This window comes from Mercenaria mercenaria, unplaced genomic scaffold (assembly GCF_021730395.1).
Source record: "Mercenaria mercenaria strain notata unplaced genomic scaffold, MADL_Memer_1 contig_4378, whole genome shotgun sequence".
Taxonomy (NCBI): Eukaryota; Metazoa; Mollusca; class Bivalvia; order Venerida; family Veneridae; genus Mercenaria; species Mercenaria mercenaria.
In genome coordinates this window covers 1993-66688 of record NW_026462600.1, presented here as the reverse complement: position 1 = coordinate 66688, position 64696 = coordinate 1993, and the positions used below count along the sequence as shown (strand labels likewise).

General features: G+C 34.2%; 1 protein-coding gene across 2 annotated transcripts; it reads left to right on the top strand.

Annotated features, from left to right (window-relative positions):
• The first annotated feature begins 4401 nt into the window (after positions 1-4401).
• Positions 4402-52397, top strand: LOC123524895 (helicase with zinc finger domain 2-like). Of its 2 annotated transcripts, none has more exons than XM_053535025.1 (22): positions 4402-4518; positions 7445-7858; positions 11332-11691; positions 13933-14156; positions 15742-15942; positions 16392-16431; positions 18647-18753; positions 18971-19177; positions 19842-19878; positions 29261-29385; positions 29557-29679; positions 31991-32045; positions 33672-37239; positions 37722-37810; positions 38348-38512; positions 38856-38993; positions 40618-41003; positions 44636-44857; positions 45674-45898; positions 46172-46331; positions 47590-47757; positions 48058-52397. In XM_053535025.1, the coding sequence occupies exons 1-22, from the start codon at positions 4455-4457 to the stop codon at positions 48189-48191; spliced, it is 7212 nt and encodes a 2403-aa protein (XP_053391000.1). In that variant the 5' UTR covers positions 4402-4454; the 3' UTR covers positions 48192-52397. The 2 variants fall into 2 exon arrangements, with proteins under 2 accessions (XP_053391000.1, XP_053390999.1); XM_053535024.1 differs by having other exon boundaries at positions 13924-14156.
• Positions 52398-64696: the final 12299 nt, after the last annotated feature.

Here is a 64696-nt window from a genome sequence, read left to right as displayed (position 1 = left end):
AATCGTGCTTCAGTGTCGTAGCCTCTTTGAATGAAACCAAAACTACGATTGTCACCAAACAGCTTGAAAACGGGACTACTGTTGATAACGATAACGTTGTTGTCGTCTTGTAAAGTTCGCGCGCTTTGTTAATACGCTACTATAAGAAAAAAAAAGCTATAAAAATCATTTATTTGAATTTATTGTTACTATTATTTGTTAAATAAGGCATACAAAAAAAAGGTTCAATCACTGGTGGTAGGTGCAGATGGAAATATCCGATTCTCGGTTAACTGTTTAAAGGTCCAATACTAAGGAAAGTGAACATTTTAATTTCTTTTAAAAAGCACAGAAACTATTTCATTTTATTGGAAAATGAAAGTTGGTATGTAGAAATTTGAAATAAATTGCAGTATATGTACAATTATTTTTCTATGAAGTATGAAGAAAGTTAAAAAGACCTGGGGGGTCATTCTGTCGATTCGTTGAAATTTCAACATAATACACATACATTTCTTTGAGTTCCAAAGACCTTCTGTAAATTTTGACCTGCCAATCTTCATTATTTAGTGTCTTGCAGAAGTCTATGCACTGGCTATGAAAAAAATTGCCAACTCACTTTCCCTTAGTAATGGACCTTTAAGCGGTAACAGAGCCTCGTTACCGCCAAAATCAGTAACCCTCAAGCCGGATATTCCCATCTGCAACTACCTTCAGTGAAAGAATCTTATACTATTTACAGGCATTATGTTTTGTGAAAAAATGTCCCTAGGCTCGGGAGGTTGGTGTAACTCTGTTACAATTTCTTGCGTTAACATACCAATAACTAGTCCTGGCTTCCAAAACTCTAAATGCCGCTTTTTAATATTCTGTTTTTTTCATAGATGCGGCTCCCGTCCAAATCCAGCGCATAAACCGGGTGCGCTGAAGTATCTTATTATATAATAAGCTAACCAATCGCCTGATATAAAAATTAACCTCACCAATATAGCAGACTCATTCCAAAGTTAGTATGGCTTCTTTTCTAAATAGACTCTCATCTCATGCAGATATTTTCTTAACCTTTACTGTCTCCATATTTATCGAACAAAACATGACGTCACATACAGTGTACAGGATGACATCAGAATGTTAACATGGACCTTATACTTGTTGTTCATTCTTGATTTATGTCAAAAAAGGCATACTGAGATGCAATTCTAAGTTTAATTTCCGTTATTTTTCTTGGGACAGCAAACATTTCCCTAACAAGATTTCCCCTTGATTGTTCTAAACTATTAATATTTCACATCATTCTAACGAGCTTCAAGGATGGTATCGGAACAGTTTGAGTTTCAAAGTATTTTTATTAGGTTTAAGGGTATTTTTCCTCTACAGAAAATTTTAACCATGTTGGACACCAAAATTTCTTTAAAGGTGCTAAATAAATACAAATTTCCTTTCAGAGTCTTATAAAAGACTACACATTTTGAAATATACTACTAAAACATTACGATAGCCGTGCAATATTCCCTTGAAGTCAAAACATGTGCAGAGAAACGAATGATTTTTTTTTTTTGTATTTCCTTAGACTGACATGGATGGTCTTTTTGTCCGTCTTTCGCGTTTCTGTAGTCGGTCGGAAATTCTTCGGGATCACGCGATTTTAAAATTAATTCAAACAAATATGGCGGATGCTGTATTTTGGAACAATATTACTTAATAGGTAATCAAGCAGCACTTCCGGACTAGTCAGATAATGGCGGAAATAAAAAAAAAATCTTTTTTTCCCAGTTAAAGTGGCATTTTCATGTTTTATGTAAGTTAGTTTCTGGTTTTTTTATGTCATTATGGACCTATTCTTGACATTTTGGTAGCATTTTCAAGGAGATTTTTTGCATTTATAGAAATGTAAACAAACCTCATTACTCATGTGTTCATACTCACATTTTAGCTGTCAGTTTGGAATATATTCCATAGTGTTGACCTGTCAGACAAAAACTCTCTCTTAGAAGATACATGACCCCTACTTTTCTTGGGTTTTTTGGGGTGGTTTATAGGCCATTTCAGAACATAAGGCTAGTAATTCTTTTTTAAAATGGACCTTGCTATGTGTTACAACTCTCAGAAGTTTAATTTTATATAAAACATATAGAAAATTTATTTACTACTGTATAGCCTCTATTTATAAATTATAGCCTCGTTTCGGAAATCCGAAGATGAGCGACGGGTCCGTAAGCAATCAGAAAACGTACTTTCGGTTTGAAATAGGTATACGGTATTTGCTTATTTGTTGGTTATTCTTGAACATATTCATTACTATTTGTTCAGATCCGATGCAGTGGGTCATATTCTCAGTAAATATGAAGTCACAGCTACAAACTCGGGTTTTCATATAAAATTTAAGGATATCTTAGTTAAGATAAAAACAACATTTGCGCGCTAAAAATTTGTAAAATTTCTAAAATAATTCGAAAATGTAATTCTGTTTATTTTTCAAAATGGGAAAATACATTTTTGTCCGTAACATTGACTTTATCGAAGAGATTCTTTTTTAAACGAAGTTTAAATTGTATCTGAATCTCGCAAATTAAACCGCAGTTTATAAAATACCTTATTACGGACTAGATGGATCAATAGCAGAGTTTGGAAGTAAAATTTTCAGCTCTTTTTTAAAATATGTGGAACTATAGCATGTTTGGAGCTGTCTTTTTGTATGCAAGGTAGGAATTTATGTAAGAATTTGACAATAAAAGAAAGACAATAAACATTGTCTAGATTGAATCCAACATGGCTGCCGTATTGTTATGTTCAGAAGTTTCAGGGGAGGATGAATTATATAAAAATCAGTATAATTTGAATATATTTATTTTTGCGCTTAGAAATATATTGTTATGAAATAAGATAAAGAAATATCTTGTTCATGGCAAGTTAAATGGGTCACGTGATAATTGTAGGTTATTAGATTTGTATCGAGAAATATGCATAAGTTCTGCAGCGGACATATTGCGCGACTTTAGGAGAAAGAACGAGTGCCGCTATATTTCCCGATGCAAATCTAATAATCTTTTTATTCCATACACATACTTCTCCTATCATTATTATATAAATGATATAAATTTGTTCTTTAGTTTGTGTAAAATTGAAAATATTATCGTTAAAGAACTTTTAAACGCGACGACATGCATGAAACTGACGTCACAAACGACGTCACGCACCAGATATGAAACTTGAACGTCAATATGGAAAAATATTGACGTCTTAGGTTAAGTGTACCTTAACGAAGTTTATAAACGAGTATGTAATAAATAGATTAACAATCTACTATCTTTTGATATAAACTTTATCAGAGTCGGCAGATACTGGCAAAATTTAAAGTGTTAGACTAGCCTCAGATATTACCTGATAAAATTGATATCAAATGAAGTAACTGAGTGTTATTCCGTACTTGTACTGTAGGCTTAAAAGTTGGTTAATACGCTTTCCCATCTGACTTTGCCAGGACGGGACTGTCGGGGGGACTCAATCCCTCTCAACGAACGGACTGGTTTAATAATTATTGTCTCCTGTCCTCTTTCATCTTTACTGGTGTTTCTCCTTGTGCTCTGACCTCTACAAAGGCATTGAATACATACATCTGCGGTCTCATAGGTGTTGGATTTATATATATATTTACATGTGTTTTACAATGCGTTCAAACAAAACCACTTGTGGGTTTTGTTACTTGTGTAAGCGATTCAGCTAGAAGAGGGTATTTTTTTTTAAACTGGTTTGTAATATAGGAACAAAGAGAGAGGTTTTGCGCCAGTAAACTAGCTTATATCCTCCGTTGCGGTTTTCCAGCAGACCGTTCTGTGATGGCACCCTGGTTTATTCCTTCCTCATGGACTTTTTTGTCTGTTTCTTACTTCTGTGTTTTGTTTACATCTAGTTGTGCTTATGCATACATGTACTCCATCGTTGTGCATGCATTTACATGTAGCTCTATTTCCATCTGGAGTGCTGTTTTGAGCGACTGCGTTCTTCGAAGTGGCTGTTCCTGTTGGACTTTTCCCCTTTTTGCGTACTAAAAGTATTTATTCATGTCAGTAGTATTCACAATCATATAGAGGATGATCGAGGTATAAGTATGTCACAGTATTTATGCCGTTTGGTAAAAAAAAAGAAATTCTCTACAATTAAATGCGCCATGATTGAAGTATTTCCGATTACAATTATCTTCATAACTTTTCACATCACCACGTTTAAATGTGTATTAACGCCTATCATTATGAAGTGTTCGAATAAGCCACTTTTACTTTTCAACGAACCACAAAAGAGCACGAAAAAGTAATATATTCAGTAAAACATTCAATTCTATTTGACATCTATGAAAAGGGATCAATGTTTATAATAATGTACTTGTGAGGCGAGTTCCACTTGAGTATAACAGCATATTTAAGGATGTTATATCTATCATTTCAGATCACGAAGGATTTGATAACAAATTGGATAAAATGATGCAGAAACTCGAAAGTATAGACTCGAATTTGCAACAAGGAAATTCAGTAGATGTTCCAGGTAATATAAAAATTTCAAACTATATTCAACTTCTAGAATTCGAGGTAAACTGTAACAAAAGTATAAAACAACAGTATGAGAGATACAACAATGCCGATACCTGAGATACATAGATTGCTTTAAGCACTTCTTATGTAGCTAATATAATAGGGTTAATATAATAGTAGCTCGATCTGGGATGCTGTTTTCGGCTTGAGGGGAATTTGCTAGGTCGGATCTCACAAGGCGCACACACGTCGAGTGTGATCCGACCTTGCAAAATCAGCAAGAGCCGAATACAAAATCTCATATCTAGCTACTGTCATAATGACCTTTTTATTATGTAGGGATAACGCATGTTTTTTCGTGTTATAACATCTGCAGAATCCCGAGGGATTGGTTGGTACCCGAGCCCGTTAGGGCGAGGGTACCAACGATTTCCGAGGGATTCTGCAGATGTTATAACACGAAAAGAACATGCGCTAACGCTATTCTAGCATAAAACGCGTAAAAACCAAGTAAATGAATATATTGTCCCTTTTAAATTTCCATGAAATGCGCGGTAAAGTCTACGTTGTTTTTTCACGTTGACGTCATTTCCTTTTGAATTATCCGTTTTGGGGCCGTAATACGTTTACGCTTTGCCACGGAACGCGCATATATAAACAGGTGTTATAACAGCACGCGAGCGCGAGAATCTCCCTGTTAACACACGTTTTCTCTCCTGTTAAAACACCCCCAAAAAGTGACAATAACAGCAGTTTTATGCTAGAATATACCTCCACCTTTACTTTGTTGTTTTGTTATCGAACGAAACCTTCAATATTTATCGATGTTAAAATAGAACTGAGTGTAGTTTTTATGTGCGCTGTTTATAGAAATAAGTCAGGTCATGCATATTAAACGGAAGTAGTCCGGCAACATACAATACAAAAGGTACAATACGGAATTTTTTTCTGCCTGTTAATATCAACTTGTGAAATACAAGTCGTATTTTTGACAGAATTTCTATAGGTATACAATAAGATGTAGTATTTAGTGTAATGCGATTGAGGTCATATGCCGAGTATAAATTTCAATTTATAACTTATAATTTTAAAAGTAAACGAATGTAGGGATAACACATGGATCGGTTGGTGCTCCAGCCCGGAAGGCGAGGGTACCAATGTATCCCAAGGATTTCTGCAGATGTAATAAGACGAAATGAACATGCGCTAAAGCTATTCTACCATGTAAAAAGTTAAAGAAATGAATATTTTGTCCATCAAAGTCAATAAATGTCCATTAAACGCGCGGGAATGTTAGCGTTGTTTGATCACGGTGACGTCATTTCCTTCTGAATTATCTGATATTACACCGTAATACGTTTACGCATTGCCATGGAACGCGCATACACTCAGTTCCACAAGAAAGTGTGCACTTAGTTTTCTGTTATTTTTTCTCGGTTATTTTCATGAAAACTTATAATGTTTGGTACCAAAATTTAAATCAGTTCGTAAACAAATTGGTGCGCATTTTAGATTTTGAGTTATACCTGAGAGTTAGTGTATGAAAAAATGAAACAAAAACGTCGGGGAATTTTTTGAAATATTTAAACTTAAAAAGTGCACACTTTCTTTTGGAACTGAGTATATGTACAAAGGTGTGTTAACATCGCATGAGCACGAGAATCTCTCCGTTAACACACACGTTTTCTTTCCTGTGAAAACACCCCCAGAAAACGGCAAATATAGCTGTTTTATGCTAGAATATGTTACAATAAATTACATATATGTACAATATTATGTCAGATATTTCAGTTCTATTTATTAGTCATTTGTAACGTTTGTATAACATTGCAAGCTGTTGTAACTTTGAGAAAAAGTTGGTACACGTTTTCGGCTAATCAAAATATTTCACATCATTGGCGTTCAGGAAATCCCCTTTCCCTGCATGTATAAAAACAATAATTCTAACATGGCTCGATTTGATTTCCAGTTAAACAAAGAAGAAAATCAAGCTCGATATATTCTGCGATAAACAACGGTTGACGCGCGGACCGGTAAGAGAGCATTATGACGTCATAATTGACGTCATATTGCCGCATGACGTTCGATACATTACTCCTCGCGTAAAGGAAGTCCAGTATAATATCTATTAAAATATATCAATGAGCATGTCAGAATGAAAACAATCAAGGCTTTCTTGTTATTTATCGTCTAATTTACCACGGTTCATCGTTCAGATGCTTCAGTATTTAACCACTCGGGCTAACGCCCTCGTAGTTCAATTCCTACGCAACTGAACTCTGAACCGTGGTAAATCAGAAGATAGACAACTCGAAAGCCTTGATTATTTGCTAAATAAAGAATTTGATTAGAGTCCATCCAATTGTCTGCCGCTTACACCCGAGCTAGGGGGCTTGAGGGTTGACCTCTCCCGAGTCTGCTTATATATTACTTGACTGTTGATAAAAGATTTAACTGATAAATTTATCTCAAAAGAATCTGTAGAAATGGTTGCATTATGTATTAAATTACCCTGATATTATACATGTGCTTACGTTACATTGCATTTAGTTCATTTGTTGACGGCGAAATATAAACTTTCTAAAGTTGTCCTAGTGTTTAGTGTTTTATCTTATTCTATTTCCTTCTTCTTGTGAATGATTGTAAATCGAAAGTAGTTTTTTACGAGAATACGAACATATATGAAACAAGGTTATATATTTTAACTAGTAAATAATTGATCGATTAGATAATGACGCAACGATTATGAATTCTTTTACCACTCGCATTGCAATTTCGACGGCATGACTTATTTATCATGAAAATTTTCCCGTTGAATGTTCCTTATACTATGTAATATACGTGGAATTCCATTACCCAAATAACTAAACAAAATATTAGTAATAACATGAAAGCATCATAAATATTACATACATGTATTATGTATTGTTTATTTTCAGCTGTTGAAATTGTCATTGAAGTAAAAAATTGCACAGCTGACAAAGAAGCTAAAGTACTGGAGTTTTTGGTCAAACGTTTGAACGAACTGATAAACAATCAGGAATCTGGCTTGGAGGAGGATGTGCCAAATGGTGTTTTGCACAAAATAAGAGAAATATTACAGCAGACATTAAAAGATTTATTTGCTCTGGGTAGGCATATTATCAGGGTGGAGCAAAAATGTATCTTACTGCATATAAAATGTACATCTCTTACCTCCCTTATCAGTCTTTTACGTGACTACAGAAGTGGCCAGCTTACACGTCAGCTCCATGGACTTCAGACAGCTTTTAGGTTGTTTGACGGTTGTGAAGATGTTGAAATTGATACTATCATCTTTCAAGACGCATTCTGGAAGGTTATGGACGAACTAGGTACAGTACTCGTTATTTATTTCCATTTTCAGAATATATATTCTTTTTCTGTTACATCCGCATAGGTCATAAAGGTTATTCAGTCGGCTTATTGATGTTTTTATTCCTAAATAAAATATGTGATTAAGTTATTAGATTATTTCATATTGGCTTTGTTAATTGGTTGAGGTCTGTTGAATTGGCTTGGGCCGCTAAGCCGATGCTAATAAAATAGTCCAAGGCAAAAACAAATATGATATCACCTAATAATGCCTATTTTCTTTATTATCTTTTTAATACAAATGTATTTTTTAATCATAGTTTATTATTAATGTAAACCACAAGAAAAAACAGTGCAACAATCTTTTTGTACGAGGCATAAATGTAAACTATGCCTGATTTTCAGTCGTTGTAAAATGTCGACCAGACTAACCTTTTGTTAAATTTAACTTCTATGAGAAATATCGCTGTCAAGGTCAATTTGCACAGACACTCGTACACAACCAAGTAAATGCAGAACCTTGTTCAATCTTGCAGGTCAAAGCGCTTTGAAATTCAGTAGCTGAATATACGTTTACTTATTCCGCCGGTCTGGACTATATGAATTGAGCGGGAAAACCATACCTAATTTCATATATTCAAGTAAATTAGTTCGATCCTTATTTTCTGACCTACGGCAATGCACTACCGTTTCTTTAAAGTCTTGTGGTGATCGCAAGTAAGGTAATAGCGCACTAAATTACTTAATATGTTATTTGTGCACAATTTGTTTTCATTTGTATTCGTTAAAGTAATTTGGTCATACCCAACTTTTTTCTTCTTAGGCGTCTTATCAAGCTATCCGCAGCGGGGTGCGAGAACAGCCGCTGCAGAGACTTTCTGATATCAGACAGACCTCTGATTTACATTGAAATATAGAAGGATTAAATTTTGTTTTGACCATTCTTATTTCCTGCTTTAATATTTAAATTCATCACTGTTCCTACCATAAAATTCATTTTCTTATCTTTCCACTGGAGTATTTTTTATTAATGTAACACTATTTCTTCTTGCTTCCAATTTCATTTGAAATCAACCATAGTATTTCCCTATGTAACCTATATAAAATGCAAGCAAACCACGTCTTTCGCTAACTTTAAAGGACATTTAATACTGTTTCTCCTCTGAAACAAATTTTATCACAGTTATGACGTGAAAGTATAACAAACAAAGAGAATGATGATACAAAAATATTTAAAGTAATTTAATAGCATCTTGCTTCCATTTGCATTTAAAAACCAAAATGTCCGAGTTATGTTCTGTTCGCTGATAAGAGTGTCTGTCTTGCTTGAAGTATTCCGTAGTGGAGGCAAAGATGTTAGAATTATCATAGCTGGAATACAAATGTATAGCTTAAGTTTTTTGACTGTTTAAAAATAAAAAGATAGGCCTAAAATATTGCCTTTATCGCATTTTGCAGTACATATCGTTTATTTTATGTAAAAAAAAAACTGGTGTCAAATATTACTGTGTATTGCGGTCAATGTCAAAGCCACGTGTCATTGAAATATTCGGTCTTAGAATGTAACAGATTAATGTCAATAATCACAGTTTATAGTTTTTGTAAATTTAACATCCGCGCTACACACACTGTGACTGACAGAATATATCGGTTGCATTTTTGTAAAAGTGAAATAAATGAGATATTAGTGCCTGCGAAATAAAAATAGTACAAAATGTATAACGTTTGAGATTCAGTATAGAAATTATTAACAAAATCAGAATTCTTAACGGCTTTTACAGTTTTCGCTTCCACAGTTATTCATTAGAATCAGATTAATGCATAACAGAATAAATCACAGCTATATGAACATAAGACTGTGTTATTTTTACTGTTATTATATGTATTACAAGATTGCTATATGATATAATTGACTGATAGATAAATTTAGCACTACTGGAAGTATATGAAATATACTACTGACTCACAGATTCGAGTACTTAATTTTAATTATCATGTTTACGAAGCTTACAGTCGAACAAATAATTGTCAAAACTATAATCTAAGTCTAAATGTGAACGATGGGCTGATATGATATATCTTTTAACTTGATATCTTTTAATTTAAAATGGATTTTAGTATTACAGTAATATTGATTTTAAAATAAAATGGCATATAGCAGGTTGTCTGTTTTGCTTAGTATATACATGTATAAGCGTGTAATGTGTTTCTGATTAATAGCAAAGTGTTAAGTATAGTAGCTGTCAGCATGATCATACCATAAATCTTTTGTAAACACAGCAGGTATCCGCGTCTGTATAAGGATCAGTTATAAAAAGAAAAACTTTATGATGAAAAGAAATGAAAGAAAATGAACTAGATTTTTAAATAAATCATCACATTTCTATACTAAAAATCTATCCTATAACGTTAACTTTTTCGGAAATTTTTATGAATACTTTTGATCACAGAAATGCGAATTTACATAGCTGCATGCAGTGTGCGCTATCGCTATCCATACTGATATTCAACCAGATGTTCTGTTGCGCAACATATTATACTTAATTAACTAAGCAAATGCAAATGAGATAGCGGTCAGATAAACCTAAAAATTTAGTGCTTAATTATTTGACTGGTGTCTTAAATTGTCTTTTCTTTCTGTAATGTTACATATTGTAAATACATGTGTTTTTAATTGCTGCAAGTAAAAGTTTCCACAATGTCAGACTGCCTTAGTCCATTTCATAGCTTGTACTCAAAAATGAACTTTAATAACCAGATATCTCCGCACCGAAAGAAAGCCTAGAAGCAAAATGTTATTGTAACACTAAATGTTACAAATCGAGTTTTATAAGCTGTTGATGAATCAAAATTATCTTATTTGGATATCTTTAATTCACAATTTGAAGGTTTTCAATTAAAATTTCATTCACATATCACTGCAGAAAAGATTTTTATGACTTTAATCTATATGACCATATTAACATCATAGCTATGTTTTCATGAGGTTGCTTATTGATTCTGTTCATATTTGAGGTGATCATGAAAATATGTTATCCAATAAAATTTTTGCATTAAATATACGGACTCCCATTCGCCCTTCCTATTCTTTTATAGATGATAATGACAGCACTGTTTATTGGTGATCATTCTCGCATAGCAGAGCTCTACCATGGTTCCCCGGTTCGTCTCGGGTACCATGTCGAACATCTGATGAATCAGAATGATTGGTGATAAGATACGTTATGTTACCTTACGGGTAGATAAGGAGAGAAACTCGCATATCTAATATGTCTTATCAACGGTAAATACAGGGTATTGTCCCTTGACGAAAGAAGACTTTAGTTTGACATGGTAACTTCAAACATAAGAAATTCTCAAGATGATGGTTGTTTTTTCCCCGCAAACAACGGATCTTCGTTTTAGAGAGAGAGAGAGAGAGATCTATGCCAGTAAATATCAGTAAAATGTTCTTCGTGATAATAACTGCAATTTTAATTGTCTTTTACTACAGTTGTGAATCTAGAGGAACGAGCTTACAGGCGGCAATATGCTCTTCATCCTAGCCGTTCTCATACGGAACTTAGTAATGGAAGAAGTTTGACTGATTTGAATGGTTCCAGGATAAATGGTCTAGATGATATTCGTTTTACGGACAACACCCACCAAGAAAACAGAACAGGGGAGAAAAAATCTATTCGTATTATTTTACCAACGGCGACTCATTCCGATCAGAAACAACTGAAGGAATATTTCGAAACAGGTGTTATTGATCATGGCATGGGGCTTTTACAAGAAGAAATTGGACAGCAGCTACAAATATCCAATGTGTCCATTACTGCAAAGCTAGTTCATGGAGGTTGTGAGAAAAAAGGTAAATAACTTGCCCTTACCGCCGGTGGAATAAAGTTTTATTCTTCTGCCTTGATATGGTCTGTAAGTGTTGAAAAGCGCGTATATTAGGTATCCATATAGTCGTATGATTAGTTGCTTTTTAGAAGAATTCATCATGCCGACATACAAGTATGAAGTGTTCGCTCTAAAACAAGCTTGCCACATGTCGGTTGTTTTTTCAGCTCACCTGTCACTTAGTGACAGGGTGAGCTTTTGTGATCGCCTTTCGTCCGTCCGTCCACAATTTCCTGTGAACACGATAGAGACCACATTTTGCAAGCAGTTTAAATCAAATCTGCACACAACGTGTATAGATGTAATATCTCGGTTCCTTTTGAAAACTGGCCAGATCCCACCATGGGTTCCAGAGTTATGGGCCCTTAAAGGGTCAAAATTTGCTATTTTTGGCTTGTGAACACGATAGAGACCACATTTTGCAATTGATTTTAATAACACTTGCACGCAACTTGTATTTGCATAATATCTCAGTTCCTTTCGAAAACTGGCCAGATTCCATCATGGGTTCCAGAGTTATGGCCCCTTAAAGTGTCAAAATTTGCTATTTTTGGCTTGTGAACAAGATAGAAACCACATTTTGCAACTGATTTTAATAAAACTTGCACACAACTTGTATTGGCATAATATCTCGGTTCTTTTCGAAAACTGGTCAGATCCCGTCATGGGTTTTAGAGTTATGGCCCTTTAAAGGGTCAGAATTTGCTATTTTTGGCTTGTGAACAAGATAGAGACCACATTTTGCAATTGATTTTAATAAAACTCGCACACAACTTGTATTGGCGTAATATCTAGGTTTCTTTCGAAAAATGGCCCATCATGGGTTCAAGAGTAATGGTCCCTTGAAGGGCCAAAAATTGCTATTTTGGCTTTTGCAGCCATATAGAGACTTCATTTATGGTTTGATTTGATACAAACTTGCAAAATGTCTTTAACACATTAGATATTGGATTCAATGATGAATCCGGCAGATCCAATCTTAGGTTGTGGAGATACGGCCCCTGATTGACCCCTGAAAGAGCCAAACTTTGTTAATTTTACCTTGTGAACACGATAGAAGTGACATTTTACATTCGATTTTAACCAGACTTACACACAACTTAAGTTACAATGTTATCTTGGTTCCTTTTGAAAACCGGCCAAATACCTTCATAGGTTCTAGAGTGAAAGGGGCAACATTTTCTATATTGGTCCTTTCAGCCATATAGAGGTTTCATTTATGCTTTAATTTGATACAAACTTGCACAGAATGTTTATCTTGATGATCTCTTGGCCAAGTTTGAAACTGGGTTATGTGGGGTCAAAAACTAGGTCACCAGGTCAAATCAAAAGAAAAGCTTTTTAACACCCTAGAGACCACATTAATGATCCTATCTTCATGAAACTTGGTCAGAATGTTCATCTTGATGATTCCTAGCCCAAGTTTGAAACTGGGTCATGTGGGGTCAAAAACTAGGTCACCCTTTTAAATCAAAGGAAGTGCTTGTTAACACTAGAGGCCATATTTATGATCCTATCTTCATGAAACTTGGTCACAGTATTTATTTTGATGATTCCTATGCCAAGTTCAAAACTGGGTCATATGGGGTCAAAAGCTAGGTCACCCGGTCAAATGAAAGGAAAAGCTGTTCATCTTGATGCTTGTTATCACCCTAGAGGCAACATTTATGACCCTATCTTCACGAAACTTGATCAGAATGTTCATCTTGATGATTCCTTTGCCAAGTCCTAAACTGGGTCATGTGTGGTTAAAAACTAGCCTAAGGTCACCTCTCAAAGGAACAGCTTGTTAACACTGACCCTGTCTTCATGAAACTTGGTCAGAATGTTTATCTTGATGATTCCAATGCCAAGTTTAACAGGTGTGCGATATAGGGTCATAATGACCCTCTTGTTTTACATTAGAAAGTTTAGGTTACGATTTCATGCTTATAAGCGTTTTACGTGTTCACAGTTGAGAGCTATGTTAAAATTATAGTCCTACACGTTCAACTGTTCCTGCAAAAGCATGCTCATGAAGCTTACACGTTTAAAAGTAGTAGATTCACCTGTAGCGAGCTATTTTATTGAAGTGGTTGGATAATAATAGTAGACGCTTATCGTTATATGTGAGGCTAGACTACAGACTCAGTTCTTACTGCCTCCCTTTTTGTTGTGCCTTTTTCTTCAGAATCGCGTTTTTTAAAATTATTTTCAGCTGTTTTAGATGGTCATCAAATTGAAATTCCAAACTTTCCACAAGATCATAATACTCTGAATAACGTGGACGGTTCAGACTCTCCTGAAGAAGTTGACCCCGTGGCATGTCTTCCTTATGAAAGTCTTCATGACATTTCCAGCTTTTCCGTTAAAAATGATGAAGAATTTGATTCTCAATGCATTCCGAGAGGGAGCGAATACAGCAGCTCAAGTCATGGCGATGTTTTAAACGTGAGATTACTGATTTATACTAGTATATGCTTTTCATGATTATGGTATTAGTCTTCATAGCCAAACTAACTTTGTTTCCTTTTTATTAGAGCGATTTTTACCTGTATTAGCAAATATGTATATATCGTTAAAACATTAATGTAAATTTACGTTTTATCGCATTGACATGCAATCTTGACTGATTATAATTATCCTGGTCTCAGAAACACTCATAAGGTCTTCAGTGCTTTCCAAGAAGCAGTCTGCGTTACACGATTTAACAGTCTTCCGTTTCCATTATGCCATCGATATTAGAAAGGGATATGAAAGCTCAAACTGGCGACAAGCAAAGGTTACCGTCATATGCATTGCCAGTATGGTAAGGTCTCTGACTTCGAATCACCTGCCCCTCCTCACTGATGTTTCTAAACCTTGCTAGGGATACAAAAAAATTTTATATGAGGGAGTCATCAAGCTGATTTACGGAACGCTGGTGACACTACCCAGTTGCCTACTAATGCCTTAAATAATACCCGAGGGGTACCTGAGATCTTGCTCACCACCAAAGCAGGAAAGTTGCGAAAAGTTGCCGTAAGTCCTCTAATTGTGTTCTCAACAGAAAATCCTGGTGGAGAAAAATTGCAAATGAATACTTTAAACAAGTGTGCATATATGGGATTTTTTCAGATTCCGATTAAAAACCCACCAACATATAAGAAGGCAGTAAAACATGTGTACAGACACTGGGTATATATTAAAGGGCTGACATGACAAGAAATGTTTATTTACAAGTTAATAAATGCCGATGCTGTACTGTCAAAAGTAAAAACAAATATTTTGATTAAATCATGAAATCATAAACTAATTGAAATATACCCTTCGCCATATTTACATGCCGTAAATAATATTGAAAGTTAGACAAACGATATCATTTAAGTCATTATACGACCTCTTTCCATTTTTACATGAATGCTTTGATTTTAATAAAAGCGCATATATCATTTTTGATGGTACTTATTGGTAGATATTGATTTTTCACAACTATCGAGAAAGTGTTAGAAGTTTCGTTAAGTGTGTATATACTGGATGGCCAACCAACGTGGTTTTTTGGATACCGTTCACACGGAGGAAACGTCCTGGTTCAGAGAACATTTTGCCTATATTTTCCCTATTACTTGGCGGATTTTCATACATTAAAGTACCTCGAAGACAACATTATGAATGCTTTCCTTCGCAGAAAAGCGTTTGTTATCAGTTTTTAATACTTTTCTTAAACACTTCACCCAACGTTTTTGTGGAAAAGCTGTTTAGATTTTCACACTTTCGGAGTTAGGCTAGGTGTTTAGACAAAAGAACTGAGAATTGATGATAGACGTTCTGTGTGGAGGAAAACACTTTTATTTTGCTTCTTATGAAAATTTGTTTTCTCCGTATGTACGGTATCAATTAGTCACGTCGGTTGGCCATATATATATATATATATATATATATATATATATATATATATATATATCATCTTGTTAAATTCTAATGATAATATGAAACATCGTTTTGTTGTATCTAAATTAAGCTATTTAAGTATAATTTCTGGAAAAAAAAATTCTAGGTTGAAAGAGACTTGAAACAAACAGGACAGCTGATAGAAGACAGTTATAAGGCTTTGAACTTCCAGACTAGGAAAGATACGAGAAAGAAAGTTTTGCTAGCGATGGAAAGCGTGGACAATTTGTTCAACAGCCACAGTGGATCTGTCGGAGATCAGACATTGTCGGATTGGTATGAAGATTGTGCATTCATTTTAAATCAGGTATGTAAACGTTCTCACTTGTCTTTAATTAACTATACGTAGACGTAGACATTTCTTTTTCATAAGTATTACATCGTTTCGATAACCATACTTTAAGCTTAACCCTTATTTGTAGCTGCGAAAATATAAATATCTGTAGTTGCCCTTGAAATCCCATCTTTATCACGTTACCTAATTACAAAGCGTAAGTGACATTTATTTTCTAGACACGCTGACACAAATATCAGTACATACTTTTTTGAAAATAAATCTGAAATACAATACTAATGCTAAAAATGTTCTGGCAAACAGAAACTAGCCCTGGCTGTGTATTTATTAAACGATATGTAACTGGTAAACTGATCATTTGTATGTAAAATATTCCAAAGAAATGCCTGTCACAAATAATCATATAACATATCAATCATTTGTAAAATAATAAATGCAGCTTATTTATTGCTTATTTTAAGGTTGAAGAATACATGATAGCGACACGATGCTATTACAAAGGTAAAATATTTGTTTGCATTTATAATATGTTTTATATTTTGTACTTTTGTTTTCTTCTTTCACCAGAGTTCCGTGCGGGAACAATTTCTTTTTGTGTATAAATGATTTTCAATGTGCAAAAGTAACTAATCTCTCAACTTGTAAAACTTTAAACTACGAATATATATTTCTTATTAGCTGACCTGAGCAGAAGGCTCATGGTGAGCTGTTAGGATCGATGAATGTCCGTCGTCCGTCCGTCCGTTTGTTTGTCCGTTCACATTTAGTTTGTTTACACTCTAGCATCCACCATTTTGAAGCAATCTTAATCACACTTGGTCACAATGTTTTTGGGCACAATACCTCGAATGAGTTCGATTAAGGGCTAGATCGGATTAGTATGTCCAGAGTTATGTGCCCTTGATTGACAAAATTTGCTGTATTTCACTTTTTTACACTCTTGCATCTTCATTTCTTCACCAATCCTAATCATATTTATACGGAATGTATATGATCTCAGGATCTTGAATGAGTTTGATTATAAAGCAAAATCTGGCTGTTAGGACCAGAGTTATGTGCCCTTGATTTACAATAATTACTATATTTTACGTTGTTTACATTCTGGCACCTTCATTTCTTCACCAATCCAAAACATATTTACATAGTATATGTATTGCCATAAGATCTTGAATGAGTTCATTTTTGAACAAAATCAGACATCAAAAATCCCTTTATTTTACCTTGTTTACACTATAACACCTTCATTTCTTCAGCAATCCAAATCATATTTATACAGAATGTGTATGAGCATAAGATCTCAGACGAATTCGATTATGAGTGAAATCCGAGCATTAGGAATAGAGCTACTCGCCCTTGATTTTACAGAAATAGCTATATTTTCCCTTGTTTACACTCAAGCAACTTCATTTCTTCAACAATCCAAATAATATTTACACAGAATGTGTATGATTAAAAGATCATGGACGAGTTTCAAGAGCTAAATCAGTTAAGTAGGACCAGAGTTATGTGCCCTTGATTTACAAAATGCTATATTTCACATTGTTTTGCATTTTTATTTCTTCACCAGTCCTAATCATGTGAATGGATCAAATGAAAATATGGTTACACTCTAGAAACCACAATTTAAGTTTGAAACTCATGAAAATTAGTCAGAATGTTTGTCTTGATGAAATCTATGTCAAGATTGAATATGGGTCATCTGGGATAAAAAACTAGGTCACCCGGTCAAATAAAAGAAACTGTGTATGTGCAATAGAGGATGCATTTTTTACTTGATATTCGTGAAATTTGATCAAAATGATTTTCATGATAAAATCCAGGTCAGGTTCGAATCTGGTTCATCTGGGTCAAAAACTAGGTCACCTGGTGTAATCAAAGGAAAACCTTGTGTTGGCAATAAGGGCTGCATATTTCATTCGATGTGCATGAAACTTGATCAGAATGTTTGTTATCATGAAGTCTTGGATGGTTTCGAATTTTGGTCATATGGGATCAAAAGCTAGGTCACTAGGTCAAATCAAAGGAAAAGCTTGTTTACCCTATAGAGGCCACCTTTTCGTTATCAGAAAGTTTGTTTTCATGAAATCTTGGACAAAGTTCTAATATAGGTCATGTGGGGTCAAAAACTAGGTCAAATCAAAGAACAAGAACATGCTTGTTTACACTCATAAGGCCACTTTTTTATTCTTAATGAAAATTGGTTTGAATATTTGTCTCCATGAAATCACTAGGTCAAACATGTTTACACTGTTATGGTGTGTTACTCAGGTGAGCGACCTAGGGACATCTTGGCCTTCTTGTTATAAAAGTACTTGTTACCTCTACAGCGTATTATATATATATCAAAACACGATCGCATATGACCGTAACGTCAACGTACTTGCGCTATACATGCTCAAAGAAATACTGTTTCCCTATTTCATCAACTTTTTTATAAATGAAAGTCATATTGAATAGCAATACTCTGTTATACATAATTTCTAGGTTAAGCGTCTAATTCCTCTTGGAAAGTCCAGTCGTCTAAATATACTTTTTTTCTTTCTTCGATCAGTTATAAGTTTTACAGAATACTACATTGAAAAAAATTCATTTATGAAAGTATGTATATCTTGATGCTGATCATTAGTTTTTTAACTTAAACCTTTAGTGAAATAAACTTGAACAGTATTATTTCTTTTTTTTTCCTTCTCTAATCTCGGATATTTCGACATTTCAGCTACTGTTTTAGATAGTAACTGGAGTAGTGGAAGACATTCTTTTATGTCAGATATGCTCTGGGGCCTAACGTTTCTTTGCCTATTGGAAAGTGTGCAAAGTTACAAGGTATATCCTTATTAAACATTGTTATTAACTCATTAAATTTATTATTCATAAATTACCTGTCAAATGACAGCACCATCCCAGAAAAAAAATATGTTCGCTCATGATACCAGTGAACATTTATTTTTAAGAAATCTTCATTGTTACATTGATTAAATACTATATCTAACTTGAATACAAGATTTGCATCAGGCTAAAAATTTCATGAATTATATTTCAGAACCTTGGTTCTTTGCTTACTGAAGTAGAGAAATTAGCAATACATGCTGAACAACTCGAGAAATGGTCTGTCTGTGCGGCAATTGACGAGGACCTTAACAAAGTTTATTTCTATCTGCGACAGTTTAAAGGTGCAAGAAACATCATCAAGCTTCCAAAAGCAAGAGAGCCGTCTCTACGACGTTTAGCAAGATGCTATTATAAGATGGTAAACAATTATTTAATTTTATGATCCATTAATAGTAAACGTATTAAACTTAAGATAGGAATTTACTACAATTCGTTGATAACAACGATATTAAATGAAGAGCACAAAAACCATGCATTTGTCTTGACCAGTTATAACACGATTTTCTCATCTTGTACATATTTCAACTTTTTGAAATAAAAGACGGCGACTTCAACTTTACAGAAAGGAAAAATGTAACATGGTTGATAGTAAAAAGCACATGATGTATAATTCTTAAACTGATTTCTAAAATCATCACTCATTTTACTTATTTTTTCAACGTTTTAACATTTTAGACAATACGTTTGACTTTACCTATAATTGGAATTTAGCGTACTTTGATACACAATTATAGATGACAAAGATAGTATGTGAAGAACTCACAAACTTATGTCCCTATTTGGATTTAATTAGTCATATGTATGTTCAAATAAAACCTTTCAGTTACCAGAGGGAATGCAATAAAACTTGATAATGATAGTAACAGAAGAATACTAATATATATTTCCCATATGCTACAAGATATATTTTTAATTTTTTTACCATTTGGCGAGCTAAATATTACGTTATCTAATCTAGCAGTTGATATTTCTATAATGTTTAAGGCAAACGCTTACCTAAAATAATAACTATTGATTTACAGGGTCTTCACAACTATACCAGGCAGTACTGTATCAAAAGTAAGTAATATGTATTAAAATCGTCAATGCATTTTGAAACCATTAAGAGTATTAGATATTCATAATTATATTTACACTGTCCTGTTCATTTAAAACATTGTGTGTTTTAAATGTACGTTTTGTGCATAGAAGTCTGATTTCTCAACGGTGTATGTGTAAAAGACCGTTCATTACATGTGCGCTTTAAATCGTTGTTTCTGTCCGTCTTGTCTATCTGTTTTACTATGTCTATGAACGAGGGGCATTCTGAAAGCGATGCAACTTGTGTCGCGATAGGAAAACAGTTACTGAACATATTTTTAAATATTTGACTAGTCCAGGTTTTTGATGTACCAAACACCTTTCAAGCCGTTTAATCAATTGGATAATGTCTGACGGTACTCACTGTTGGATATACCATTAGTGCATTAGTACACAGCTCTGCCAACAGCCATTCTAGTCTCAAATATGTGTCCATTTAGATGTTGTTTAAAAAGATAACTCAGATTCAGCCAGAAACACATAGGGCAAGATCTTGGTTGTAAGTGGGGTGTGGCAAGGTTTTAAATCCCTGGGTGTCAGATACTCTTGCACGACTGTGGAAATATGAGCCGAGGCATTGTCCATCTGTCATCTTGTAGCATATTTGTGTTATTACAGTATTATCAGAATTACTTTCATGAGGTTCATGTGGGAGGAAAATGTAGGTCAGTAGGTTGTGGTGGGTCTTTAAAGGTCTGGTATAATTAATAACGAGACGTTCGTGCATATTATAACATGCAAGACCGTATTTGCGTGACTAGGTAAATAAGACTGTTTCACTAAAAAATACATTTAAGTATATCTTTTAACTGATTTTACATGATCATGTTTTGAATTTGTTCTAAAACCGACAATTTTAACATTTACATGTAGTATTAAACAGGTCATGGGATTCATCTGAATATTAAAACCTATTCATCTTCTATCTAAGTTTTAGCTTTGCCAGAAGAATGCTTCGTGGAGCACGACCACTAACAAAAATATTTATGAAAAATGATTAAATCGAAAAATCTCAGAAACCAAATATTTAGATTTTCTGTATACTTTAAATTGAACATAAATATTAACCATGTATTTTAGAAAATAGCCCATTTTACTTTTCATGGATTAATTTTATAACGTTTACGGGCTTGTCTGAAGAATAAGAGTAGAGTGCAGTTTTAACAAGTCTTTAAAACGACAAATCCACACACATATAAGGCAAAACTAATTTCTCTCAAATGTCCATAAAAAGTGAGTACTCTGATAGGGACTAGTGGTTGTGGTACAAACTTATTGACATAACATTTTTGCAAGATATTCTTATAAATAAACAAAACATTAATCACAACTTAATAAACAATTGCAACGTTTTTTGAAAATAACAATAACATTTTTTTTTTACCTTTTACCAATATCTAACTTTTATTCACTTCTCAGTGTCATATATACATTCTATGCCAAACTTGATGGGAATTTACATGTACATATTACCCAAAGTTGTGTCGGTTTTATGCCGTTTATCATGTAAAACATTCAATTTCTTTGATTCTATACTAGTATTAATTTTATCTTCACGAGTAAATTGAAACTTCTCCACATGAATCAGAAGTGGATGACGAACGACTAAAAAGGTAATTATGAGCAGAAGAAAACAACATATATACGTTACATAGGATTTGAATATAACTCCTCATCCACACAACATACAAATATGTGATGTGCTGTGTTTTGAATTAGACGAATCGTTACCATACCACAGACGATTAAAGCCTCCAACTTAAAACCTCTTAATCTATAATTTTTGCTTTATCTTTTGAGTTCACCGTTTGATATCATTGACAATTTAGTTTTAATTTTTTACTCCTGACTGTCTGTATGTGTGTGTGTCCGTGTGTTCGGAATTATGGCCATTGAATTACTGAAAATACTGATGCCAGTGATACAGGTCTTGGTGCATGGTTGACACAGATACATAATGGAGAAGAAATGTCAATCTAGTTGATTAAGCAATTGGGGGAGACATGCGCTTTTCTCAACAGCAGCTCTAGTTGTTAAAATTATTGCCCTAGGTTCAAAAATGTGTGTGGCATGTATATAATGTAGGCGAACATAGAAGAAACCTGACTTTGTACTTGGTTTTATAACTCTAGGTAAAATGTTTTTAAGATAACAGCAACATAAAGTTTTAAGCACTTAGTGTGTATTTTAACTAAGTCACAATCATAACTCTGGTGTCGCTGAATGAAATCTCAAACAAAATTCCAAGGTGCACAACACATGCTGTATAACAGTACTCTATGTTTTATGACTCCAGGTCAAATATTTTTAAAGATACATGTGACACAAACTTGTATGCCCTTGATGCATATTTTTGACTAAGTCAAGGGTAATAACACTGGACTTGCGAAGTCAAATCCAAAATAAAGTTTAAAAGTTAGGTGCACAAATCTAATGCTGAATAATGTTCCTATATGGTTCCATGACTCTAGGTCAAATAGTTTAAGATATATGCAACATAAACTTTTAAGCACTTTACGTGTATTTTCCACTAAATCAAGAACCGTAAATATGGTATGGCTGATTGAAATAAAAATAAAGATACCAAATGCAAAAATTAACATGTTATATAACAATCTGTAAGATTTCAAGACACCAAGTCAAATGCATTTTGAGATGAAGGCGACAAACACTTTTATGCCCTTTCATTCATATTTTTTACTTAATCTGGTCTGGCTGAGTAAAATTGCAAACAAAACCACAGGTGAACAAGTCACATGCTGAATAATAGTACTGTGATGTTTCATCATCTTAGGTCATAAACGTTTTGAGATACATTTGAAATAAACCTTTAGTCACTTTTGTGCATATGTTTGACTAAGTCAAGGGCCATAAAGCAAGTGTGACTGTATGAAATCTCTATTAAAACACAATATTAAAACACAAGGGGCACAATTTAACTTGCTAAATGACTATCCTGTGCGGTTTGATGACTCTGGGTCTAATACTTTTTGAGATATACACGACACAAATTGGAACGGACGTACGGAAAGATGGGCAACTCTAGAAACTCTAAATGTATCCCCAAAACATTTTTAGGGGGATGGGGGGCCCACAAATGAATATGCTGCGTTTTGTATCAAGAAATGTATATTCATGTTTTTGCGGATCAATATTGCGCCATAAATGTTGCGCAAAATATCCACCACAGAACGTGTGTATATTTCTCGAGACAAACTAATAATCTACCTATGCACACTTGCAAATTAGTATCCGATGTTATGCCCCTTGAAAAGTGTAATATGCTTGCCGCAAGTGTTTTTTAATCCAGCAGCCTGGCTCAGCTTGTTGAATAGTGACCAGCAGCAGGCTGTACTCATTTTGTGAGTAGCTATTGTGATCGCCCTGTGTCCGTCGTTGGTCGTGAACAATTTTACTTTGATTACACTTTAGGCTACAATATTGGAACAGTCTTCATAATCTTTGGATAAATACTAGACATAATAAATTTCATTAACTTTTTAGAAGCCACATTACGCACCTGATCGTCATAAATCTTTTTATACGCCCAAAGGGACGTATTATGTTATAGCCCCGGTGTCCGTCTGTCTGTCCGTTAGCAATTTCTTGTCCGCTCTGTAGCTCTTGAACCCCTTGAAGGATTTCAAAGAAACTTGACACAAATGTTCACCACATCGAGACGGCGTACTGAGTGCATGTTCTTGATGGCTCGCTTCAAGGTCAAGGTCACATTGAGGGGTCAAAAGTCATATGACTTTGTTTCGTTTCCGCTCTGTAACTCTTGAACTGCTTGAAGGATTTCAAAGAAACTTGGCACAAATGTTCACCACATCAAGACGACATGCAGAACGTATGTTTCGGATGACTCGGGGTCAAAGGTCAAATGACTTTGTTACTTGTGTATATTGCTCTGCATTGCGGTGCTCTTGTTTTTATTTGGTAGATCCCTTTTCTGTTCACTTACAATAATTTCTATGCTCCCCGAAGGGCGAGCATATAGTTTCCGCCTTGTCCGTCCTTCCGTCTGTCTGTCCGTCCGTCCGCTTTTACCTAGTTTTTGAATTATCTTCTTTTATCATACAAAATAAGGCTTGTCCGGAGCATTACTAAAAAAGTATTAATGGCATTTCATTGAAACTTCACAAAATGATAGTGGCCATTGACGGAAAGTGCAGTGTCAAACAACCATAACTCTACCTTACCTAGTTTTTGAATTTTTTGGTTAAAGCTTTTGATAAAGTCAAATATCTCTGTTACTATCAAAGCTATTGACTTGAAACTTAAAATAGTTATTTGCTAACAAAGTCTACTCCAGGAAAAACAATCCCCATAACTCTGATTTAAATTTTGACAGAGTTATGCCCATTTTTTACTTAGATTATTTTGGTTAATGTTTTTGATAAAGTCAAATATCTCTGTTACTATCAAAGCTTTGGACTTGAAACTTAAAATAGTTATTTACTATCAAAGTCTTCACCAGGAGAAACAATCCCCATAACATTTTATTTGAATTTGACAGAATTATGCCCCTTTTTAACTTTTTTTACTTAGAACTTTTTGATTGAAGTTTTGTAAAGTTTATACTGGCAAAGCTCTAATTCAGAGACAAGCACTGAGAAAAATCCTGCCTGCTGTCATCAGACAGCTCTTGTTTTCGAATTCTAATACGTTATCTCCCATATTGGGACATATGCATCGGGGAGCATCATTTGGTTAACTCATTCCCTGTTTTGAATTATTTCCCTTTTGTACTAGAGATAGCTTATTTTGTAACATTTTTTATTATTGGCCGTAGGGAAATACCGATACCACTTTTCTGTAGTACAACATAGATGGGTGTATTTTGGCATATCTGTACATGGTAAGGATTATTTTGAGTGGACTTAGTTTTTTTTTCTGTGAACTTAGAAATTTTTGGGGGGATTTATTTCCCTCTGTTGTTCCTGTTCTGTGGGCTTCAGCAGTCAAGTTCTTTAAATTTTGCTCCCATCCTCTGATATAACCCTTTGGTCACACTTAGGGGTCAAAGGTCATGCCTTCGGGCGTATATTGCTCCGCATTATGATGCTTTTTTCAGAATATACAGTGCTTTAGGGTATAGTGGATAGCTAACTAATTTTTCCTGCATTCCAATTCAAAGAAATGAAAATAGTAATTATTTTTCAGTCTGTTCTTCTTAAAACATTCAGCTTTTCATAGAAATTCATGTGTTTTTTCTCTCCAAGCCATTGTTTACATATGAGCTGATTTAGGGTGTACAGGATAGTTTTGGTAATTTTTTCCATTATTAGTTTAAAATCCACATCTTAACAAACTTTCCAAGATGTCTTTACTATAGATCAGAATAATAATGTATTCTCTTTTCAAAAACATTCAGCTTTTTAAATTTCTATCAAATACTTTTCATTCACTGACGTTTTTTACATATACACTGATTTAGTCTATAGGGGATAGTTTAATTTTACATTTGATGACGTATGAAAAATAACACAACAAGCAAATATGTATGTCAGAATGTCTTTTTGCATGCCAGTAAAAAAATGATATGAAAATTTATACAATAATTTAAGTCTAAATATAAAATTTATCAATCTATCCTCTATACCCTAAAATCCGCTATACCCTAAAGCACTGTATGTCTCTACAAAATTTAGGTCTGCTTCAAAACTTACAGATTTTATTAACTATCACAACAACAGTTTTTAAGTGCTGTATGGCGGCCGATAAAAGTCTCCTCGTATTTTTGATTCAGTGTGGTTATATTTCTGTTGATCTGGGATCATTGAGGCCATTCAATACGAGGAGTGTTCGAAAACTTTTGCAAACGCACTTTATACTTGAATATCACGAGATTTACCTGTATAAAATCAATACGAAACGGATGACTACTCATCACTTTACAGTGTGAATAAATATAATTGAAATCCACAAACCGGTTCATTTGAAATTTCATTTGCTTTTAGGACATTGCGTTGAAAATAGTTCGAAAATGAATAGAAAATGTTGCTTAAATCAGGGGTTTTATAAAAGCCCGCTGTAAGTTGGGATTGAGTGTCAAAAGCATAATGTTGAGATATGATTGCGCTGTTTATGAAGATAAACAAATGTTATTTTCCACAGTTTATAGGTGGTTTCCAAAATTATGTTCTGGTCAGTAATCAGTCAAAGACGCCCCTTATTCAGGAAGACCCAGGTCAGAAGTTACCAAATCTAACATTAATAAGATCAAGTCCATCATTGAGAAAGGTTCGCGTTTCACTGTCAGACAGCTGGCACAAATGACAAACTTTGGTTCGCATCTGTCCACTTCATTCTGAAGAAAATTCTTAAGGTTAGGAAGATAAGTGCTCGCTGGATCCCCCATTTGCTCACAGATGAGCAGAAGAAGTACCCAAAACATCTAAAAAAATTACTTGATAGTCTCATAACTGGTGATGAGACATGGGTCCATTTTTATGAGCCCGGAAAGTTGATATGTATCAGGATATGGGCTCTGAAACATGCCAAAGGCCAAGTGTTGCTAAACGGACACTGACAGCAAAGAAGGTGTTATAAGCCATTTGCTTCCGAAATTGTGGGTCAGTCATGCAAATTGATGTCAAAAGGTAGGGGTGTGTCTGGTAGCTGCTATATGAATGTGGTTCTGAAAAAAATGCGAACAAAAATGAGAAGAGTACGTCCAAAAACTGGTCACCAGCATGTCCGTTTGTACTCCAGCTCACAAATCCTCAACAAGTTTTGAAGTCGGAAAAGGTAAGTGTATTGTCGCAACCTCCCGACGGCCCAGACCTGCGATTTTTATTCTCTTTTTCTAGGAGATATAGTCCAAAGGTGCATTGGGGTCTGCAGTTCACTAGTTTGTTACTAGTGTACCCTAAAATGAGTATAAACATTGTTTCAAAAATTGGATAAAAAGATTGAAACGATCTGTTCTGGCTAAAGGGGAATATTTCGAAGAAAACTAGACGAAAATTATCAACTTTTAATTACAACCTCTTGGAAAACGTGTCATTTGCAAAAGTTTTCAAACACCCCTCCTTTTTATGTGGAATTGCACATAAGCCGGTACCAGGGGGCGTGAGGGGTGTTGTACTTTCAACTTCTTTTAAGCAAGTATGGTATTATTTTATTTTATTGTATTATTTGCTTTCAAAGGATATTCTTACTGATAAACTGAAGACAAGAGCTAGATCACTACATAGAAAAACCCTGTTTACTCTCTAGAGGACACATCTTCTGCCTGATCGTCATAACACATTGTCTGAATCTTTGTCTCTATGAAATCTAGGTACGGTTTTAAACCGGATTACATAAGATCCAAAACAGCCTCCGTGGCCGAGTGGTTAATGTCACTGACTTCGAATCACTTGCCCCTAATCGAAAGTTCGGTAGGTAAATTATAAGAAAACTTTATAAGCATTATAGAGACAACATTTTCTACTTGATCTTCGTTAGAATGTTTGTCTCTTTAAAATGCAGGTCAAGTTTAAAATAGTTGACTGAGGTCAAAATCCATGTCACAATGTTAAATCACAGAGACAACATTTCAGCACTCCAGAGGCCACATTTTATATTAATTTCATAAAAGTTTGCCTCTATGAAAACTAGGTCAACTTTGAAACTGGAGTATCGAGGTCAAATACTAGGTTGATAGACCAAGTCATAGAAAGACCATGTTAAGACTCAAAGGCCATACTTTTTACCTGATCATAAAACTTGGTCAGAATGTTTGTCAAGGATAATTCTTTTTATTGCGTCACTTTGGTAAGACACTCAGTCTCTGGATCTAATGATTGAATAACTTAGTTAATGATCAACCTCATTTACATAAAATATGGTGCGATTAAAGCTAGCTTAAATAATTTCACAGAAATGTTCCCTGGTGACCCTATACCAAGTTCGTTCAAACTTTCCAGTTTGTCGAAACCATGTCCACCAGAGGGGTAGTCACTTTTCCACAGATGTATATAGTATTTCTTTTATGCATATAGTGAAAACTTCTTGTCATAAAACTCTGGTCAGTTTTCAAAATGATTTATAGATATCTTTCATGCTTTGTGAAACTCAAGTCAGTGATCTAGGGCCTTTATGGTCCTCTTGTTTGGTTACATGGTATAACTGCCAGGGCTTAGTGACTTTACGTACAATTGTTACTGTTGTTATGTTTAAATTGACTTAGGTAATTATTAAACCATCAAATTTTCATTCAAATCAGTAAAAATAGTGAGTTTTAAATCAAAAATCCAGGTGTAAATTTAGAAAATTGTTGAGTATAAATCCTGATCGGGAGATGTGGCCAACCTGAAAAAAATCATTCTACCAAAAACAAGAGAACCAAGTCGCGCGATTTGTATCTCACGTGATTGGTACATGCAATTAATACCAGACAGCCTAGGGTTCTCAGATGTCATATATTTCATGAAGTTACATAATGATAAGTTTATACAAACGGATGTATAGGGCCATACATATTTAAGTAGCAAAATAAAAGGTAAATAAACGCCATTTGTGTCAAATTCTGTCGGATTCATACCATGAAAGGATTTTTAAACAATCGGAAGTAGATTGAAAAAGAAAGAGACTGTAATCATCTCAATGTTTACAACTGTGCCAAGTTTTTTTTTCAAGACATACAAATGTCATGTCCTAGGTGCGCATTAAAACATATTTACAAGTGTGTTACAAGTAGGGCATTTTGTTATGTTACACAATTGGTATTGTTCATCAGTTTATGTGTTTGTTATTGACATTATGCTGTCATATTTATCGAACAGTAACTATTACTCACATTCAAAGACAGCCACTCAGGGCGCCAAATTCTTCTCAACCAGTACAGACATAAAGCAATCTGAACAGTAGGACAGTGCTGGAGAAAGTCTCCAGAAAAGAGAGAGTGGGAGAGAGAGATAACATGTCCGGCTTACTTATCCTAAGTCATTTTATAAGAGACAACCTAGTGCACCGATACATGAGAATCCCTCTTTCCTTAGACAAACCATTACTGGCCTTTTAGTTACTCATCCCTGATGTCCTAATATAAAAAAAATTCTGAAGGATTCCGTTTTCGTTTTCAGATCTTTATTATACTCCCAGAGCACCTTTTCAAAAACATTAAACAATGACATAAACGTTGTCTAGAAATCTCATTACATTGTTCGAACTAAAGTACTAATGTTTTAGTTCAGATTTCGTTTTTGAACTATATCATATCTTTTAATGCTATATAATGTTGGCGTAATGTATTCCGTGGTGTGAATATTCTAATTAACAAATATAAGGAATTTATTTTATGTTTTGCCTACACAGTTCTAAGTTATTGTGCTGTATGTACCTACCTAATTGCTTTATTATATATTTTCAGTCCTCAAAGATACTTGTGATTACGATGACGCCGAAGCGCTAGAGATCTGGGCCCGGTCATTGTTTGAAACAGGAGATTATAGCATTGCTCTTGATAAATGTCAACTAGCTATGAAGTACTGCAAGGTAAAGTTGTCTCGGTTATCTGATACAATTTTCTTAACTGTTCCTCCAAAAAGGTTTATATACCACTGTAAAATATAAAATAACTATCATAGATTTTTCAACTATCCATTAAATTTGTCGTGATCTGAGTAGATTAGCAGAGATACTGTAGATATGCTTTGATCATTAAAGGATACTGACGTGGAAAGACTTCAAATATTTCGATCAGATATTCAGAGTAGGCTGAATAAAGAAGATATAGATCCAACAAACCCAGACATGGAATGGTTGGCAGGAACAAATGTCGACATCAAGGTGACATTTTACATAAAACTTGTATTGCGAAGTTATCTATTCTTACAGTGATTTAATATCTGACAGTTACAAAATTCCGAATTATGACCAAAAGTATGATAAAATGTGACTCTCTCATTTAGACAGTTTGGGTAGACTAATGGTTGTCGCTTTGTCGGCCCTTTCATATGGACTGCAGCAACAAAGAACCCTGATAATAGCTCTGTAAATACAATCATCTCTTGTGCAGAGTCAAACATATAAAGATATCCAATGCCAATGATTTAACTGTAGATGTTTACTTCAACTATACAAAATCCTCTTAATGTATTTATCTTTAGTAATTTTATATATTAATTGTACATGTAGAGCTGCATTCATAACCAGTTATCATGCATTAAAGGCCTAGATTTTGGCAGCGGACCAAGGGATTTCTGTCTTCACCAGCACAGTTGGGGGCTAATGACCATCACAGTATGGTTCCAATTAACAAGGGTCAATGTTTATTGGAGAGTCAGTCTACCTTACAAGTGTATCAATTAGTGAGAAGGGGAAACAATGTAATTTATCTTAAATTGATATATAATTGATAACTTTTAAAGTTATACTAGTTGTTTTTTTTTTTTGGCATTTCTATGTAAAGAAAAATATTTGTTGATCAAACACAATAATAAGATAATCAGAAACTTATTTTCACAATAATGAAATAATGATAAACTTACTTAAAGAAATATGCAAGTTTTTATTTTTTCAAAGTCTGTCTGGAGAATTGTGATATTTCAGAAAATTGTGACTTTCACTCATCTAAAGCTTGCAGAATACTGTAAATAACATTTGTCTAAAAATGTTCAAATAATGTTGATTACATGAATACAAGAAACCCAGTTTCCAATTAGAAAAATATTGTTTGTCAGCACAAAGAACTCCTGAAGTTTTCACTATACTTGTGTTTTATTATCATTATTATTTTCAATATTATTACTGTATCTTTAATCATCCTTTATGTAATATAATAATAATAATAATAATAATAACAATAATAATCATTATTATTACTATTTTTATTATTATAACATTAAAGTAATACTTATTATCATCTATATAATATCAAAATAATAATTAATATTATTATCATTCCACATTCACTGAAGAAAAATTAATTTCTTTCAACTCCACTGCATATATCTTCATGGTCTAGTTGGAGTCCCTGCTGTGCTTATTGCCCTCTAATCAGTTACGGTTACATAATCGCTGATAAGTAGCAGATAAGATGGGAGTTGTATATTGGATTTGGACAAATTAAATCTGTTACCACTTTCAGTTGAGTAAATACGGCAATAAGACATTGACCCGGTCAATCCATTACGATTCGATGCGTGAATTTGTTGCGCATAATTAGAGGGTCGCAATGGGGTTTGTTTTCACATATTAACCATGCATTTGAAGGTAACGATAATATTTAGTTGTTTACATGTAAATTTGCTGATATATGTCTATCTGTTTGTACATATGTTATGTTCTTCAAGAATGGAGGAAATAAAAGAATCAATCGACCATCCTTGGGTTAAGTAATATGTAATCCACGGACGCGTTCAGTCAGAGAGTCGCCTCAATCAGGAAAGAATAGTTTTAACGCCAGAGGTTATTTCTAAGGTCACGGAGTTTGACTGGCCAGCTTGTAATGACAACAGCTTTCGATATTAGTAGCTCAGTCAAGTGTGACTTACCAAATTAAAATGTTCCTTCTCAAAAGAAGGAACAATAATCCAAAACAAAATGGTCTACCGACCGACCGACAATGAACAAAACAATATACTCCGCTCTACCTCGTAAAGCGACATAAAAACAATCTTTACTTATGGTGGGAATTCTTTTTAAATTGTAATTAGCTAATCATAATTATTTAGTTAAAGTTCTAAATATATTGGAACAGAGAGCTGTGACTGAGAACAATAAGTCTGGCTTTATTGGTAAAATGTTTTATCTGTATATTTACTTTTAAACGGAGCTTGACTATTAAGCTATTACTTTTATACTCATATAAATGAGCCGCATCATGAAAAAACCAACATAGTGCATTTGCATCCGCGCAGTCTGGTCAGGATCCATGCTGTTCGCTAACGGTTTCTCTAATTGCAATAGGCTTTGAAAGTGAACAGCATGTATCCTTACCAGACTGCACGGATGCGCAGGCTGGTCTGGATCCAAGGTGGTCGCAAATGCACTGTGTTGGTTTTCTCAAATGTTCAGTACTTCAATGCTGTATGCAATTATTAAGAACAATAGTGTTTGAATTATGATCCATATCATGCAGTTATTTTATGTACCACAGGATAAGGTCATCAAAGAGCCGTGTGAACAGAAAGTCAAAACGAGACATTATCGACGTAAGTTATTATTTTCTCAAAAATCCATAAGGCATTAATTTTTTGTACCCCGCGAACAACGAAGTTTTAAGGGGGTATACTGGTTTCAGGTTGTCCGTCTGTCTGTCCCTAGACACAGTCTTGTGCGCACCATCTCTCCTCATGCCCTTGACACAATTTAATAAAACTTCACATAAGTGATCAGTAATAACAGTAGTTGTGCATGGGGCATGTTAGGTTCTTCCAGATAAAAATTTGCAGAGTTACGGGACTTTGGTTTTCGTTACTATACTATAAACATAGACACAATCGTGTGCGCACCATCTCTCCTAATCCCCTTGATACAATATAATGAAACTTCACACAAGTGATCAATAACAATAGTAGTTGTGCATTGGTCATGTTAGATTCTTTCAGAAAAAAAATTGCAGAGTTTCGGGACGTTGTTTTTGTTACTGTACTATATACAGAGACACAATGTTGTGCGCACAATCTCTCCTCATCTCCATGACACAATTTAATGAAACTTCGCACAAGTGATCAGTTACAACAGTAGTTGTGCATGGGGCATGTTAGGTTCTTTCAGAAAAAAGTGCAAAGTTACGGGACTTTGATTTTTGTTACTATATAATATACATAGTCTGCACATACAATCTTGTGCGCTCCTAATCTCCTGAACCCATGCACACAATTTAATGAATTTTAATAAAAGTGATCAGTATTAACCCTAGTTATGCATGGTGCATGTTAGGTTCTTTCAAAAACAATCTGCAGAGTTATGGGTCTTTGTTTTTCGTTAACATACTATATACATATAGTCTGCAAATGCAATTTTGTGCGCACCTAATCTTCTGAACCCTTGCACACAATTTAATAAAACTTCACACAAGTGATCAGTACCAAGCTTAGTTGTGCATGGTGTATGTTACGTTCTTTTAGGTAAGTATTATGCAAAGTTATGGGACATTGTTTTTTGTTACTATACTATACACATACTGTCTATATACATACAGTCCACATAATTATACAGTCTTGTGTGCGTTAAATGTCCTGTGTCAGTTTGTGCGGGGGTACATTCGTCACCTTTAGAGATAGCTCTAGTTATGTTAAAAGGCGATTAAGCAGATGTCCAGATAGATGTTATGCATAATTCCATGGTGAGAAAAGTGCTAGTTTTAACATTGTACATGAAAATTAAACGTTAGAGCTACAAAGGCAGTTAATCAAACATCAAAGTTAAATACAAATGTATATATATTCAATATAACTTTCTTCAATATCCATCATTATTCAAACCTTTGACAGATTTTAGAGAAAACTATTGTCGGCAACAGGAATTAACAAGAAATTAATATTATTTTACTCCTAACAGAAAATTAGACTGCCACATTTTAAGCAAAGACATTATGAGCCTTTAAGGATCTGATAAATTTTATTCATTCACTATTGGCTGATGAACTTATTATGAATTATTGGTGAATTGTAAATACAAAGTTCTAAGATATAAAATAGGAAGCATAATTTGATACTGTTACTTGTGGACAATTCAATGTTAGCTTCGACTTTAATGATAAAGATGTACTGCTGCATATACTTTGTATGACTGGTCATTGAACAGGACTTACCTTAGATCTTGACGGTTTTCAGCAAAAGCAAAAGATCGTTCAAAGAACACAACGTATTCCTTACCAGCTCGTCGAAAGGAAAAAATAGAGCAGGAAACAGTTGTCAGGGCGGATTTTACTGGGAAAGATGTACAGAAAGATAAAATTAAACTTCATCCAGACAAGAGTATGCCGGGGCGTTCACGAAATTCCAGTTTATGCAGTACAGCTACAACTGAAACAGATATCTCAGCCATATCTGAGACTTGGCTTAACAACAGTTCATCAGATTCAGATGTAGATGAAACTTGGCGCGACGACATTGTAGGATTTTCGGAAAGCGAAAATTATGATTCAATCAGTATACCCGAATATAACCATGAAGAAGAGGAAATGGAAGAAAATATGTCATATTATGAACACAGCTACAAATTTCATATTAAAAACGAACAAAGTGCATACTCGAAGGAAGTAACGAAAAATGAAAACTTGTTGAAGAACGGTATATTCCTTAACCAAGATTATCTAGATAAATTTGTGAAAGACAAACACCCTAGTGTTCGCAAAAGGGAGGAATTTTACTCCTCTGAACCCAGTAAGGAGCAGCTGCAACAGAAGCTCAATCAAGATCCACAAAAATACGTCAAGTGCGTATTACATAACGAAGGCTCACATGAAGCATTTTGTACGCCTACAGATTCAGCCAGCGAAATAAGTGTTATAGAAATAACGGGAAGATCAAAAATTGGACAGGCGTTTGATGATGACATAGTAGTTGTAGAATTACTTGATGATAAGATTTCGAAAGATAAAAGATATGGCAAAGTTTTAGGTGTCTTGGACAGACAAAGACATAAAGATGTAAAACATCCAGTATTTATTTGTACTTTAGACGACATGGATCATCTCGTGAGACCAGTGTGTAAGACAATACCAAAAATCCACGTCCTAGACAGAGAAATCTCTAACAAATATAAAACAGCTAAAGAAAAACTGTACAAAATTGAACTTTATCAATACGATGAAGATAATGGTGTTTTATGCAATCCTTGTATATTCCACATAGATCCAGCAAAGAAAGAATCCTACATCTGCTTGGTGGCGTATATCAATTGGGGGAATCGTCATGTTTACCCAAGAGGTGCTGTCCTAAAAATGCTTCCATCTGGCAGTGATGTGTATTCGGGATTAAGTATTTTAAATCTTAAGTATTTAGTTCCCCGGCTGTACGATAGAGAAACAGTAGAAATGGTTGCAAAAATGATAGCCGATGAGGTCGATGAACCAGCTGAACATCATTTACTTGACAGGGCGGACTTCACAAAAATGAATATATTCGCAATTGGTAAAGCAGAAATAAGCTATGCATTTAACATCGAAACGCTAGATAACGGATATAAAATTGGTGTACATATTGCCGATGTTGCAACGTATATACCAAAGGACTCATCAGTTGACAAAGAGGCAAAACGCAGAACAACTACATTTAGTTCAGAGATAAGAAAACAAAGAACCATGATACCAGAACCACTTCGTGCGAAGTTCTGTCTCCAAACAGGTAAAAGGAGATTAACACTATCTGTATTTCTATATGTAACAAAGTCAGGTCGTCCTATGCAAATGGTTGGGAGCAATTATGAAATTGTAAAATCGTACATAAAATGCAAAAGACATTTTACAGAAGATGAAGCCCAGACTGCAGTGAAGGACCCAGCTAGAGAAAATGAGGGAACGGAGGATATAAAAACTCTTTTCCGTGTAGCCTCGTTTGCAAGATCGTGCCGACTCGGAAATGCAAAGTATTCATTGGACTGGAAAGACACCCATCATGATACAATCAAGCCTAAAGATGCAGTCAAAGAATGCTTGATTATGGTTAACAAGAAGGTTGCTGAGAGAATACTTAGGTCATACAAACAGACTGTTCCGATTTATTACAAACCGGCTCCTGCTAAAGATGCAATAGAGCGTTTTCTGAAAAAGTATAATACTTACATTGATAGTTTACTTAGACTCCAAGACAAACAGATAGGTCCAAAGATGCCAAAATTAAGTGAGTGTAGATTGTCTTCACAAACTGTGTTTTTGTCTAAAACAGTTTGGGAAGCAATAGCCGCCTCTCCAAAAAATGCTTCGCAGTATATACAAAAAGATGAGCTCCATCCCTTGCAAGTTGCAGTATGTAGCTCTTGGCGTTCTATTCAGAAAGATTGGGAATTGAAGTGTTCCGGAAGTCTACATAAAGCAGAAGTTAACCAAACTTCATTTACAAACTTCACTTCACCATTAGACAGTTACAGTGATCTCATCATGCAACGACTCATACACTCCGCTGTCTTTCAGAAAAAGGTGTGTCCTTATACGCGAGAGGAGATAGACAGTCTTTGCCTTCACATGAATTCTGTCTTCAAAAGAGCGAGGCAGTATAACAAAGAGTGCAGATTATTACAGGAAGCATCCAAAATGAAACGGGATCATGTTATGATCAATTGTTCTGTCGAAGAAATCAGCGAAAAAGGTTTAACATTATGTTCACCTTTTATGACAGACATTTTTATGGCAAACAAAGAAATGCCATTTCACGTTTTAAACTTGTCTGCAAAACCGTTTGTGTTTGAAGACCATCTTACAAAGTGGGACGAAGTAAAAGTAGTATGGCGGAAACGGCTGTATGATTTCAACGTGCATGTAAAGAAACCATCTGACAGAGGGCAGGAGCTTCAGTTGAATCCGTATGAGGGAGTTGTGACTCTACCTCTACACCAGTGGGCAAAACTATTACAACTGTTGGTAGGACCAGATTCCGAAGGCCTATCTCGAGCTATTAAAAAGGCAAACGTCTCTCATCATGAGGGATTAGAGGATGTTAGTACAGAATGTATTGATACGCTCGAGATAGAACCTTATACAACATTCTCCATGATATTTTATGTTGGCAAGCAAGTTAAGATTCAGTTCTCACCAGCATTTCTTGGCGGAATGATAACTCCAAAACCGATGGTTTACGATATGACAAATAACGTAAAATTTTGTTTGCAACACACTGAAGATCCAGTTTTACATTTGTACAAGTATTCCAAAAATACTACATGTGACAAGTACAGCTCTGTATACGATTACCTAGACAGTTGGATTCCAATTTTGTTGATGGAATCCGCCACAGGAGTGTGTCGTAACGAAGAGTCATGCAATATTAGCAATGTTCCTGTAAAACTGAGTAAGAAAAGAAAAAGAAAAGGTGCATTCTGTTTGAGTTTGGCGCACTGTGAGATTAGAAATATAGAGTTTTCTGGAACTATTTCTGACGATGATGAAGACGAAGGTGATGTTGTCGGTGCCACTTCTTTCGACTGGCTATGCTTGAAAGCAGTCGTGCCTACAGATGCTCAAATAGAAGGAACAATGCGAGCGATTCAGCAACCGTATTCAATTTGGGTTGGCCATGCTGATATTACAAATGTTAAAAAATCAAAAGACGCTGTACGTGGTGGGAAACTTACTGTTTCTTTTACGTTATGTAACAATTCACCAGATTTCCCATCAGCTTTTTACCAAGAGGGATCAACTATCAGGGTCAACATAGAAATACTGCGCAAAACAGAGGTGGACAGGTATTGTTTTCTTTATTGACAATAATGGCCTTGATGTATATTTTGTGTGTCGTTTGCTTTGTATGTAGTTACTCAAAACTGTTACAGGTACGAAATAAATTGGCATTTTTATCATGCAGTATACATTAACATAACATTTAACTTAAGAAAAGTTTTAGGGGTTTGTCATGATTGACAATTTATTATGAAACAAGTCAACAATTTTAACAAATTAAATAGAATATGTCATTTTATATCTGTCACTATTTATTGAATTCTTAATTTTAAATATTCATTAGTGTTACAATTTTTGAATTTTGAAACTCGCGTTACAGTAAAGCATTAATATTTATTGTTGTAGGGCCTATATATCAAGTAATCGGATATCATTTATTTCTATTCTACTGTAACATGCAACGTAACCCATGAATTCATTTTTTTATTATACCAAATGATCCAAACAAAAGAACGAACCTAAGATTTATTAAGTATTTCTTTTACAGGAGAACGGAAAGCTTCATCAAAATGCTCCCAAACGTAGAACGTTCATTGGCGGCTGACATTGCCTTAAACTTACCGATTTGCGATTTAGGTAGGTGTTTCATACTGTTTCGTTATTAATTAAACCAGAGCACAATGTGCTATATTTGAGTTGTTTAGATCATGCAAGACATCCGTCTGTATACTGTCAATCTATTTTTCAAACGACGACTCGTCTAAGAGTATTTGGTAGAGGTTGATGAAATTGATTTGGATGTTGCTTGGATAGTTGTATTCCAAAGTTGTTTGTCCTTGCTGTTCCATTTAGTTACACAAATGGGGCCGCCAAAGGTAAATATCTCTACCTTAGCCGTTTTTGAACTAGCTTGACAATGACCTTAGATTGTTAGATTGTTCACAGAAATCTGTTTAGATGGCCTTTATGAAATTGTTACAACCGATTTGATTTGTCAGAAAACATGGTTGTAGGGGGACACTAGTTTTCCTAAATGACCCTTTGGAAAACAATTAGCATTATAGCTGTGAGGGCATGAACGCGGTTGCATTGTGGTCTGTACCTGAGATATATGACAGTAAACGCTATAAACATACAAATAAACAAATCTGTTTTACTTTTTCAATCATTTAGATGATAGCCGAAAACATATTGTCAGCCATATAGACCGTGATCTGTATTTAGATTACAATACTGTGAATCCCAGGAATCGACCACTTCCACCAAACAACATAAAACAACAGCAGGCGATTGACAAAGCTTTGATGGCACGGTTTTCATTAATACAAGGTCCTCCAGGTACAGCAGCTGTTTCTTTTGTCAAGTTTACATGTTTAACAGTATTCCATTTATTGACGCTATTATCTTTGCATTATTTACCTTATTATGTTTCTTTCGTTTTAATTTATTAATTCTTACTTGCTTTCTACAAGATCGCAAAATGAAAAGAACAAATTACATTGTCACAGACGACTCTTTTTCTCTTACGGGTATCTCATTTAGTCCAATATGGAAGAATTTTGAAAGGTTTAGCTGTATTGGCTACATTGAAAATAAAGTGAAAAAAGAAATCTAAAGTAATAATTCCGTAATGTCATCTGCTTAAAATATTGAGATTTCCTTATGTCATAAAATATTTCAGGATCTGGAAAAACATACACTGGTATCAAACTGATATATCTTTTCAACAAAACAAACGAATTCCTATATAAGGAAGGACATCCCAGGAAGCAAGTCCTGTTTTGTGGACCGTCGAATAAATCAGTGGATTTAGTTGCAAGTATGTTTAAAACAGCTTTGTCAGAATTATCTATATATTCAGGCTTTTACTAGAATACCACTGTAGTGTAAGGAATTTCATATCATATTTGTAATTCTCCACTTTTTGGTAAATGATCACTGCTATACAATTAATCACAGCGCTTCTCTGTTTTGATGGTACAATGGATATTCACATGTTCGACCTTAGCTCATTGACACAGACTTGTCCAACATGTTTGATTTAATGTTAAGGGTGAATAATGCTAGAAAATTACTCATTATATACTACAGATTCCGGTATATACCGTATTCAAACGATTGAAATGACGAGTATCTTTAATACAGATATTTTGTAATTGTGGAAATCCTAACCCTTACCTTTAGTCAATACACATATTATACAGTAAATGCGTGTGGACTTACAATAATTTGCGTATTTTTAACGTGCGTTACGATGATCATGCACAGAACAACCGCACCAGGTCTGTAAAAGTGAGCAACATCGCTAATTAAATTGGAGAGAAAAGGTAGTAATATTTCGACATTGTTGGAATACATGTATTTGTAAGTCCCTTATGAAGTATTGCTCACTCTTACTACCATCGCTCCTCCATTAAAATACACGATTTTTCATGGAATATAGGTAGAGGACGATACGTATGCTTACGTGCGTGCGTGCGTGAATCCCTCCGTCCGGCCTTCTAGCTAATCTTTATCAAAATTATTTATTTTTCGAATATTTGAAAAGCACTTTATGCTTGCCTCAGTGAGATGGATTGTCGTGCGAGGAAATACTAGATCCCTATCTGAAAGGACAATACCACACTTGGGTGAGGAGGTTTGGCATGGGTCATGGCAAATCCTTTTTTTTTTTTTTTTTTTTTTTTTTTTTTGATTTAACGTCGCACCGACACGTGATAGGTCATATGGCTATAGATTGGCTTTAAACGTACAGGCTATGCGTAAGCGATCGTACCACTTCCCCTCTTCAAAGAAGTATCATTTATGGTGATGTGTAAGCCGTTCTTGAATAGACAGTGTCATTTTTGGCACTAGATAAAGTCCGTATCCCGAAGAGTGCCCATCTTACTACTATAGCCGTAACAAATCAAAGAGCATAGTATTTTATGACAAAAACTTTCAACTGCTTGTTGGGGGATTCGGACCCGGGTCGCTCGGGTGCTAGTCCAGTGCTCCAACCACTGAGCCAAAGAGTCAACTCCCTGACGTGGTTGTCAGAGATTCACTTTCAGCGTACAGGCTATGCGTAAGCGACCGAAACACACTCCATATATTCTATGCTTTCGTCAACGCTAAAGAAAAAAAGATGGATCAACTTCCCTGATATAGTTCCGGTCTAGACGAATCGGACGTGGGCACAAGTTATGCGAAATGAAAACCTTAAATGTTACATAACTGTAAACAACTGTTGGAATACGGCGTTACACCCAGAACTGCCTGTTATTGTTTTCAGTTATAGCCATACGCCTTATCGTTTCGAGCATTTTAGTGACGTGTATTACCATTCGTGTTTTGACTGACCTTATTTGCGTGTTCTGATACCAGACGTTAATTTGCTTTAATACAATCTTATCGTATATTTTCACCAATTAATTATTTTTCTGGCTCTATTTACCTTTCAGAGTGGATGTTAAATCGGATGGGTAAACACTGTCCGAAATTTGTGCGTGTTTATGGCAGATCTATCGAGGCGATTGATTTTCCTATACCAGGAAGGACATTTCAGTCAAAGAGAAGTACAAGAAGCCAGGAAACTCCGAAAGCGGTGTATCCAGTGGCTCTACATCATTTAATACGAAAAGATGGAAGAAAATACGCGAAACAAATCAAGGAACTTGATCAGTTGTTCAAAGATAATGCATACAAACCAATGCCGATAGAAGTGAAAAAATATGTTCACTTAGTGAGAGAAGCTTCAATTGATGAAATTCGAAAGTATGATGTAATTCTCTGTACAACAGCAGTGGGTTCAAATCCAAAGGTTTTACAGGCAACTGATGTTCATCAGGTAAATAATTTTAATAAAATCTGTAAGAAGATATTTTGGAGGCAGAAAACGGAACCTTGCAAAATAATAGCAGACTCGGTTTGATTGAGTCGATTCATGAGAGGTCATGAAAAAATGTAGTGTTCACCCTTCACGGCCCCTAGCTCCGGTTGGAGCGTCGCTAATTTTAATGTCATCCATGCTGTCAAAGGACCAGAAAAATACAGTATATAACAACATTGAGTCCAGGTACGGAGAGACTAAGAGCCGCCATATTTTGTTTTGATAGTTAACAAAATCTATACGAAGATCCTTAAGAAGCTGCTATTATTTCTTTTTATTTAGGCCACATCTAGTATATTATTGGGCGGATTACTACCAAACCTTGCAGAAAAAATCAATGCCAAGTCTCAGTGTGCATATAATCGGCATTTTCCAGTTCGATTATTTTAATGCAATTGTGGCCCTTGATTCATCAAATTTTATGATATTTTGACCATATTTCTTACATTCTTTGGTGGATTTCCATCAAACCTTACAGGAGTATTTAGTGCAGATTTAGTAAATTATATCATTGACATGTAACGTTTCGTTGATTTTTCAGTGGAGTTATAGCCGTTGATTTGTCTTAATTTACCTTGTCCTGACAACTGATCCAATACTACTAGGAGGAATTACACAAAACTTCACAGAAGTGGTCATTGTCTAGCCTAAGTTTGCAGAGTTATGGCCCTTGATTCGTCAAATTTTATGATGTTTTAGCCACTTCTATTATATACATTGTAACGTCGCGGATTTTCAATAAATCTTGTAGGAGTGATCAGTGCCTAGTGATGTTATACGTATTATCAGCATTTTTTGGTTCAGGGATTTGTGGGAGTGTTATGGCCCTTTATTTGTAAACTGTTTTGATATTTTGGCAACTTCTTTTACACAATTTGGCAGATGTTCACCAAACCTTACAGTAGTTATCAGTGTCAAGCCTAGTTTTACATATCATCGGCATGTTTCGGTTCATTTATGTTCAGCAGAGTAATGACCTTTGATTTGTCGCATTGTACAGTGTTTACACTACTTGCTGCACACAAGTAGACTAATTGCACGAACATTCACGAATAGTATGAAGCGTAGTTGTGTATATAACATTCTTGTTCTGATTAAATGATTTTCAGTGAAGTCATGACCATTGATTTGTCAAATTCTTTGATTTGTGTTACCGCTGCCAAGCCTAGTGTTTTTTATCGTTAGAATGTTTTAGTTCAGAGATTTTCCCTGGAGTTATAGCCCTTAATTTGTGGCATTTTACAATTTCTGCGTGGTAAGTGGTGCGAGACATACTGTATTACGTTCTTCGTGAATAACAATCTCTAGTTATAGATACTTTGAAATAATATTTTATTCTGATGACTTTGTAGCCTATGTCTGTTTTTCAATATTTAATCGAACCTTAAAATACATAAATTTCATTTTATACCAATGATTTCAATAGTCATATCTTTAATGTATTGTCGGCTTTATGGTCTTACTGCAGACAGTGTATCAGATTGAATAAAGCTTTGGTAATGAATAAAATCTGTATACTACATATAAGAGACATATGAAGAATATCTGTTTTAGGGTAAAAAGTACGTAATTGGATATGTATGTATGGTGTTACATTGAACCGTTTAATCAGAATTTATTGGGGTTTTTTTTGCGATAACACACTGACTAAATAGTTTCCTGCATATATGAAAATTCCTTGTCTAGGGTAACTGAAACATTTTACATTAAATCGGTAAGAAATACGTCTATATACGACACTTAAAATTCATTCATTGTCAAATAATACTTCCATTATACCACCAGATACTATGTATATGGGAGCTACATAGATTTGTGCATGTCCTTCAGTCCGTCCGTCCATATACGTTTCCAGAGGCATGGCTACAGATAACTACACAGAACCATTATAATACAACTACATTTAAATGTCCTCCATCATATGTCAACACGCATGACCAAAGTAACTAGGTCTATAGTCAATTTAACATTTTGAAGTGAAAAGGTCAAATAACTTAACGTCGAGTTCACTCAACTATCTTTAAATTTCATAAAACAAGCATAAAAAATTACCATCTCAAGTCAACGTACAAAGTACATTATCCAGATCACCAGGTGCAAAGTAAAAAGTGTCACATTAGGAGGAGAAATGATAAAGTAAATTTTATTTCACATTGTTTGTAACTACCCGAAAATATTCACCTTCTTGATAAAACAAGAATCACACACGACCGACTTCACTTGATCAAAATTTAAGGTCACGGTTGGAGGCCAAACTTTATATCAAGGAATGATTTAAGTACTTTGAGATTTTATATCCGCTCTATATCTCAGTAATGTCTTCAAGGATTTTTTTTTGGAAAAGAATCAGTTAATAGCCTCGTCATGACGTCATTCAGGATGCACAGTCAGTGTCACTTCTTTTTGATCCACCTTTTCCGTATCAGGAGTCTTCCTTAATTGCCCTTTAAATATAATACAATGTCATATTGACATAACGAGGGTCCTGCAAAAACTTCTGTCACTAATGGGCTTCCGTAGTTTTATCCCAGGTATTTATTAAAACTCTTCATTGCACTTGAATGGTGTGTCCAAAACTAACGATATCCGTTTATTTCGTGCAAACTGCTTTTCAAATGACCAAGTTATTTCAGATTGAAATACATACAGTCATATACACTGACCAATTTACTTGTCTCATTATAATGGACGAAAAGACTGAAATTCTAGCTATATTAAATAGCAGATATTTGATGAATCGTGTGGTATATATGGACCTCAGGCCATTTCAACGCGCACAGTGTTTAGGTTGGTTAAAGCTTTTAAAGCTGGGAAATTATCTGTCGAAGATGATACCCGTTCTGGTAGGCTTAAAACCTCTGTTACCAAGGCAAACATAGCTGCTGTAAAAGCTGCGGTCGAACAGGATGGCATTGCGCGATTGTCGGTGAAAGATATAGCCAGTTGTAAACAGTGTGCAAACAATTCTGAAAAATGTGTTTGGACCTGAGAAAGGTTTGCGGTAGGTGGGTATCTCATTTGCTCACTGACGAGCAAAAGAAACAACGACTTAAATTTGCCCGGGAACTTCTGAAAACATACAAAGGCTGTGGTAGGCGGGTTATTTCTAACTTGCTAACAGGTGACGAAACATTTTACCTTACATGTTTTAAAGCGGTGTCTGCGCGTATATTAATCACTTTTAGTTGTAACTCTAGCTTTGTTTCGAGTGTCTGTATGGATCGTATGGATAACTGAACCCTTCGTTACCTCAGTCAAACTGAGCCTGCTGTATTTGCACGGCTGCATTCGGTGTGTACGTATGATATCAAAATGGAATCGAATTTCGATCTTTATTACATTAGCATTTCAAAATTACAGTAGATTTAAACTGGAACGGGGTCGCAAAATAGACCATCTTGTGAAACATGTATAGCTAGATTTATTATATGCTGTCATGTGAAAAACCTAAAAAGACCAGACGATAATATATTTTGGCGAAATCGGCAAAAGGAATAATAGATATTAGGGTATTTAAGTCCGAGCTATAATATGAATATGCCTAACAAGACTTATACTATATACATTTTGTAAATGCTGCTCCTTTCCAGGTCATCGTCGATGAAGCTGGAATGTGTACAGAACCACAGTGCCTTGTTCCAATAATTGCCACAAAAGCTGAACAAGTAGTACTGATAGGAGATCATAAACAACTGAAACCGATCATCATGTGCAAAGAAGCTTCGCTCCTTGGACTGGAAACGTCATTGTTCGAACGATATGCAAATTGCAAACATGTTGCATTTACAATGCTGGAGGAGCAATATCGCATGGTAAATTTCGTTTTCCTTTTTTCCCTATACTTGGTTAAGTAAGAATCATATTCATGTAGATGGAAAACCGAATAAAATGTCAATGTCTAATAAACCATGTTTTAGAGGACGTGGACGGTAGCATGCAATTCCACTGCCATCCTTGAACAAGCTAAATCAACCCTATTTGCAACATTTTAATGTTTGCCATGTTGAGCGGAGTTTTTTTTTATTTTATTATCATAGCAGTCTTGTTTTTTGTCGTGAGGCGGCCGTAAAAATTCTCCATGTACATTCAATCAGAGGTGTTACATTTCGATCTTTATAGATGGTTTAGCACGACAATTATTGTGTATTAATGGTACTGATTAATTTTTTCAGCTTAAACATTTCGGCTTGGCTGATTTCATTACTCCCGCTTATATACATGTAGTCTTAGGTATTGTTTAATAATTCTTTGGATACTGTTTCTGCTTTTAAATCTTTGACAAATTATGATATGCAGGCTCTTCAGCCTCGGATTCCATCTCCAAACTGTAGTTTGTTTAAATCTGCTTATTGTCTTCTCGTTTAGAACTGGCTCATTATTTCAAATTGGAATAATACACCGCTTTTCATGGAACTGCAGTCTCGGGTATCATAGAAGGTTCCATGTCAGCTGTCGTAAGGACAGATCTGCGGATGTGTCTAAATTACTTTTTTGTTCTTGTAACACATGTAAATGTTGAGTTCTGCAGATGTTTTAAGATAAGTGTCACCGTTTTCTTTGATAACTTATTCGAATGGAAAAGTTTTACGATTAAAATCTCTGCTCTAACGTTCTAAATTCCCTTCCAGAATCCCAACATTTGTAAATTTCCATCACAAGAATTTTATGAAGACTCACTTATTACGAGGCCTGGACTTTGGCTTAGTAAAAGAACGGAAATTTGGCCAAAGATGGATAATAATGTTTATCCTCATGTGTTTGTTCACGTTGAGGGAGAAGAGAAAATACTCACAGTCTCTACAGAGGATGGTAATGAACACTCGAGGAGCAATTCAGAAGAAATTGAACATGTGGTAATGTTCATATTTTATCATTTCGTTAGTGTTTTGTTCTGGCTTCTTCTTTAACAAAAACAATATTGTCCTTTCATATACATGTTAAAATATTTACTTCAGATGTATAACCATCTTTTCAACCAACATTGACCCCTTGTAGTATATGCGGACTACAAAGATGCTCAAGTCAACTTAAAATCCCCTTGGACCTGAATAAATAAATATATATGTGTTAGAATTAATTCAAATATGAACATCTATTTATAATACAGTGTTTATAATCAATTGCAGGTCAATGTTTATTCATATCTGGTTGGAATGAAACAATCACACGAGAGTGTACAGATTCTATCCCAATACAATGCACAGTGTGCAGAAATTAAAAGAAAGTTGAAAGAGAAACGTTTCGATGTTAGCGACGAAAGTGTGAGCACAGTTGTTTCAAGCCAAGGTAATCACAGTAATTAGTGCAAAAATAGAATATTTTATTGCTGCTTTAATATTGTCTAGACAAACACAATTTTGCAACACGTAAGTTGTGTATGTGTATGTTCGCCCATTTGTACACATTTTGGAGTTGCGTACAATTATGCAGTGCATAAAATGTATATGTCGTATATATATTCACCCGGACATCTCCCTGAATTGCGTGCCTAAAATATGTTTAAATTATACGTTACGTGTATGCAGTTAGCTCGAAAAGAAAACACTCTTAGAAAGTTAAATAAGTTTTTGTCAGTGCCATATTTCAGCTTGTGAAGTAAATAGTAAATATGTAATGAAAAAGCTGTTCTAATTGTCCATGCTAAGTTTTCGATCAATGTTTCCTTTACAGATTACTCGATTCGACTGACAGATATTTCTTCATAATTATGCAATATGTTATGACTAGTTGACCTATATTATCATTGGAATTTGAATGAATTAGCATATTTAGTGGTTATATCTTCGGTTTGATTATTTAAGAGGCGTTATTAACGCGGATGACTTCTTTTTAGCCAGTGCTTTAGCAACTGGCTATAGCTCTAAGTCAGCTACCAAGTTTCAACCTCGCGTCGTTTGAGTTTTCCTTCCATTTCTATGTGACCGCATCACACACATATTTTGGACGTGTAAAACAATAGTCCCATATTTATTTTTTATAATCTTGGTATTGAGTGAGTGTGTGAGAAACTGACAAGTACTGTTTTAAACAACAAAAACAAGCAGCAACGGGTTCTAGAATAATTTTGAACTTTATATTCACATTCGAAATATTCGAAATTACTCCGCTCTTAAGATTAGGGTTAGGGCTAGGGTTTAGGTTTAGGGTTAGGGTTAAAGTTTAAATTGGTCCCACCCTGGGGCAAACTTATTTTTACATAGAATTGTATAGGGAAAACATTAAAAACAGTTCTTGTCTTGAACCACAATGCATAGAGCTTAGAATTTGGCATGCAGCATTGTCTAGTACACCTCTACCAACATTGTTCAAATCATTACTGGTCTATGCACATTGAAATGTTGATTTTTCAGGTGTATCGGTTGAAATATCACTCACTAGCTATCAGTCCTTTCAGGGCTTTGATTTATCTTAATTTTATCTTTAATTCTAACAATTAAATGCATTTTGAGGCATGTGACTTTTTTAAATGCAACCTTTTAGTTTCACCTTAAAGCAAACCGAATCACTTAAACATCCACGCAACTTGTCGCTTTTTCTCTTCTAGGAGGAGAATGGGATTATGTGATATTCAGCACAGTCCGATCTCTTCCTGAATATAAAATAGAGAAAAGACCGACTCTTGGCTGGTGTAAGCATAACTTGGGCTTTATTACGGACAGAAATCAGATCAACGTTGCCATTACAAGGGCTAGGAAAGGCCTTGTAATAATAGGTATTTATACTTTATGGCTTTGTACTTCAAATGACCAAACACTTGACATACCCCGCAAACGATATTTAGTAGGTATCTACAAAGGTGACATCTAACTTTCGGTTGGCCCAGTGGTCGATCTGTTGCAAAAAATAGTGTGGCGAACTACTGTTCATGCATAACAGGATAATATTATATATTGACTTAGGTTTGCTTATTAATAATGTCTGCTTTAGAAACAACAATTATGTTTTGAAAAGTGTTATCTTTTTAATATTGTGCGTTTGTGCTTTTAATTCAATAACGTTCTTACATTTCCAGGAAATACAAAGCTTTTAGCTTGTGATTCTGTTTGGAAAAATCTGATTTCGCATTATGAGATGAGAGGGTGTATAAAAACAACAGAGCAGTTCCCACCAATGATGACACGTTTCAGCCAGTTATTGAAAACTTAAGACAGTGCAGTGCAAGAGACATAACATGTACATGATTTCAAGCAAGCTAATTCAGATCCTCTTTTATTACAATGTTGCAAGGTTTTTTATATGTACAGCTTCGACTTAAGTGCAAAAATATATATATATATATATAAAAAATTAAGTGACTTCAAACCGCTTAACAATTATCATGTAAAATAGCGCGACATTAGTGTGTGAGACGTAGATACAAACTAGTTTGTGATATCATTTAATAGTATTTTTACTTCTTTAATTTCATTACTATAAAATTCTTACCTGTTGTGCAATGTTATTTCAATAATCATGACATGAATGATCAACTTATTACAGTCATGTTTATCGAGTTCTAAGGGATATTTTATGTTTTTCGCTGAATGTGTTGTTATAATATATACATTTTATATAAATTTGACAGTACATAGTAATTTGAAATGCATTTTGTTTATAATTGTTATTCGTTGTTTTAATTGAAACGTATGATTACGACTTTATTTCGGAAAAAATGTTTTACTCATTAATACGTATGAATTGGACTAACCGGTCTGTAAACCTTTACTTCAACACGAGGTTGCAGTATGACCAATTTGTATTAAGAAATATATTACAAAAGAATTAATACATGAACATATAAAAGAAATGTTTTCTTTAAAAACAACGTTAGTTTTTTGATGCCCTGTTTCAGGAGAAATGTCTACAAGGCCTGCAAATCAAATTCATTCGTATTTATAATTTTGTGATGCCAGTGATATGTGAAAGTAAAATTATAATTACAAGTTTTAAGGAAGTACACTGTGGAACTGTGATGAACAAATCGGTAATATATTTGACCACTTTCGAGACTTACGCTTTTTATAAGTATATTGATTTATTACTTAGTCTACACGTATGAACAACTGATATATGTGTCTTATTACATACTCGGTTTTTGTCTCCTTTAAGTTACCGTGAACTGAAAGCGTCAATATTTTTCCATATTGACATCTGAATTTCATATCGGGTGGGTGACGACATTTTAATGTGTGTCATGTTTCATAATACAGCTGAGCGTGATGTCTTGAGAAATTTTACTATAGATAGGCATATGAGTTGGATTTAATGTAAGTGCTATATCTATTATCAGTACCATGAAAAACTTTAACAGGTAAAACAGAACTTCATATCATTTGCAAAGATGTGTAGTCGGTAGTAGGAAACATTACAATGTTGCAAAGTGTTTTTTTTATATGTACAGCTTCGACTTAAGTGCAAAGATAAAAAACAAACTATAAAAAATTAAGTGACTTCAAGCCGCTTAACAATTATCATGTAAAATAGCCCGACATTATTGTGTGAGACGTAGATACAAAACTAGTTTGTGATATCATTTAATAGTATTTTTACTTCTAGTTTAATTTCATTACCATGAAATTCTTAACTGTTGTGCAATGTTATTTCAATAATCATGACATGAATGATCAATTTATTACATGTTTATCGAGTTCTAAGGGATATTTTTTTTGTTTTTCGCTGAATGTGTTATCAAAATATATACATTTTATATAAATTTGACAGTACATAGTAATTTGAAATGCATTTTGTTTATAATTGTTATTCGTTGTTTTAATTGAAACGTATGATTACGACTTTATTTCGGAAAAATTGTTTTACTCATTAATACGTATAAATTGGACTAACCGGTCTGTAAACCTTTACTTCAACACGAGGTTGCAGTATGACCAGTTAAGAAATATATTACTACAGAATTAATATATGAACACATAAAAGAAATGGTTTCTTTAAAACAACAATAAACAACGTTAGATTTTTGATGCCCTGTTTCAGGAGAAATGTCTACAAGGCCTGCAAATCAAATTCCTTCGTACTTATAATTTTGTGATGTCAGTGATATGTGAAAGTAAAATTATAATTACAAGTATTAAGGAAGTACACTGTGGAACTGTAATGAACAAATCGGTAATATATTTGACCACTTTTTAGTCTTATGCTTTTTATAAGAACATTGATTTATTACTTACTCTACACGTATGAAAAACTGATATATGTGTCTTATTACATACTCGGTTTTTCTTTCCTTTAAGTTAAAAGCGGAACCGGAAGCGTCAATATTTTTCCATAGTGACATCTGAATTTCATATCGGGACGTGACATCATTTTAATGTGTGTCGTTGCTTTAATGTTTATTATTTACATCAGTATTGTTAATTTTATTCAAGCTATTGACCAAATGCCATAAATTTATATAATGTTAATATATGTAGATAAATATGTCATAGACATATAATTAGCTTTACATCAAGAAATAATCACGTTCTTTAGCGGAATAATATTGCGCTCCTAAAGTAGAACAATATTTTCGCTACAGAACTTGTGCATAATTCTCGATACTAATGACCTATAAGTACACAAGTATAATTTACCAGTCGCCAAATGTCTGACCGCTTGGCCCTTTAAGATCACGTGCCTGCACGATAATGCTAAATAATTTCCCTGAAGATTTTGACGAATATAAGTTTCCTTACAAAACATTATTGTGACTAACAAAATAGTTGTATATCAGCTCTATGAATTGTTTGGGCGAAAAAACACTGGAGTCGTTAAATAGGCTGCGGGTTTTCGACTTTTAAAGTTGATGGTCTAATGTAACCCACTCAAATGAAAATCTTTAGAATCGTTGCATTTTTAACGCAATGTCCACGTTTTGAGAGAATTAACGTTCGGATTAATATATATTTATTTCATTTTATATACATTTCATTAAATCTTCTAAAATTTTAACTTTACTTACTGTTAGTTAAGTCCATATACAAAGGGTTTCTCTTTTGTTATTATTAAACTGTAAGTTACGGTGAGAGTTTTAATTCAAAAATGAACAAGTTTTATTTTTAGGGGTAGTGTATGGAAATCCGACAAGTCAGTGGTATTTCAGCATAAATAATACGGATCCCAAGCGCAGTTTTGGGATTCTTCATTATCGCGACATTTTTTTTTAATTATTCAACATTTTCAGTCGCGCCATTTTCTAAAAATTATTCAACATTTTAAGTCCGCTATTTATATTTTTAAATCGGTGTGGTATTTACTGTATCAGTAAATTGTTGCAAATGAGACCCTTGTTTTCTTATGTAGATAATAAATACCAACAATATTTTAAGATTTTTTTTGAAAACATAAGCAGCAGCAATAAATTTCTGACGAAAAAAATGCTGCTTCGTAAAATTCTTTTCATGTTTTTCTTTGAAAACAATATTTGTTCATTGCCAAAATCAGATTGTATCTTAGGTTATTACTGTTTTACCTTAGTTTCTATACCAAAGAAAGTTGGAAATCAACATTTATGTGTTTCACCTTATTTAGTTATTGATTGTATTTTGTAAATTTTCGCACTAACTTCTTTATCAAATAGCGTGCACTTAGAGCACAAGGTTAACTTTAAACTAAATGATTAAAGTGTATTGAATATTGTGCTATATTTTAAAGTTTGATTAAAGTCTTATTGTCTCGGCTTTTTTATCTTCAGACGACGTATAAAAAAAGACAAAACATTAAACATAATTATATTTAATTATCTGTTCAACCCGGCGATAAATGATATGAACGTTTGTGTTAAAATCATTTTCTAATTTGGTCATAGATAAGTGTGATTGACAGGTGGAGACTGTTGGCGACTGGTCAATTCTATATAAATTTAAGTATAATTTCTTATTTACTCTTTGTAATTTTGCATGCTGGTTACACATTGTCTTTTTAATTTCATTACTGTATCTGTGATAACAACAATTTTCATACTTTCATATTACAGTCGCTGTTAACACTGTTTGTATTACTGTTTTTGATGAAATGGATGCCAGTTCCAAAAACTGGGCGAAATTATGTAATGACTTGAAACACTTGATCATGGTATACATATTATTGTTATACACATAGATCTGAATATGAGTTGTATATATATTATATTATATGAGCATATATAGAATGCCATAGTTTGTGACATTACTTTTATTATAGGTTTTGATATTATTCTTATGTAAATAAACAGTGAACAAAAATAGCACAGCATAACATTGTGCAATAACGTTCAAGGGAAATATAGTTTGTTTAAAAAGTAATAAATTCAAAATAAAAAATAATTGAAACTTTGGCTACACAATCATGTTGGATAGTTTTTCCTGACATATGTGATAATAAAACATTTATTTTTAATTACTTACAGTTTCGTTCTCCCTTCAGCTGTCCAACTCCTTCGTTTTGAATTCGGCTCAGTCAGATAAAAAATTGAGATGTATTGTGATTTGAGTCATAAAACAAAAAAGTTAGTCTTTAAGCTTACACACGAAAAAAGTCTTAGTGTTCTCTGGCAATTCTAAAGAAGCAAATGTTATATTTTTAATCCCCGACAAGTTACACATTATATGTTTATTTGTCAGTTGATCAAACATTCTGAACCGTTTACGATTTATGCACAGCAAAATTATCAGTAATGAAAAACTTATGTTTAAGGATGAAAATCAGACCTTGAGAAACAAAACTCAAACAACACTAAATCATAGAAAGAAAGAGTTGTTTGACATGAAAATTGAACAGCATGTAAAGCATGTATATTACTTTACGAAACTAGTGTCAGTAGACTGATAAAAACATTGAATTCCGGAAAAGGACCGCCTAAAAGGGCTCCACTTCCGGACAGTTAAACGCCTTTAAAAACTCACCATTTTTAAAGAACTGTTACACATGTTCGTTTTGATGCATTTGCAATAGCATGCGAGTGATGAAATTTCGCATAACAAGTTGGAACACAGTTTTCAGCAATTGTTTATCTTTATTTCTTTACAAATGTCATTCATTGTCAAAGGGAGACAACTTTTCCGGAATACTTTAGGTACAAATGGCATTCATTTTCAAAGGGAGACAATTTTTTTCGGAATACTTTAGGTACAAATGGCATTCGTTTTCAAAGGGAGATAACTTTTTCCGACTATTTTAAGTAATCGTCGAGAAAAAGTTGTTTCCCTTTGAAAATGAATGCCATTTGTAAAGAAATAAAGATAAACAATTGCTGAAAACTGTGTTCCACCTTGTTATGTGAAATTTCACCACTTGCACGCTACTGCAAATGCATCAAAACAAACATGTGTAACATTTCTTTGAAAATGGTGAGTTTTTAAAGTGGTTTGACTGTCCGGAAGTGGGACCCCTATAGGCAGTCATTATCTGGAATTCAATGTTTATATCAGTATACTGACACTTGTTTCGTAAAGTAATATACATCTTTTACATGCTGTTTAATTTTCATGTCAAACAAATCTTTCTTTCTATGATTTGGTGTTGTTTGATTTTTGTTTCTCAAGACCTTCATCGTAACCTTAAATAGGGAAATAGATTTTAGTTGTTCGTGATTTTTTGCAAATAAAACACGAGTTCAGATGCGCAGTAATCTAATCACGAAGGCCTGAGTGATTAATTACGACGCATCTAAACGAATCAGACCTTAGTTTGATTTTATTGAAAAGTTTTTTATAAGTTTTCTACCGGTCCTCATAGCCGTTTCTGGGACTATAGCATTTCTCTACTCCGACAGTCTGTCCTAACATATTCCGCCTTTCTGTCAGTTTTACCACATTTTCGTGTCCGCTTTGTAACTTTCTTAGGCACGGCGCGTAACATGGTCTTTCAACAGGATCGGTTTCACGTCTTCTCCATTATTAGAATTGTTATGTAACTAGTGATAAAATTTCAGCGTAACAAAGCAGCGTATCAAATGCAAGATACAGGTCCGTACCTCAATAAGACAAGGTCAGACTTAATTTGTTAATACTAATTAATGATGAAAGCATGAAGTTTATTTGAATAAGTCCGCTTCCTGGAATAACCAGAACTCACGGGTGATTGTGACCAAAGTGGGGCTTGAAATCACATCCTCCAGGTTCAGCGGCTGACCCCTTAGCCACAAGACCACCCTTCATCTCATATTTGGAGGTAAAGAGTTTGCAGGTCCTTTTTTGCGTCCGCTCCATAACTTTCCGACCCCTTAAGAGATAATAAAAATTTCATGGCAAATACATTCCCTGTAATGAAATGCCAACAATTTAAAATCAATTTCCTTGTCCAGGCAATAACTTTGACATGTATTGGCATTATGCGGCATAACAAGACGAGAAAATGAAAAACAAATGTGTGTTATGTTTTGTCTCGGTTACATTTGGTACTTTTACTGAGGGAAATATATTAAACTTGATATTACGCTGGCGCAGTCGAACGAAATGGGTAGAATTTGTTTCACAGGTAAGATCAAAATATCTTTCAGTCGTATACAATACATTTTATGCTTTCCCTGCGACTACACAAATATTGAAACCACAGGCACTTTGGGTCAGGATCCGCTCCCCGCTCCTCCGCCACTGCCAACTTTTAGCCGATGCATTTTAGCATTCCAAAACAAACTGAGCATAGTGTAGAGCACAAACAATGTTTTGTAACAATGTCGGCATGTTTCTAAAATTCACTATTTGCCATCAATGCTTCACATTACAAGATGGGAAACTCTAAAAGTGACACTTCGAAAAAAAACAGTCGACTCAACTTTTGAATAAGCATCTATCTATCAATTTCTGGTATCAATAGACGGGTCTATAACTATTTCGTCAAATGACTCTTGTCCTGACAAGGATTTGGGTTTAAACGAAAAGCCGATAACTTTCATAAATCTGTCAATTTTTTCTTGACAATGTATGGAATACTTTTGTGCGAAAGGTTACCTACTTTACATATGTCAAAGGCTGGATAATCACTATACAAAGACTGTTTACTTTGGAACGATATATGGTTTAATTTTGGTAGTGTTACATGTCTTCATTTTCAATCTTGTAAGATAGAGGGATGGTAAAAAGAATAGTTTTACCAAAACATGGTCTATCTCTAACTATTCTCAGTTCGTTTTAAAATGCTTAAAATAATTGGCTTCGGGTGAGAAGGTAGGGAGGTCCTGGCGACCCCAAGTATCTATGATTAAAATAGTTGTTCGTGCAGTGAAAGATAAAGTTATATATATATTCGAAATTTTATTCGAAGGATTTATCTACACAAATTAAAAAAAAAATCTACTATTGCCTATGATCGACTCATCGTATATGATCTTGATTTTGTGATGGCGCGGCTACAGTGTCAAGGGACTTAACTTTGGACTAATTTTGGTTCTTGTATATTAAGCATTAAACTGTCAATGCAGTTTGTTTACTTTCCGTTTAAAGAATTTTATCAAATAATTGTTTTTCCTAACCTTGCTAAAGTGCTTTCAACTTTCATGTTAACAATTATGAACATTTGGAGCTTTAGCTCGTTATTACAACATACATCAAAATGGGTACTGAGTAGATTTTTTCTAGTTGAAGGGTCTTTTACTTGTTGGAATGAACAGATTATCTTGTTCTTAATTTATCGCCAGTTTGGTCAACGTCCGTTGCAGGTTGTTTACATGAAGTACGTATTACATCGCGTCACATCTTCGAACTTTACATGAGATAGTGTTCCACTGAAGTTATAACAGTTGCTTTATTTCATATGCTGGCATAAACTAGAGTTTTTGTTAAATTGTAAAATGTCCGCTTTTATTATGATTTATTGCAAATCTAGCGTTTGTCAATATCTTTTAAGGGTCGAAGGTTGTCGTTAGAATTTTAATTGTTCTTCAGTAATTTTAGTGTAAGATTTTTTTTTTCACAATATTGAAGCCGCACTATTTGTTTTCAAGCAAAACGAAAAGTCAAGATTTTTTGTTCAGAGAAATCATAACACGCCCCCAGCCTCTTGCCCCAGAAAATCAAATGGTCGGCCCCTTACCCCCCCCCCCCCCCCCCCACACACACACACACACACAAGAAAATCAAATGGTCGGCCCCTAAACCCAATTTTTTGTTTCAAAAGACACAATAACTAAGACGTGTTACCAAGTGATTTCTAAACGAGTAGTAAACAATAAAGCCATTATACAGGCAATTAATTCGAAATTTGAGCATTATCTTCCTTTAATTGTGTCTAATCTTTGTTAAGCCATTTATATGTAATTGTCCGTCCATGAATGTATTAGAAATGAGTTGTTATTATTTCATTGAACATAAACAGGTAAAGAAATAGCATGCCTTATTAGAATTTATTTAAGAAAGAAATGCTTCGAAAATTAATTAAAAGTCTCTTTCAGTGAAACGTGCAGATTTGCATATAACTCACTGAATCCATGGCAGCACTGATCTTGGACGTACAATTGATTTCGTAAAAATGCTTATGTAATATTTAAAGTGTCATTTGACAGAAACATGAATTATAAAACCTTTAAGATACCCCATCACGTTCGAAAACATTCATTTCCGGATCATGTAAAAGGAGGCGGTATTCAGAACGGCCGATCATAGATCCAATTCATAATCAAATGAATACAAAATTACAAATTTTGAGTAATTTCTATCTACAAACTACACCTAATAATTATTGATGGATGGCTTAGGATGTTAAGCACCTGGGGGTAGTTTTTAAAACTATTTTTTCAACCTAATAAGTATAAATGTTCGACATAGAGTGTCCACTTATACGGAGTCAATTTTTTTCACGTGATTTCTGATTTTAGAGACTTTATGTGAATATATGACATTTACAACATTAGTCGTTTTTTAAAGATTGGTTTTCGATATCATATTGCATGTTAAGTCTTTCGTGGGCCATAAGTCATAATTATAGGACTGTTGAGATAAGAAAGGCATTGTTTCATCCACTTGGATTAATTAATTGGATTAATTTTGCATTATATTTTGCAATATAAAAACGAGTCTTTCTTTATAATATTAACTACAAAGAACAAGGTTAGCTAGTTTTTAACTAATCAAAACACGGTTGTTCAGACTCTGGTTGTTTTCGCAGATTTTATTTTGGAAGGTATAAACTTCAGATGTTTAGTTTTAGTCTCGAATATAATAGAGTTATTATAACAGTAGCTCGATATGGGATGCTGTATTTTCGCGCCTCGTGAAATCCGACCTTGCAAAATCCACAAGAGCCGAATATAAAATCACAGAAATCTTCAATGTTTATCCATATTAGAATGGAACTAAGTGAAGTTTTTATGTGCGCCTGTGTCAGGTCATGCATATTAATGAAAGAAGTCCGGCAGCATACAATACGGAAGGTACAATACGGAATTTAAAAGGTACAAAACGGAATGTTTTCTGCCTGTTCATATTAAATTGTGAAATACAAGCCAATGTTTTACAGAATTTATACAGGTACATAATACATGCTATTGTCACTCTCCTATAGTTAGTGCCGATTCTTCTGTCGGAAGTTGATGATATCAGAAATTCAGTCATCGCCAGTTACATGTTGGGGAAAAGGAGACCAGATATAGCCCGGAAAGTGATACGTCTATACACGCTTTATTTTGGTACATGTATTTAATCATATTTTTGTATTTAATGATGATATATTTATCAAAAATCAAAGAGTTACAAAAATCTTAATCCCATGCAATATACGACTGTGATTTAAATGAGCCTCTTCTCTTCTATAATGGCACAATTTTCGCTTTAAGTTTTCAAACGTAACACAACAAATAGAAAATAAGTGGGGATAGATACAAATAAATTACTACACAGGGGATAACTATTAATTTGACTAATAACTATGTATTTCGAAAAATGAGACTGTTGATTTCGCTCTGACCTCTCGATATTCTCGTCTATCTTTTCATATGCTTGTCTGTCTGTTCGTCCTTCCGGAGCAATATCTGCAGTGGTTAATCAAATTGAGTTGATATCGCATAAACAGATTCTTGGAGTTCTGATAGTCTGAGTTACCTCTCTAAGTTTCTAATATGCAATTTGCTATTGAGTGTAAACAGATAATGGTTTAAACAATTTCTATAAAGAGAAAGGTAAGTTTACTTTAATTTCAATTTTAAGTGGAAATAAATAATTTGAAATATGTTCCACTTAAATAAATTATTTGCCAAGCATACTTACATGATTGACTTGTAAATAAACTTTGAAGTCTGAAATCACAAATATTGGCGATTCGGAAGAGGTTTGGAGTTGTCCTCGCTACCTCGTGAAAGTGTTTTTACTTTCCTCCTATCAACCAATGAAGTACAGGAAAAATTATGTTTAAAGAAAGAACATCATATCAACTGGTAGAATACGAACTAGCCTACAGAAGGCAGAAAAACTTTTGCATGCTAATTCAGCATTAAAACATTAATGGTTATTTACTTGGAAGAAAAGATTTCTATCAGTGAAACAGTACGTATTCTAGCTGCAATAAATCATTTATTTGTACCACCGTCAAATGTGATACGTCTTGCACAACATTCGTACACTAGTGGCAGACGTACGTATGCGAAATATTTCAAACGACTGAAGTAAATGAAGAATGTTCGAAACAGACATAAATTATACATAAACAGTGTAACTATCAATCGGAATACTGGATCTTTGTAACACTTTCACATGCTATCGTCAGTACATATTTGTCAACTTGTAAACTATCCTCAGTACATAATACGACTATCCCCAGTACAATAGGGTAAACATTTCTAAGGTTATATCGTTAACGGTTTAAAAGTTAAATAGCTAGTTTTTTTAACAAAAACATTTTGGCCACAGCTTGTAAAATCGTACGATTGATTTATTTATTCAATTTTTTTCATGTATATAACAAAATTTGTCGATTTTCTGTGAATTTCGAGGTGACCGTCTCAAATAAAAAGTAACATTCATTCATCTAGGAGTCCAAACACTGGTTTCATTTGCGGATACGGTAGATAAACGTACATATGAAGCAAGATCTTACCTAAATCACGGCACATTTGTCTGTTTACGTATCACTTTCTGGGCTATGTCCGGTGTCCGTTTTCCCGCCGTGGATAAGCGCAAGTCAAGAGGTGTGTTTAATGCAGTGGTAGTTTGTATGTTTTATGGACAAAGTATGAATTATAAACGACTTCCAAGGCTAATTATGTGCTTGCCTTTTCTCTTTTCTTTTTATTAGTTCACCTGAGCCGAAGGCTCATGGTAAGCTATTAGGATCGATGAATGTCCGTCGTCCGTCCGTGCGTCCTTTCCAGAGTTAAGCGCCCTTGAATTTACAAAATTGAAGTACTTTGCCTCGTTTACACTCTAACATCCATAAATCCAAAGCAGTCTTAATCAAACTTTGTCACAATGTATGAGGCTACAAGATCTTGGAAGAGTTCGATTATGGGTTTGATTGAATCAGTACGTCTAGAGTTATCGGCCCTTGAATTAGAAGAATTGCCATATTTCACTTTGTTTACACTCTAGCACATTTATTTCTTCACCAATCCTTATCATATTTATACAGAATGTTTTTGGCTTTAATATGTCGGCTGAGCTTAATTTTGAGCGAAACCGGATTAGTAGGACCAGAGTTAAGCGCTCTGATTTTACAAAAATTGTTAGATTTTGCATTGTTTACACTCTAGCCCTTTCATTTCTTCTCCAATTCAGGACATATTTACATATAACTATAAGATCTTGATTTACAAAACTTGCTCTTTTTACATTGTCTACCCTCTTATCATCTTCGTTTTTTCATCAGTTCTAATAAATATTTATATAATGTGTATAACGCTAAGTTCTTGGTTTGATTTTGGGCTAGATTGGACATGTATCACCAGAGTTATGGGCCCTTGAATTTCAAATAATGCTTTTTTAAAAAATGTTTACACTATAGCATCTTCATTTCCTCACCAGTCTTAATATTTATGAGATTGAATTTGTTATGTCTTTCAGTTGGTCTCATATTATCAGAGTAGATAACTCTGGATTGATGTTATGTCAAATTACCTCCCTTTCTGTTAAATTTAAATGAATATAGTTTGATAACTACTTACACGACTGATTCCAAATTTCATTTATATCATCTACTGGACTCAGACAGAAATTTCACAGGTGTATTGGTCTTGATGTGTAGATGACCCCTATTGATATTGGGTTCACTGGGTCAAAAGTCAAGGTCACAGGGACCTGAACATTGAAAATGGTTTCCACTCAATAACTGGAGAAGGATTTTTCCCAGGACCTTGAAATTTCAGAGGTTGATACCTATAGATTTTGGAGTCTCTGGGTCAATCAAGCTCACAGGGACCTGAACATTGAAAATGGTTTTAGCTCAATAACTGGTGAAGGACCTTGAAACTTCACAGGTATATTGGTTTTGATGTGCAGATGACCTGTATTGGTTTTTTGTCCTTAGGTCAAAGGTCAAGGTCACAGAGACCTGAACATAAAATGGTTTTCTCTTAAAAACTGAAGAAGGGTTTCACTTGGGACCTTGAAACTTTACATTATATTGGTCTTGATATGTAGATTACCTCTATTGATGTTTGGGTCACTGGATCAAAGGTCAAGGTCACAGGGACCTGAAAATTGAAAATGGTTTTCTCTCAATAACTTACGAACCATTTAAACAAAGATTTTCAAACTCCATACTCTTATTGGTCTTAATGAGAAAATGACTCCTATACATTTTGGGGTCAAAGGTCAAGGTCACAGGTGCCTTAAATATGAAAATATTTACTCCAAAGCTTAAGATACATGAATATCTTCAAACTTCATAGGCTCAGTTGTCTTGATAAGTACATGACCCCTATTCATTTTGGGTCAGTAGATTTCAGCTTGACGTACTGACCTACTTCCTTGTTTTTGAAGATACAGCAGTGATTTATGGACTATATATACAGTTTTGCATACTGATTGAGACGGGTGACTTTAATGACATTTGCCTTGACCTGCAAAAACTTCTATATTTGCCATCAATATGGAACCTACAATATGTAAAGGAAATTGCAGCCTGCAGCAGGATGCATACTAGTAGTCAAACGTGAGACTGGAATATTTAGAGCTTAAGTATGTAAAAGTAGGTGCTGCTGTACTATGTATGTAGTGAAAGATGTCGCAAAGTTTGAATAATGTACGATGCTTTGTATAATGAACGTGCAGCTGCTTCAACTTGTACTGAAGTAGTTCAATACGAAATGATACTAGTATATCACATATAATAAACACATATAGTTTCACTCAAGTTTACAAAGCCAGATGTCTTTGATATGATATTTATTTTATTTTTTCAATTTATTAACTTTCACTGATTTTTTCTATTATTCCAGCAACATGAAATATTTACAAGGGACATGACATGGCTGACCGGTTCAAATCCATGAGAATGTACATTGTAGTAAAGTAAATCAGTGCAAAAGGAATCATTAAAATACCGGATTATTGTCCTATTTGCACGTGCAATTTTTTGCTCGGTACATTTTACGGATATCCCCGGTACGTTGGGGTATACATTTCTAAAGGTACATCTTGGCTAGTTTTAAAGTATTATCCCTGTTTTTTCTACAACAATAGGTTGGTCAAAGCTCGTGAAATTATACGATTCAGAAAATTAATGTATTCAAAATCTTTCTCATAAATAAAAATATTTATCGAAACATTGCGAATTTTGAAGTGAGCTCGGATTTCAAGTAAAACATTTCAAAATAATGTATCTAAATGGCATTCAACAGTATGTCATGGGCCTATATATGCCTTTGGGGTGATAAAAGACGGCAGATCTGTTTTTTTATTTATCAGTTTTTATATTTCTCTACCGTGGTATCAGTGCGTCCAATAAATGCATTAAAGATCTGTTTTGCACTTTTAAATAAAATGATGTTGCTTTATATACAATTAATCACTTGAAAAACAAATATATACTATGAAACACGTCGAATATAACAGATCAAAGAGGTTTGGTATATTTTGGTATAACGGTGTTAATTAGACCTGATATTGTATCAAAATAAATTAAGTCTGTATTCTCATATGCATAACTTATCTATATATGTTCCTCTGTTGTCGCAATGGTGTAAGGCTGTCAACCATCTCGGCAATCTCGGCTTTATTTTTGCATTTGCCACTGTTTATCATATCCATCAAAATATCCCATTTACGTCTTCTGGCCCATGTCATTGTATTAGAATTAGATTGCTCGAAGTTGACGTAGTCGTCGGTAGAGCATTGTGGTTCTATAGGTGGTATCGTTGTGTCTTCATATACAGAAGCTGCTTTCTCCATAAATTCTGTAGGATTGAAACATTCCTTTCTAACCGTAACACTTTCTGTAAAATAGAAATGTAAAATGTATTATAAATAACATGATCATTGTCACTAAAATGTTTAACATATTTTTTAAAATTGATGAAACTGTACACTGCTTCATGAAACAGCTAGCCAGAAATGTCGAGCGCAACAATAACCGTTCTTAATTATACATACCTACAATGTAATGTTTTTTAATTGTGTGACTTTTCCAAATACTACTCGTACATTTGTCCTGGAAATGTCTTAATTTTTACGCTATTATACATATATTTTGAAAGCCAAACGTACATTAAGACAATATACTGATTTGAGCATTCTCAAAAATGTAACATACATATACCATGTCACAACACTTGTGTAAACGTTACATTTTTTAACAAAATATTGATGTCTGATGAGGTTCAGCTAAGTACAGACTGTTTTATTTAACCAATATTCTATTTGTCTAAAATAACTATTATTACATTGAATTTGCATTATGTATCATAAAATATCTTCCTATCATACATACAGGAACAAACAACTAGATACTAGTGGTCACATGCTTGACAGTCAGTCCAGAAATCCTGGTTCGAATCACGGTCCAGCCAATGGAGTGTCTCCCACTTAACTCAAAGGCCAGTATTTAATTATAAAAAATACATATATTAAAATAATATTAGTATATATATACATCAGTATACATACAAATGTAACGTGACGATATCAAATAGTATCATATAGGAAAAAAAACAATTGCTCTATATTTCAAGATTGCATATTGACAAATAATCAGCTTTGTAAATAGGAAGATAGTGCAAGCCTTTGTCTCCGGAAAGAGCACTAATAAATTCTATAATTTCTAAACAGACTGTAATAAGTGATGACGTTTTGAACATATCATATAGCACCTTTTTATTCAAAGTATGTCACTATGCTGGACAGTCTGTGTATATGTATCTCTATCTTCCAAAAAGTCATTACCTTTGATATAAAAATATTTGAATACTCTCTGCTACAGGAGTACAGTTTTGAAACATTTCACTTTTTACCTTTTTTTCTGCGACAATTTCCTCGCTGACTGATGAAATTAGTCTTGCACAGTCGTCTTTTGAATAAAACCATTTTCTTTTAAATCCGTTGGAAAGTCCCTAAAGTATATACTTCTTGAATCAGTCGTACAAAGGACAAATACGCTATACAGCACGCCTAACGGAAATGTATACACGTGCACATAGGGGCAAACATAGCTTTATAATGCACAGACGTATTATGATATACTTTACGAAGGACCAAGAGAAACATCATTAAAATACGACGTAAAAGGGCAGGGGACTGATTTGAATTACTCAATCCCTTTGGGGATTTTAGAGCTATTTTTCTAATTATTTTAAGTCAACCATATTTTTCCACACGGCTCAGTAAATTAAACGTGCTGCATCATCTTCTATAAAATGTATCGTCGCGTTTAAAAGATTATTATTTTTCAATATTTCAATTTCACATTGGCATAAATATTCAAGTTGACTACCAAGTAATATATAAACGATTATAAGCTTGCATTTATGTATATGCACTCTTCGTTCAATTATTAAGAATACGTGCACATTTTCAATACACACAACAGTTACCTCTCTGTCTTCAAAATTGTAAATAATGCTAAAATAGCAAACCCTTTTAACTAGACGATTTGATTGATAAATGCATAATAATTGCTTGCTCTTATGAATTTATCGACCTTAATGTATTTCTTATTCTGAAAGGTAAACGTTAAGGAAAAAAAGACACAACATATTACTTTAGTCATTTTTGAGATGTCTTTATATCACATTATCGGAAGACTTACATACTTTTCTTATTTATAAAACATGAAAACATTAAAATTTACCTGCAATACACGAGCCAACATTCTTTCCTCGATTGGAATCTGTAAACAGAAGCACAAATATATATATATATATTCAGTAATTATACATATATAGGTAAACGATATTTCAAATTATCTTGCCTCCTACAAGTTTTTTGCATTTCTATTGGTCAATAGACGTTACGTGGAGACAGGATATATTCCATATCCTGCTAGTATATTTCAGATATGATTTTTGATTAAAACAAAATGGCTGCCACACTGCTTAAGTTGAGGCTCATGAAGTTTGACAAAAGTTAGCCGTAAATTTCAAAGCGGAATAACTCTGTATGGGATACACGGACGTTGAAATATTGTTTTAAGTTAAATCATCGTAAAATAAAGGAATTGACATATTTGTTACCCAGCAGTTTGTTGTAGGATCATTTAATCTACGTGCAACATAAACGGGATGAAAGCGGAAGTATCAAGACATTTGTGACATCGTGAAATCTGGTGACTTTCGAAGGGAT

Excerpts from the sequence above, each read along its gene's own strand:
- LOC123524895 (XM_053535024.1), top strand. The coding sequence starts at position 4,455 with ATGATGCAGAAACTCGAAAGTATAGACTCGAATTTGCAACAAGGAAAT. Across the intron at positions 4,519-7,444 it reads AAATTCAGTAGATGTTCCAG|CTGTTGAAATTGTCATTGAA; the intron begins GTAATATAAAAA and ends GTTTATTTTCAG. Across the intron at positions 14,157-15,741 it reads GTCATGGCGATGTTTTAAAC|GTTGAAAGAGACTTGAAACA; the intron begins GTGAGATTACTG and ends AAAAAATTCTAG.